The sequence below is a fragment of the Aotus nancymaae genome, unplaced genomic scaffold, assembly GCF_030222135.1.
Source record: "Aotus nancymaae isolate 86718 unplaced genomic scaffold, 86718_ANA_hifiasm-v0.15.2.pri h1tg000058l, whole genome shotgun sequence".
Classification (NCBI taxonomy): domain Eukaryota; kingdom Metazoa; phylum Chordata; class Mammalia; order Primates; family Aotidae; genus Aotus; species Aotus nancymaae.
Window position 1 is genome coordinate 10,408,785 of NW_026988472.1, and position 70,865 is coordinate 10,479,649.

The 70,865-nt window shown below is 44.6% G+C and overlaps 1 protein-coding gene and 1 non-coding gene across 3 annotated transcripts; one reads left to right on the forward strand and one right to left on the reverse strand.

The window, feature by feature from the left end:
- Positions 1–232: 232 nt before the first annotated feature.
- GLOD5 (glyoxalase domain containing 5) lies at positions 233–31,672 on the reverse strand. Of its 2 annotated transcripts, none has more exons than XM_012471660.2 (4): positions 31,500–31,672; positions 8,923–9,060; positions 3,418–3,573; positions 233–571 (listed from the first exon to the last, which is right to left on the reverse strand). In XM_012471660.2, exons 1-4 carry the CDS (start codon positions 31,509–31,511, stop codon positions 446–448), a joined length of 432 nt encoding a protein of 143 aa, XP_012327083.1. In that variant the 5' UTR covers positions 31,512–31,672; the 3' UTR covers positions 233–445. The 2 variants fall into 2 exon arrangements, with proteins under 2 accessions (XP_012327083.1, XP_012327082.2); XM_012471659.3 differs by lacking the exon at positions 31,500–31,672 and adding an exon at positions 13,670–13,798.
- Positions 31,673–52,509: 20,837 nt separating this feature from the next.
- LOC135269979 (U6 spliceosomal RNA) lies at positions 52,510–52,618 on the forward strand. The gene has a single exon (XR_010338209.1). It is a non-coding gene; the product is annotated as a U6 spliceosomal RNA (small nuclear RNA).
- The last annotated feature ends 18,247 nt before the right edge of the window (positions 52,619–70,865 follow it).

The following is a 70,865-nucleotide window of genomic DNA, read 5'->3' on the forward strand; positions in this document are numbered from 1 at the left end:
AAGCAGCAGGCAGCAGCCAGAAGAGTGAGATGAGTTAGGAAAGGACGAAGATGATGGCGTCACTGACAAGGAGAAATCTGTCAGGGGCCTTGAATCCCAAGGGGACGACCCCTAGATCTTGCGCTCGGAGTTGTCATTCTCTGGTCATAGACCTCTGACCCAACAGCTCAGAGATCTCACACCCTAGATAAAGACACATGCGTGGCGCTGATACAATAACAAAGACCCTGTATTCGTTGAGAGATTATGCATTTATTAGGCCAGCTTGGATGACATACAGATATGGAGGTCTGGTCCCAAACCTGTCTTGGGTCCCCCCTCATCAGAATGTGTGAAGTGCCTAAGTCGTCAGTCCTCGGAGGCCTCTGGGTCTGGGTAGGAGTTTGCAGGAAGGAAAGGAGAAGGCGATATCGAGGGGGACAGAATGGAGGAGGTCCAGCCTCCATCACGAGGAGATGTAGTTGGACACCTCAATCAGATTTCTGTCAGGGTCTCGGAAGTAGATGGACATAATAGGCCCTTTTGCCCCTGTTCTGGGAACCGGCCCCTCCTCAATAGGGACATCACAAGTCTGAAGTGGGAAGAAAAGACAAAAGTCATTCATCAAAATCTGTGTATGAGACCAAAATTTAATTCCTTTTTTTTTTTTTTTTTTGAGACAGAGTCTCTCTCTGTCGCCTAGGCTGGAGTGCAGTGGTGAGATCTCAGCTCACTGCAACCTCTGCCGCCTCCCTGGCTCAAGCAATTCTCCCACCTCAGCCTCCTGAGTAGCTTGGGATTACAGGCCACGGTGCCCAGATATTTTTTGCATTTTTTGTAGAGACGAGGTCTTGCTATGCTGCCCAGCCTGGTCTTGAACTCTTGACCTCAAGTGATCCGCCCACCTCGGCCTCCCAAAGTGCTGGAATTACAGGTGTGAGCCACTGCACCTGGCCTATAAAATTTAATTCCTTATAGTGACCTAGAAGACCCTGGAACACCCCTGTATCTTTCTTTCTTTTTATTTATTTATTTATTTTTGAGACTGAGTCTCACTCTGTCACCCAGGCTGGAGTGTAGTGATGCAATCTCAGCTCACTGCAAACTCGGCCTCCTAGATTCAAGTGATTCTCCTGCCTCAGGCTCTTGAGTAGCTGGGACTACAGGCGTGCGCCACCACGCCTGGGTAATTTTTTTTGTATTTTTAGTAGAGACGAGGTTTCACCATGTTGGCCAGGCTGGTCTTGAACTCCTGACCTCACTTGATCCACCTGCCTCGGCCTCCCAAAGTGCTGGGATTATGGGTGTGAGCCACCATGCCCGGCCTATTTTATTTTTATTTTTTTGAGACGGAGTCTCGCTCTATCACCGGGCTGGAGTGCAGTGGCACGATCTCAGGTCACTGCAACCTCTGCTTCCCGGATTCAGGCGATTCTCCTGCCTCATCCTCCCAAGTAGCTGGGATTACAGGTACACACCACCATGCCCAGCTGATTTTTAAATTTTTAGTAGAGACAGGGTTTCACCATGTTGGCCAGGATGGTCTCGATCTCTTGACCTCATGATCTGCCTGCCTTGGCCTCCCAAAGTGCTGGGGTTACAGGCGTGAACCACTGCGCCCCGGCCCCACCCCTGTATCTTTCTGACCTCAATCTCCTACCATCCTTCCCTCCCTCACTCTGTTCTAGACACTTATCAGCTAGATGGCCTTGGGCACAGTACCTAACTACCTTGTACCTCGGCCTCCTCATTTGTAAAATGAGAAGGATAGTAGTACCTAGTATTATCTAGTAAGTGGCAGAACTAGAATTCAAACCCAGGCAGTCTGGGTCAAAGACCATAACTCTTAACCCCTATGCTTCACCCATTTTACTTCCAAATCAGTCTTTTTCACTGAGACTTCCCAAAGAAGGAGTCTAGGTTATTTGCACAGAATATATACAATACCTTGATTCGTGTTCTGCAAAAGGGAAACTAATGCCCCTCTTATTTATTTATTTATTGTAGAGATAAAGTCTTACTCTGTCACCCAGACTGGAATGCAGTGTCACGACCACAGTTCACTGAAGCCTCAACCTCCTGGGCTCAAGCAATCCTCCCACCTCTTAGCCTCCGAAGTAGCTGAGCCTACAGGCACACACTGCCATGCCCAGCTAATTTTTTTGTATTTTATGTAGACACAGGGTCTCGCCATGTTACCCAGGCAGGTCTCAAATTTCTGGGTTCAAGTAATCCTCCCTCCTTGGCCTCCTAAAGCACTGGGATTACAGGCGTGAGCCACTGCACACCCAGCCTTATTTTAATTTTTAGAGACAGGGCCTTGCTGTATCACCCAGGCTGGAGTGCAGTGGCATGATCATAGCTCACTGCAGCCTCAACCTACTGAGCTCAAGTGATCCTCCCACTTCACCCTCTTGAGTAGCTAGGATTACAGGCATGCACGCCTGGCTAATTTTCTATTTTTTGTAGAGATGGGGGTCTCACTATGTTACCCAGGCTGGTCTGGAACTCCTGGCCCAAATGATCCTCCCACCTCACCCTCCCAAAGTGCTAGAATTACAGGCATGAGCCACAATGCCCAGCCAATGCCCCTTCTAGATGACATCATTTTAAGTATTACAGAGACACTGGATTCAATAACAGCAAATCAGAAATTATTCCCTCTTCAATCTTCTCTCAATCCTTCTGATTATACAAAGAAAGTGGATGCTAACAAGTCCTTAGTATCTTTTTAACCACCTGCCATATCTCCCTTTGTAATGTCAGGGTCAGGGAGTACAGGGAACAGAAGTGGCTAGAATCTAATGACATTGTTATGCTTTTATAGCTGTTGGATTTTACAGTTACTTTTCCTTTATGCCAAGATATAATGAGTTTTTCATGTACTTGGATGAACATTTTCTTTTTATATAAATGTATTTAGGGCTAGGCACAGTGGCTCATGCCTGTAATGCCAGCACTTTAGGAGGCCAAGGCAGGCAGATCACTTGAGGTCAGGAGTTTGAGTCCAGCTTGGCCAACATGGCGAAACTCCGACTCTACTAAAACTACAAAAATTAGCCAGGCGTGGTGGTGCATGTCTGTAGTCTCAGCTACTTGGGAGGCTGAGGCAGGAGAATCGCTTGAAACCAGGAGGTGGAGGTTGCAGTGAGCTGAGATTCCTGCATTGCACTCCAGCCTGGGCAACAGAGCAAGACCCTATCTCAAAAAAAAAAAAAAGGTATTTAAGTGTAGTTTTTTTTTTTTTAAACAAGGGGAATGCATAATTTCCTTTTCAAATACAATTATTTACATGAAAAATCATGTCAGTCAAAATAGTACATAACTGTGTGCAGGCATTTATCTGGATGTGGTGAAACGTGTTACCTCTCTGGGTCATGCTTCTGTTTTCACTGTGTTTGCAGCAGCTTTTGCAAAAAGAAGGGAAGTCCCACTCACCTTGAGGTGCTGGATCATTTCACCCAAAGGCACCTCTGTGATCAGACATATGTCCAGGGAGCCAGGAACTGGGTGAGCAGCTTTGGGTTCAAATTCCTTTCCCACCTCGTGGAGGTTAAATTTCTGGTCTCCAAAACACAGTGCTTTCCGGTCTTCCTACTTGGTGGGGAGGGGCGGAGAAAACAGCCCAGAATTAAACCTCCTAGATGAGTGTGAGATGAAGCCTTTCCACCTATCCCAACAAGGTTTAAAAAAAATAAAAACTAGAATGGAGCTACTACACAACAGCCCTTAGCCCCACCCAAGTCTCATTCCCTAGAGGCAAGTGTATGAGTTTATTTCTCTTTGAAATTATTTTCATATCTCCAAATATTGTTTTTACCAACAAAGGCAAAGATAGCAATTTGCCGACCCAGTATACATTTCCCTTTTATTTCTTATAAACATAACAGAAATTTCAGTGGGGTCAACTGCATGCCCAACTTTAAAAACCCACATTTCGGCCGGGCTCACTGGCTCACGCCTGTAATCCCAGCACTTTGGGAGGCCAAGGCAGGCAGATCACCTGAGGTCAGGAGTTCAAGATCAGTCTGACAAACATGGAGAAACACTGTCTCTACTAACAACATAAAATTAGCCAGGCGTGGTGGCACATGCCTGTAATCCCAGCTACTCGGGAGGCAGAGGCAGGAGAATTGCTTGAACTAGGGAGGCAGAGGTTTCGGTGAGCTGAGATCTCACCATTACACTCCAACCTGTGCAACAAGAATGAAACTCTGTCTCAAACAAAACAAAACAAAAACCCTACGTTTTCCAGAACCTCCAGAGGCCACGTTAGCTGGACTGGGCAATGAGATGAGGTCAGAGGTGTGGGTGGGGCTTCCGGGAACCTCCCTGCCCACTGCACTGGTCCATTTTGCCCATTCACTTCCTCTTTCTTCCCAGCCACTGCCCGTGACCTGACTAGCTACCTCTGGACTGGTTGTTCAATGAGAGGAAAAGAAAACTCTGTCTTGTTTAACCCACAGTTAGTTGAGTTTTCTCCTATGTGCCTCCAAGTAAAGTCCCTAACCCTTCACTTTTCTCCCTTTCCTCTTTCTCTTTTCTTCTCTTCCTTTCCTTTTCTTTCTTCTTTCTCCATGTTGGTCAGGCTGGTCTCAAACTCCCGATCTCTGGTGATCCACCCACCTCAGCCTCCCAAAGTGCTGGGATTACAGGCATGAGCCACCGTGCCTGGCCCCTCTTTCTTTTCTTTTAGACAGAGTCTTGCCTCTGTTGCCCAGGCTGGAGTGCAGTGGGGCAATTTCAGCTCACTGCAACCTCCGCCTCCCAGGTTCAGGCAATTCTCATGCCTCAGCCTCCAGAGTAGCTGGTACTACAGGGGCATGCCACCATGCCCAGCTAATTTTTATGTTTTTAGTAGAGATGGAGTTTTGCCATGTTGGCCAGGCTGGTCTTGAACTCTTGACCTCAGGTGATCTGCCCGCCTCAGCTACCCAAAGTGCTGGGATTACGGGTGTGAGCCACTGTGCCCAGCCTCTTTTTTTTTAGACAGAGTCTCTTCAGACATAGACTCATGAAAAAGATGAAAAAAAAAAAAAAAGAGAGAGAGAGACAGTCTCGCTGTGTTGCCCAGGCTTCAGTGAAGTGATCACAGCTCACTGCAGCCTCAACCTCCCAGGTTCAAGTGATCCTGCAACCTCAGCCTCTGAGTAGCTGGGACCACAGGCACACCCCACCATGCCTGGCTAATTTTTTATTTTATTTTTTGTAGAGACCGGGTCTCCCCATGTTGCCCAGCCTGGTCTCAAACTCCTGGCTCAAGCAATCCCCGGCTCAGCCTCCCAAAGTGCTGTGATTACAGGTGTGAACCAGTGTGCCTCACTGCACCACTATTTCTTGATTTAGCAACTTGAGATATTTCCTATCATCTCCCTGCTATGATAAATGAGAATTTAGCTCATTCACATTACTACCTCTTCCAACACAATTTGATTATCATTTTTAGTTTTTCTTTTAGCTCCTTTACAATTTTTAAATAACCCACTTGCATGCTTATTTTGTTTATTTATTTAATTTTTTTAAGAGACAGAGTCTCATTCTATTGCCCATGCTGGAATGCAGTGGTGCAATCACGGCTCACTACAGCCTTGACCTCCTGGCCTCAGGCAATGCTCCTGCCTCAGCCTCCTGAGTAGCTGGGATTACAGGTGCGCACCACCATGTCTGGCTAATTATAAAACTTTTTTTTTTTTTTTGTAGTGATGATAGTCTCAGTATGTTGCCCAGGCTGGACTCCAGCTCCTCAGCTCAAGTGATCCTCCTGCTTCATCCTCTCAAAGTGTTGGGATTGCAGGTGTGAGCCACTGCGCCTGGCTGCAAGTTTATTTTCGTAGATAAACTACAGATTAACTCACAGCCCTGTCATGTTCTTCATGGCTCCTCCCTCTTCTGGACCTCTCAACATGTGCCATTTCTTTTATACTTTTTATATCACTACCACATCCATTCAATCAGAAAATGATTTTATTTCACTTTTTTTTTTTTTTTGAGATGGAGTCTCCCTTTGTCACCCAGGCTGGAGTGCAGTGGCAGGATCTTGGCTCACTGCGACTTCTGCCCTCGGGGTTCAAGTGATTAGCCTGCCTCAGCCTACCGAGTAGCTGGGACTACGGGTGCACGCCACCACTCCCGGCTAATTTTTGTATTTTTAGTAGACACAGGGCTTCAGCTTGTTGTCCAGGCTGGTCTCGAATTCCTGACCTCAAGTGATCCACCCATCTCAGCCTCCCAAAGTGCTGGGATTACAGGTGTGAGCCACCGTGCCCAGCCGACTTTATTTCACTTTTGGACTCAAAGATAGTTTGGCTCAGTGTGCAATTGTAGGTTGCAGCTTATTTTCCCATAGCCTTTTAAATATGTTGCTTCATTGTCTTCCCTGAATGTGGTGTTGCTGTTAGGAAGTCTGATGTTCATCTGCGTTTTATTCTTTGGTTGGTGATACATCCATCTTCTACTACTGCAGCTTTAGGATTTTTCTTAATCCTAATGTTCTGAAATTTCACTCCAATGTGTCCAAGTACAGAGGTTGAGGCATCATACACCTTGTTATCACCATTGGCCTATACAAGGACTATGTCTTGTTTTACTTATACATTTATTCTGTATCTCTTCATTTTCCATTCCCATCTCCATCTTAGGCAACCACTATAATGTGTTTGAGTGTATCTTTTAGTTTTCATAAATTGCTGTAAAATGTGTGTTATTGCTTTATGTGTGTGTATTATAAAGGGTCGCATGCCGTAGACCTGATTTCCTTCATTTTTCACTCAGCACGATCTTTTCAAGACATGTCCATGTTGCTGTGCACACATCCAATCTGATGTTGCATAATACTACATTTACACATAAGGTTCCATGTTAGATTTAACATTTTTACCCAAATAGAAAAAATTGGCTGGGCATGGTGGCGTGTGCCTACAGTCCCAGCTACTCCAGAGGCTGAGGCAAGAGAAGCACCTGAGTCCAGGAGGTTGAGGTTGCGGTGAGCTGTGAACGCACCACTGTACTCCAGCCTGGGCAACAGAGCAAGACCCTGTCTAAAAAAAAAAATTTCTTCTCCTGTTTGCGATTTTCTATTTAAGTTATATGGTATACGGGGGTTGTGTTTGTGTGTACTTAATTGTTTTAGAGCGGTCTTAAGTCCACAGCAAAATTGAGCAGAAGATATAGGGATATATACACCCTACCCCCACATATGCACAGCCCCCTTCACTTCTTTCACGTGGTAATATGCATTTAAATTTCCTCCATGTCTTTTCATGGATTGATAGCCCATTAATTTAATTTAATTTATTTATTTGAGACAGAGTCGCACTCTGTCACCCAGGCTAGAGTGCAATGGCGCGATCTCGGCTCACTGCAACCTCCATCTCCTGGGTTCAAGTGATTCTTCTGCCTCAGCTTCCTGTGTATCTGAGATTACAGGCACCCACCACCATGCCCGACTAATTTTTGTATTTTTAGTAGAGACAGGGTTTCACCATGTTGGCCAGGCTGGTCTCACTCCTAACCTCAGGTGATCCACCCACCTCGGCCTCCCAAAGTGCTGGGATTACAGGCATGAGCCACTGAGCCTGACTGATAGTCCATTTATTCTTATCACTGAATAATATTTCACTGTCTGGGTGTGCCACAGTTCATATATCCATTCACTTACTGAAGTACATCTTAGGCATATATTTTTTGCTTTCTCTGCATTTATCTTTTTTGAAGTTGTTCCAAATTCTCAAGCATACTTCAGTCTCTGGAAACCTCTTTTTTTCCTTGGATCTGTCTTTCCTGGGGTCTTTCTTACACCTGTTCCAAACTGGATTAATTGTTCTCTAGGTACCTTTCTGAGATCTTCCTCTTGGGATCCACTGTGGCTTGTGGCCTGACTTCCATGTCTTCCATATTCCCAGATTAGTCATTTTTTTTGTGTGTGTGATGGAGTCTCGCTCTGTCACCCAGACTGGATTGCAGTGGTGCGATCTCAGCTCACCGCAACCTCTGCCTCCCAAAGTGCTGGGATTACAGGCATGAGCCACCACAGCCAGCGAGTCACCCATTTTGATACAGCATACCCTCAAGTAATTTTCAAAGCAAGTGGGAAACTTTTCTAAGACTTCGTATGACTAAGAATGCTTTTATTCTACATTTACCTTTTTCTTTGTTTGATTTTTTTCTGATGGTTTCTCACTCTGTCACTCAAACTGGGGTGTGGTGGTACAATCTCTGCTCATTGCAACCTCTGCTTCCCAGGCTCAAGCAATTCTCATGCCTCAGCCTCCCAAGTAGCTGGGATTACAGGTGTGTACCACCATGCTCAGCTAATTTTTGTATTTTTAGTAGAGATGGGGTTTTGCCATATTGGTCAGGCTGGTCTCAAACTCCTGACCTGATGTGATCCACCCATCTCAGCCTCCCAAAGTGCTGGGATTAACAGGTGTGAGCCACCGCACCCGGCCCCTACATTTACCTTAGGTTAATAGTTTGGTTGGACATAGAATTCTAGGTGGAAAAATTTCCCCTCAGAATCTTGAAATTGTCCTTTTATCTTTTGGTATCTGGTCTCTTGGAAAATCTGATAGTTTGTTTTTTTCCTTTGTAGATAATCTACTTTTTAATCTCTATGAAAGCTCTCAGGATCTACTTTTTTAGTTCGATGTTCTGTAATTTCATGAGGATCCGTGTAAGTGTCTACATGCTGGATACTTAGTTAACCTTTTCCATATAGAGACTGCAGAGTTCTCTTGCAGTATTTCTATGATAATTTCCTCCTCTCCTTTTTCTCCATTCTCTCTCTGGAAGTCCAAATATTCAGAGTTTGGAAACTCCTCTATTGATCTCTTTGTATTTTCTCTCAGATTTCCCGTGGTTTTCCTTTGGGAGTTAAGTTATATGTTAAAGTGTTATAAACAAAGTTTAGCCCACCTGAATTTTGACATTTAGGGAAGTGGTTACCTTAAAAGTCGTGACCTCCATGCCCAGGATCTTGGAATAAAACATGGTAGTGTCTTTGATGCTCTTTACTGTCATCACGATGTGGTCAAGTCTACAGATAAGACTTGGGGGAGGAGTCTGACTGCTGTCCCTCCACGACTAAAAAATGAAAAAAAAGTCAGAAGAGACCACATTGCCACTTGTCACGCTCATGTTTCCTTCTCCTCACCTCCCCCCACCTCCCCAATGACTTTACTTCCTCCTCACCCTCTTTCAAGGGAAAGGCCTGAGAGAATACTTACTGGCAGAGTCTTATTGCCCATGTGTGGATTCACGGGAGTCCATGTGTCTACCATGACCACTTTCCACTGTTTTCTTGTTCCCTTTCTTTTTTTCATTTTTTTCAGACAGAGTCTCACTCTGTTGCCCAGGCTGGAGTGCAGTGGCACAATCTTAGCTGACTGCAATCTCCACCTCCTGGCTTCAAGTGATTCTCCTGCTTCAGCCTCCCGAATAGCTGGGACCACAGGTGTTTGCCACAACACCTGGCTAATTTTTGTAGTTTTAGTAGAGACGGGGTTTCACCATGTTGGCCAGGCTGGTCTCAAACTCCTGACCTCAAGTGATCTGCCCGCCTTGGCCTCCCAGAGTGCTGGGATTACAGGCGTGAGTCACAGCACCCAGCCTTCTTGTTCCCTTTCTCCTTCCAGAAGTGAAAATTAGGGGAGTGGAGACAAAGACAATGCCCTCCCTTGTTTTCCCTAAGTAGAATTCATTTTCTTTCCAAGAAGTGAGAAGACACACAAGAGCCCAACCCTGTGAATACAAGCCCTCCATTGGCCAATTTTACCCAGCCCCCTCCTTTCCCATTCTGCAGCTTCGGTCACAGAGAACAGGACGAGAAGGGGGTGTCTCAGAAGAAATGAAGGTTTCTGGGCATGTGTATTTATAGATTCGCCTTGACACCCAGAGGGAAGACTACTCCCTCACCTTCCACTTTCCCACCCTCAGCACACTTCCCATCAGATCTTTCTCTTGACTTGAACTATTTAGTAAATTGTATATGAACAGTATCTCTGCTGTAGGATTATAAAGCACCTGTGGTCTGGCACTATAAGCAATGGAGTATAATGCTTAAAAGTAGAGATTATGATTTTTTACTAATTTTTTTTTTGAGACAGAGTCTTGCTCTGTCACCCAGGCTGGAGTGCAGTGACAGGATCTCGGCTCACTGCAACCTCCACGTCCTCCCCACCCCACACACCAGTTCAAGGGATTCTCCTGCTTCAACCTCCCAAGTAACTGGGATTACAGGCATCTGCCACCACACCCAGCTAATTTTTGTAAAAAAAGATAAGTCAAAATTAGTAAAAGTATAGATTCTGGTGGTGGCACCTGTAATCTCAGCACTATGGGAGGCTGAGGTGGGCAGATCCCTTGAACCCAGGAGTTTGAGACCAGCCTGGGCAACACAGTGAGACCCTGTATCTACAAAAAAATACAAAAATTAGCTAGGCAGGGTGGAGCTCACGTGTAGTTTCTGTTACTTGGGGGGCCGAGGTGGGAGGATCGCTTGAGCCCGGGAGGTGGAGGTTGCAATCAGCTACGATCATGCAACCGCACTCCAGCCTGGGTGACAGAGCAAGACTGTCTCAAAAAAAAAAAAAAAAATTCTGGAATCAGACTGACATTTAAATAATTTCTCTAGTTTCTCTGTGCCTTGGTTTCTCCTTCTATAAAATGAGCGGGATTTTATACATATTTTATAGGATTATTGTGAGAGTTTTAAAAAACTACTATATATATATATATATATTTTTTTTTTTTTTTGAGAAGAAGTCTTGTTCTGTCGCCAGGCTAGAGTGCATTGGTGTAATCTTGGCTCACTGCAACCTCCGCCTCCTGGGTTCAAGCAATTCTTCCGCCTCAACCTCCTGAGTAGCTGGGACCACAGGCGCATGACACCAAGCCCAGCTAGTTTTTGTAGTTTTAGTAGAGACGGGGTTTCACTGTGTTGGCCAGGATGGTCTCGATCTCTTGATCTCATGATGTGCCTGCCTCAGCCTCCCAAAGTGCTGGGATTACAGGTGTGAGCCACTGCGCCTGGCAAAAAACTACTATATTTTTAAGCGTGTAGAACAATGCCTGACATTGACACATATCAAGTGCAATAAAAGGATTGATGATGATGTTGATGATGATGATGATGTGGTCATCTTGTTAAAATCTAGACTCCAGTTACAATGACCCCCAGTCTCTACAGTCTCATTCATTGCTCTTGAACTCCAAGCTACACTGTCCTTTTGCCTGTTCCTCATAAGGGCCATCCTTGTACTGTTCGTTTCAGGGCCTTTGCAGATGGTAATGCCTGTCTCCCTGACCAGAATGTAAGCTTCATAAGAGCAGGGACCTATCCGTTTTGTTCCCCACTGTTTCCCAAACAACTAGTTCAATCATATTTGTTCAATAAATATCTGCTGCAACAACTAGGGACAGTGCTTAGCACAAAGTCTGACTAATTTCTATACCGTTCAATTCGATTCAATTCGATTCCATTCTATTCTATTCTACCTACCCTTTGCTATTATTTTCTATTCCACTGCATTTAGTTCCATTGAAACCAGCCCATTTTAAACAATTGATTTCACTGAGCCCCAGTTAAAAGAAAAAATATCCTGTACCATTCTATTTTCCTGAGTGGAGGCGACATTAGCAAAGTTGCTGAGTTCTGCTCTCCCTGTGGATACAGAAGATCCACAGGGACATAGGGACTACAGAAAGAGAAAATGACCAACATTTTGGCTCCATTGAAAATAAAGCTGTTTCCCTAGCAAGCAGACTCGGATGGAGACTAAAAAAAAAAAAAAGAAATAAATAAAAAAGAAAATAAAGTCATATGTTGAAAAAAATCTTACTAACTTTCTTTCTTATATCCTTTTTGAGACAGAAGCTTGCTTTGTTGCCCAGCCTGGAATGCAGTGACACGATCACAGCTCACTGCAGTCTCACCCTCCTGGACTCAAGCAATCCTCCCACTTCAGCCTCTGTTGTAGCTGGGATTACAGGTGTGTGCCACCATGCCCAACTATTTTGTTTTCTTTTTTCATTTTTTGTAGAGGTGAGGTCTCACTGTTTCCCAGGCTGGTCTTGAACTCCTAAGCTCAAGCGATCCTCCTGCCTCAGCCTCCCAGAGTGTTGGGATTATAGGCATGAGCCACTGCACCTGGCCCTTATTAACCTTTTAACATCTGTAGAATCTGTCACAATACCCTGTTTACATTCCTGATATTGGCAATCTATATTTTTTCTCTTAATTACTCAAGAGAAAACAGATATTGCTAATATTTTATTAATCTGTTCAAAGAATCAACTTATGATTTGTTGCCTTTATTGTATGTTTACTTTCTATTTCACCAGTTTCTACTTTTATAATTTCCTTGCTTCTACTTTCTTAGGTTCAATTTGCCATTCTTTTCCCAGCTTCTTGATAGGGAAGCTCAGGTCATTGATTTTCAACTTTTCTACTTTTCTGATCTATGCATTTAGAGCTATAGATTTCCCCTAAGCACTGCTTTGGCCACATCCGCATCATTTTGATAGTTGATTGGAAATAAGCTCCACCTATTCCTCCCATTATTCAGTTCCCTGCCAGCTGAGATTCACTCCCCAGATTCTGCTTTGCAGACTCGGAGCTTCATCCTTGCAAATTCAAGGATGAGCACGGATAGCTCTTTTAAGGAACAGGAAGGCCAGCATGGCTCAGAACCCAAGAGTGGGTAAGAGATGAGTGGGAGGGCAAGGCAGGGTCCGGATCCTGCAGGGTCTTGAAGGTGAAGTTACAAAGCCTGCTTTATAAAATGATGATCAAGACATAGTCATCACACAAAGGGCTAGTTGCGGTGGCTCATACCTGTAATCCTAAGACTTTGGGAAGCTGAGGTGGGTGGATTACCTGAGGTCAGGAGTTCGAGACCAGCCTGGCCTACATGGTGAAATCCTGTCTCTACTAAAAATACAAAAATTTGCTGGGCATGGTGGTGTGCACCTATAATCCCCACTACTCAAGAGGCTGAGGCTGGATAATAGCTTGAACCTGGGAGGCAGAGGCTGCAGTGAGCTCAGATCGCTCCACCGCACTCCACCCTGGGTGACAAAAGCAAAACTCAGTCTCAAAAAAAAAAAAAAAAAACCCACAGTAATCGTACAAGGTTTACTGTGTGCCAAGCCCTGTTTTACACACTCTACAAAAATATAATCAATTTTATTTCTCACCACAGCCTATAAAATCCCTATAGTCAGAGTGCCCGGAACACCATGTCCTTCCTCCTTTGGCCTCCTTCACAGGGAAGCGTTCTGTCTTCCTGCAGGGTCCTCTTCAAGGTCCCCTTCAGGCTGCCGGGGGCCTCTGAATTCCTCTCCTAAAGTTCAAGGTCAGCGCTGTGTTTCCTAGCCTTTCTCCACACAGCCTTAATCACGACAGCTTCGGGGACACCCTGCATGAGCCTCCTTTGTGTCTCTCCACCTGTCCCTGGCTGAACTGGGGTAGGAGCCACCCCTCTGCCCCGGTGCAGCCATGCACACCTGAACACAGGGCCCTCATGGCTTAGAGCGGGGCCTTTCCATGGGCCTCTGCTGCCCTCTGCTTGTCTCTGAAAGAGGAAGGGAGAGAGGACAGGAAACAGGAGCCCACAGAGAAGGGAAACAGGTTACTAGACCAGCTTTGGTGCCAACACCCTTGCCCCAGACCCCCAGGGGCCACCTTGTTCACCTGTTTCTCCGAAGTCCTGCCCCACATCTTGACTGGCAGCCTGGAAGACAGATGGCGCAGCATGGCACGGTAAGCGTCCTTGCCCAGGGGCCTCCCGACAACCCTCGGGCTCAGCACCTGGAGATCAAGGGGCAGGAACAGGAGGGCACAGGCCGAGGACTGTGGGAGGTGACAGAGGTAGGTGGAGCAAATGGAAGGACTTTGACATTAAACTCAGGGCCTCAAAATTAAAAGCTTAACGTGGATGTGTGTAAGGGATTACTTCTTGATAACACTGAAGGCCGGGTGTGGTGGCTCCTACCTGTAATCCCAGCACTTTTGGAGGCCAAGGTGGGTGGATCACCTGAGGTCAGGAGTTTGAGACCAGCCTGGCCAACATGGTGAAACCCTGTCTCTACTAAAAATACAAAAATTAGCCGGGCGTGGTGGCGGGTGCCTGTAATCCCAGATACTTGGGAGGCTGAGGCAGGAGAATCGCTTGAACCTGGGAGGCGGAGGTAGCAGTGAGCCAAGATCATGCCAGTGAACTCCAGCCTGGGAGACAGAGCGAGACTCCATCTCAATAATAATAATAATAACAGTAATAATAATAACACTGAAAAACTACCAAAGGAATCTTTACTCTAGGGTATGATGTCTCTGGTCTACTTAGGGGTGTGTCTCCAAAGTGTGAGATTTGTGAGCTGTTTGAAAGTGTGTTTCAGGGGTGTGAAGTTGTGGGCTCAGTTAGAGTATGACTGCTCTGACCTATTATTCGTCTGTTCCCAAGCCAAGATCCCTACATTCTTTTTTTTTTCTTCTTCTTTTTTACCTCCAGTAATGGCTATAAGCAAGATCCCTAAATTCTTAAGCGTTCTCAGCCCCTTGGTCAAGCACAGTGGCTCATGCCTGTAATCCCAGCACTTTGGGAAGCCAAGGTGGACGGATCACTTGAGGCCAGGAGTTCGAGACCAGCCTAGCCAACATGGTGAAGCTCCATCTCTACTAAAAATACAAAAATTAGCCGGGCATGGTGATGTGCAACTGTAGTCCCAGCTACTCCAGAGCTTGAGGCAGGAGAATAGTTTGAACTCGGGAGGCAAAGGTTGCAGTGAGCTGAGATCGCACCATTGCATTCCAGCCTGGGTGATAGAGCAAGACTCTGTTTAAAAAAAAAAAAAGCTCTGAGCCCCAGTGTGTGATGTTCCTGAATTATTTTGGGGGATATGTTTTGGAGGATGAGATTTGCAGTCTTCCTCCTCCACCCCACTCACCTTCCACTGCTGAGAGTCAGAGAACATTCATCAGCCTCGTTGCTATTCACCTTACCCTGAGCTGAGCTCCCCCATCTCTCTTACAGAGTTACCTGTCTGGTCCCTGGAGCATGTGAGTTTGAGATTTTTGTTTCTAGTTACCCCCAACGCAAACACTTTGTGCTGTGGATATTATTTTGTTTTTGTTTTTTTGAGACAGGGTCTCGCTTTGTCACCCATCCTGGAGCCCACCAGCACCATCACGGCTCAGTGCAGCCTCAAACTCCTAGGCTCAAGGGATCCTCTTGCCTCAGCCTCCTGGGTAGCTGGGACTACAGGTGTGCACCACCATGCTTGGCTAATTTTTGTATTTTTGGTAGGGATAAGGTCTTGCTACGTTGCCTACAATTGGCCTGCTTTGGCCTCCTGAAGTGCTGGGATTACAGGCGTGAGCCACCGCGCCCTGCCACATATTGTTTTTAAGCATATGATTTTCTTTTAAAAAGAGTTACACAAATAATATGCGAATACAGGTTTGTATAAAAGGTTTGAACAACAGGCCAAGCGTGGTAGCTCACCCCTGTAATCCCATCACTTTGGGAGGCTAAGGCAGGTGGATCAATTGATATCAGGAGTTCGAGACCAGCCTGGCCAACATGGTGAAACCCCATCTCTACCAAAATTACAAAAATTAGCTGGGCATGGTGGCAGGCGCCTGTAATCTCAGCTACTCGGGAGGCTAAGGCACAAGAATCACTTGAACCTGGGAGGCGGAGGTTGCAGTGACCTGAGATCATGCCTGGACAACAGAAGGAGACTCTGTCTTTCAAAAAAAAGATTTGAACAACACATCAGTACATGGACTCTACCAATCATCTCTATCCCCATCCCCTCAAAATGACCACTGGGGTCAGATTCTGGTGTTTCCTTCCAGATACAGTTCTCTGTGTTTACATAATGTGTGTGTGCACGCACTACACACATGCACTAAGTCACTGTAACTGACTCCCCCTTGCTTTTCCCTGCCTATAGCACATCCCCTGCAGGTATACACAAGTCCCATCCATTCTGTATCATGTCCAGTGGGCACTCTGTGCTGTAACATGAACCCCCATTATTCATTTCACTCTGCAACGGTCCTTGACTATCAGTGGACATTTACAAGCTTTTCCTGGTTGTTTGCTCCTACCAGCCTTGTTCACACAATTCTGTGCACATGTGCGAGTACTAGAGTTAGAAGTGGAATTGCTGGGTGTATTAGAGTTCTCAAGAGAAACAACAGAACCAGGAGAAACAGAACCAATATGTAATATATTATAAGGAATTGGCTCATGTGATTTTGGAAGCTGAGAAGTTCCACAATCTGCCATCTGCAAGCTGGAGACCCAGGAGAGCCAGTGGTGTAGTTCTGAGAACCAAAGGGCTGATGGTGTTGGCTGGGTGTGGTGGCTTATGCCTGTAATCCCAGCAATTTGTGAGGCCGAAGCAGGTGGATTACTTGAGGTCAGGAGTTCAAGACCAGCCCGGCTAACACAGCAAAACCCTGTCTCTACTAAAAATACAAAAATCATCCAGGTTTGGTGGTATACGCCTCTAGTCCTAGCTACTTGGGAGGCTGAGGCAGGAGAATTGGTTGAACCTAGTAGGCGGAGGTTGCAGTGAGCTGAGATTGTGCCACTGCGCTCTAGCCTGAGTGACAGAGTGAGACTCTGTCTCAAAAAAACAAAACAAAACAAAACAACAAAGGGCTGATGGTGTAAGTCCCAGCCAAGGGCAAAGGACTGATGTTCCAGAGCAGTCAGGCAGGGAGCAAATTCCACCTTCCTCCATCTTTTTGTTCTATTCCGACCTTCAGTGGATTAGGTGATGCCCATTCACATTGGGGAGGGCCATCTGCCTTACTCAGTCCAACAGTTCAAATGCTAACCTCATCTGAAACACCCTCACAGATCCACCCAGAAATAATATTCAACAGGGCATCCTGTGTCCCTATCAAGTTGACACAAAATTTATCATCACAAGTCCACCCCTTGTCAACTGTCCTTTTCCACTGCCTTTCGGAGATGTCTCAAAAAAGGCTGTAGTGCTGCAGCTTTCCACTTTCAGAGTGTGCCTACATAACATGCAGAACCATCTGTTAACCAGGCCTGAGTCTTCTCTTCCTCTGTCAACTAATTGTAGGGAATGCCCCATGAGGCCACAGGCACAGGCTGGGAGAGAGAAGGCAGGGTGGAAGGAGTGGGGACCACGGGCATTTAGGCCACTTCCTCATGTAACTTACTTGTGTCTTCAGGGCCTGCTCAGGCCCCACCACATATTTCCCATTTCCATTTGATGATGGAGCGCTGCTGTGCACACCGACTCTTGGTTAGTCAGGTAACACTCAGTTCGTGATGAGCAGGAATGTCACTTGGTGGCCCATGGTCAATTATTTACTTTCTACTAAGACCTAGTAGCAGACCAAGAGCTGTTTCTCTCCATACATTTTTTATTTTTCTGAGACAGGGTCTCACTTTGTCACCCAGGCTGGACTGCAGTGGCACAATTACAGCTCACTGCAGCCTCGACCTCCTGGGCTCAAGCAATCTTCCCACCTCAGTCTCCTGAGTACTTGGGACTACAGGCACGTGCCACTCCACCCAGCTATTAATAATTTTTGTATCTTTGTAGAGATGTATTTTTGCCATGTTTCTCAGGGTGGTCTCGAACTCCTGGGCTCAAGAGATCTGCTGGCCTCAACCTCCCAAAGTGCAGGGATTACAGGAGTGATCCATCATGCCCAGCCAAGAGCTGTTTCTCAAAAGGAGGGTAGTTATCTGCAGAGAATAGTAGGGCTTTGCTCCAAAATCCTAAAGGAGGGTCACCAAATTTCATTTAGGAGGCTAAGATGGGTGGATTGCCTGAGCCCAGGAGTTCAAGACCAGCCTGGGGAACATGGGGAAATAGCATCTCTACAAAAAATACAAAAGTTAGCCAGATGTGGTGGTGCACACCTGTAGCCCCAGCTACTAGGGAGGCTGAAATGGAAGGATCACTTGAGCCTGAAAGGTCCAGGCTGCAGTGAGCTGTGATTGTGCCACTGCACTCCAGCCTGGGTGATAGAGCAAGACCCTGTCTCAAAAAATAAAAAACAAAATCCTAAAGGACTAGGCTGTGATTCACCTATCAAGCCTGTCAAGAGCTCCAAACAGTATCCCTGTCTGCCACGGTCACTCCAAGCACCACTGAATCTGGTGGGTCATATGGCCCAAGTGGCAAAGCAGCTTGCACAGCAGCCTCGATCTGTTGCAGAGCCTTCTCCTGTTCTGGGCTCCACACAACACTTGCAGCTTTTCAGGTCACTTGGTAAACAGGCTTGTATAACATGCCCAAATGAGGAATGTGTTGCCTCCAAAATCCGAATAGACCTGCTAGGCACCGTGCCTCTTTTTTGGCTGAACCACAGGCCAGATGCAACTATTTATCCTTCACCTGAGAAGGAATATGTTGACAGACCCCACATTGGACTCCTAGAAATTTCACTGAAGTAGAGGTTTCCTGAATTTTTGTTGAATTTATTTCCCACCCTCTGACACAGAAATTTCTAGTCAATAAGTCAGAGTAGTTGCTACTTCTCGCTCACTACATCCACTCAGCATAATGTTATCAATGTCATGGGGCCAGTGTGATACCCGTGGAAGGGAAAGGCAATCAAAGTCCCTGTGACCTAACTTATGACATAGGGCTAGAGAGTTAATTGATATACCACTGAGGCAGGAGAGTGACGGAGAACAGCTGGCCTTGCCAGTTGAAACCAAAGTGCTTCTGGTACCCTTTTTGGACAGGGATAGAGAAAAAAGGCATTTGCCAGATCAAATAACTGCACGCCAGGTACCAAGGGATCTGTTAATTTGCTCAAGCAATGCAACCACCTCTGGTACAGCGGCTGCAGTTGGAATTACCACCTACTTAAGCTTACGTTAAGCTTAAGTCATCACCTGGCTAATCCACTGTCATTCTGCAAGATCCATCTGTCTTCTGCATAGGCCAAATAGGAGAATTGAATGGGGATGTAGTAGGAATCACCACCCCTGCTTCCTTGAAGTCCTTGCAATCCCTCCAGAAATGCAGCAGGTCCCCTTATTCTGTATCATGTCCAGCAGGTGCTCTGTGGAGCAACATGAACCTCCATCATTCACTTCACTCTGCAACAGTCATTTGCTATAAATGGACATTGACAAGGTTTTCCTGGTCTGCTCCCACCAGCCTTGTGCACACAGCTTTGTGCACATGTGTGAGTGTTAGAGTTAGAAGTGGAATTGTTCAGGCCAGGTGTGGTGGCTCATGCCTGTAATCCTAGAACTTTGGTAGGCCGAGGTGGGTGGATCACCTGAGGTCAACAGTTCAAGACCAGCCTGGTCAACATGGTGAAACCTCGTCTCTACTGAAAATACAAAAATTAGCCAGTAGTGGTGGTGGGTGCCTATAATCCCAGCTACTGAAGAGGCTGAGGCAGGAGAATTGCTTGAAACCAGGAGGGAGAGGTTGCAGTAATCTGAGATTGCACCATTGTACTCCAGCCTGGACAACAGAGCGAGACTCCGTTTCAAAAAAAAAAAAAAAAGAAGTGAGTGGAATTACTGGATCAGAAGTTTCATTCATTCAACAAACACCTAATGCATGTGTACTGTGTACCCAGCACTGTTCTAAGTGCTGTTCAGACAACAGAGAATAAGGCAGACAAATGTCCCTGCCCATATGGAGCTGGGGGGAGTGGGGAGAGTGTCCAATATTGATTTCTGTAGATGCTTCACAAGGTCCTAGGGTCCTAGAAGGTTTTACTCTCATCAGTAATGAATTGCCTGACCTACTCTAGGGTGGGGCCTGCAGCAGGGGGTTGGCTGCCTTGACCTTTGTTCTCTACAAGCTGCACAGGGTCTGATGCTGGGATGGTCCGATTAGGGTTGTGCATGTGCATATATGTGTATGCGAGTGGGCATGTGTGTGTGTACATGTGGTTGGGAAGGGGGAGATGGAAATTGAATGGGCCACAGGAGAGACTGAGGGGTAATACGAATAGAAGAGAACATTTAATGGTGTTGGGGGGAGCTCGGGACAAAATGATCCACTAAATTGAAGCATGAACAGCCCCTCACGGTCGCACCACAGAGGGTATGCAGGAGTGGCAGTGATGAGGAACTTAGTACTGTCTTGGAACCTGCCGTTGTGCAATTGTTGTGTGGATACTCCTGGGATCGCATGACTGTTGTGTAAACAAACTTGCAGTCATAAAGACAGGGATGTGGATAATGCTGGAGTCACAGAGTGCGAGCACTCCTGGGGTCACACAGATAGGAAGTGTGGATGCCACCTGAGGCAGCACACACTGCCATGTGGACAGCTGTGGGTTACTCAGATGGGGTTCTGGACATTCCAGGAGTCACACAAACTGCAGAGTGGACACTCCGGGAATCACACGCACTGGAGAATGCACACTTTCAGGGTCACACAGAGGGAGATGCAGGCACTCCTGGGATCAGATTGATTAGGGTGTTAACACTCTTGTCAAACAAACTGAGGGGTGGGCAATCTTGGGGTTCAATGATTGGAGTGTGGACATTCCCAGGGTCACATAGATTTGTACGTGGACACTTCCCACCTAGACTGGGGAGCGGATACTCCTGAGTCATTTGGACTGGCTTGTGGACATTCTTAGGGTCATATATACCAGGATGTGGGCATCCCAAAGGTCAGATAGTCTGGGGTGTGCATGTCCCTGGGTTCACACAGATTAGAATGTGGAGACTCTTGGGGCCTCTCTAACCAGAATGTGGCCACTCCTGAGCTCATACAACCTGAGGAGTGGACAACCGTGAGGTCACCTAGAGTGCTAGCTGGTCACAAAGGTGGGGGTTTTGACACCCCTGGAGTCACTCAGACTGAAATGTGGACAGACTTGAGGGTCACATAGACAGAGGTGTGAAACTCCAAGGGCCACCCATACTGGAGAGTGGACACTTCCGGGGTCACACAGAAGGGGTTTGGGACACTCCTAATTTTTTTTTAGATTACATCGACATTTTATTCAGTAAGGCAGATGCCCTCCAAAATGTGGGTGGGCCTTGTCTAATCAGTTGAAGGCCCCCACTATTCCATCCACAGTAACCACCCTCCCTTGCAAGCAGGGCCTCCCTCATGTGGCAGACAGAGAAGTCAGGGCACTGGGGGCTGGAAACCAATTTATAAAACTTAAAGGGCCAGGTCAGAAGTGATCACACCCTGCCAGGCAGGTCAGGAGAGGGAGGTGGTGGCCATAGGAAGTTCACCAGCAACCCAAGGAGCCCTTTCCCCAAATGCCCATGGAATCTGGGTGCTTGGCAGCCAAGAGGAGCTGTGGCCCTTCACACTGTACTCGGGATGCCTGGGACCTTCCGACCCTTCTCATACAGGAAGGAGAGGTTTCTCCCTGGGGACGCTCCTAAAGTTAAACACACTGGGCAGTGGGCACCCCTGAAATCACACATTGTGAACCGGACACTCCTAGTGTTACACAGACAGGAGTGTGGACACTCCAGGGGCTACAGTGACTAAGGGGGGGCACAGTCCTGTGGTCACATAGTCTGTGTTATGGACATTCCTGCAATCTCAGTTTAGGGAAGTGGACATTCCTGTGGTCAAAAAAATGATGAATTGGTGCCCCTGGGGTCACAGACTGAGGTGTGGATGCTGCCGTGTCACACAGGATAGTCATGGACACTCCTTGGTATGCAGATGTGGGAGTAGATACTGCTGAGGTCACAGCAGCTATAGCACGGGCGACCCTCAGGCTACACACACTGGAATGTGAATTATCCTGGGGTCACACAGATCAGCTGTGCACATCACTGGGGTCTTGTAAGTGGAGTAACACGCCCTGGGCAGTGTGCTGCCTGGGATCACATAGGAAGGGTAGCAGGTTGTCATGGGGTCCCACACATGGGGGTTCAGCACTCCTGCGAGTCACTCACATGGGGGTTTGAACACTCACACACACTGGGTTGGCTTTAGACCTTCCTGAGGTCATACAGACTGGCTCAACGCTGCTGGTGTCACACACACACTCCTGGAACACTCCTAGAGTCACACACCCTGTGGTAGGGACACCTCTGTCATCACAAGAATGTGAACACTTGTGTAATGCAGACTGATAAGTGGACACTCCTGGGGTCAGACAGACTGTGGGGTGGACAGCTGTGCTGTCACACAGAATGAAGAGAGGGTGCCACTGGGGTCACACACATTGGGGAAGGAATGATGCTGGAGGTGCACATTCAGGGATCACTGACGCAAGGGGGGAGAGTTTGAATATCACCTAAGCCACGCACATGACAGACGGGTTCCAGAATGTGGGCTTCACTTTTTATCACCATGGAAAACGCACAGCCTGCCTCTTTTCATGGACACTGAGGATGCTGGAGGAAGAGAAAAATCTGGAATCTATTCCTGGGAAGGTCTGCGGTGCCTGGGACCTTGGGCTTTTCACTGCTCTTCAGAACCGATTGTACTCAGGTTTTTTAAAAATTATTTTTCTTTTTTTTTCTTTTATTTTACTTCCTGTTGATTTTCAAGTTTTTTTTTTTAATCTGTAAAATGGGAATCACTGGCTTCCTGCCTCCCTCACCAGGACATTTTGAGGATGAAGTGAAGTTCTCAGGTTAAAACTGCTTTGTAAAGTAAAGCACCCTCTGGATGAGGAGGCCTGAGACTCTTCCTAAAATTCAAAGCAGTGAGCTGGCTGATCAAGGTGGCGTCAGGCCAGGAGCTGGAACAATGGACACCTAGTTTGTGATCATGATAACGAACCTAGATACGTGACCTGGAGTAAGTCCATTGCCTGCACTGAGTGTCAGCTTCCTGATCGGTAATATGGGGATGATAACCATCTGACAGGGTGTCACAGTGATGTCTGGCTGCCCTAAAGGTCACACACATTGAGCTGTTGCAAAATAGCTCTCCAGCCAGAAATTCCACTTCCCACCGTTTCTTGCCCCTGGGTGGAGCCATGCAACCAGTTCTGCAAAACAGAACTTGAGCTAAAATGATGTGTGCCCTTAAGAAGCAGTAGTGCTTTACCCATTGCCCTTTGTCTGTATTTTGGAGGTCTGGAGCCCAAGTGGAGTGTGGTGAGGCCACAGTGTCTAAGGAGGCTAGGGTCCTTAGCCCCTACATGGAAGTCTGCTCATCAACCAGGAACACCCACAGCAGTCTGTGATGAGAGCGAGAAATAAACTTTCATTAGTGTGTGAAGCCCTGGTGCCGGGTTGGTTTGTTACTGCAGGAAAAGGAATTCCTCAATACAGTGGATCAAATCCTGTGTGGAGAAGCTCTCTGCAGACTGGGAAGCTCAGGAACAGGGGAGCATTCTTCCAGGAGGACCTCCTGGCTTTCAGGAGATGGCTCCTTCCTCTACTGCAGGAAGAGCGCTGTCCAGGGTGAAGGGAACCAGCCAGAGCAGAGGTGGTAGCCAGGAGGACATGTGCACCTCCAAACTGGACGCTAGCTCCACTGTGGGAGGCTCCTGGACGTGGGACCCTGTTATTCAGAGATCCAGAGGTGAATGAGGGGCTGCTTGGTGGTCTGAAGCTTGGCTTGGCTTTGGTAACAGGCTTCAGGGTACATCTGGTAGAACTCAGCCACTCCTTTCCATAAATGGATCCAAGATAGCTTTGGTTTCACTAAATGTTTCCAGCAGATGATTTCTTGTCTCCTTAGAATGGAGGCACTTTCCGTTGGGTAACAAAGACCTACCATGCTTCTTCCCCATCCACTGCTGGCCCCAGCACATCTTCCAGGACAAAGCCCAGAGAACCGGTGGGGCAGCAGCCAGGGCTTCCCAAATCATCGCCACCTTCAGAGCTAGTTGGTGTTCCTGCAAACACAGGCCCAGCAATGTGCTGGGACAGCGCTTTTTTAGCAGATGCATTTCTTCTTTTTCTTTTTCTTTTTCTTTTTTTTAGACAGAGTCTTGCTCTGTTGCCAGGCTGGAGTGCAGTGGTGCGATCTCAGCTCACTGCAACTTCCACCTCCCCAGTTCAAGTGATTCTCCTGCCTCAACCTCCTGAGTAGCTGGGATTACAAGTGCGTGCCACCACACCCAGCTAACTTTTTTGTATTTTTAGTAGAGACGGGGTTTCACTATGTTGGCCAGGATGGTCCTGATCTCCTGACCTCATGATCCTCCCACCTCAGCCTCCCAAAGTGCTGGGATTACAGGCATGAGCCACCGCACCCAGCCCTAGCAGATGCATTTCTTTCTCCTCCTCCCCATTTAAAAAATTGTGGTGAAATACATATGACAAAATTTATCACTATAATCATTTTAAGTGCACTATTCAGTGGAATTAAATACACTCCTAATATTGTGTAACCAACACGACCATTCATCTCCAGAACTCTTTCTCTTGTAAAATGGAAACCCTGTACCAAAAACTCCCCATTCTTTCCTCCCACAAGCCCCTGGTAACCACCCTTCTACTTTCTGTTTCTATGATTTTTTTTCTTTTTGAGACATGGTCTCACTTTGTCACCTAGCATGGAGTGCAGTGGCACAATCACAGTTCACTGCATCCTCAAACTCCTGGGCCCAAGCAATCCTCCTACCCCAGCCTCCTGAGCAGCCAGGCCTACAAGTGTATGCCACCATGCCCAGCTAATTTTTAACTTTTTTTTGTAAAGACAAGGTCTTGCTATGTTGCATAGGCTGGTCTTGAACTCCTGGGCTCAAGTGATCCTCCTGCCTCAGCCTCCCAAAGTGCTGGGATTGCAGGCGTGAGCCACTACACCTGGCCCATCTCTATGACTTTGACTACACTATGTTTCTCATATTAGTGAAATCATCCAGTATTTGTCTTTTTGTGACTGGTTTATTTCATTTAGCATAGTGTCCTCGAGGTTCATCCATATTGTAGGATGTGTCAGAAGCCAGACTTTCCTTCGTTTTTGAGGCTGAATAGTATTCCATTGTATGGATAAACCACATTTTCTTAGACATTCGCCTGTCTGTGGCCACTTGGGTTGCTTCCATGGTTTAGCTATTGTGGATAATGCTGCTATGGGCATGGTTGTACAAATATCTCTTCAAGACCCTGCTTTCAATTCTTTTGGATACATATCCCGAAGGGGAATTGCTGGATCATACGGTCATTCTATTTTTTTTTTTTTTTTTGAGACAAGGTCTCACTCTGTCACCCAGGCTGGAGGGCAGTGTTACAATCTCAGCTCACTGCAACATCTGCCTCCCAGGTTCAAGTGATCCTCCTGCTTCAGCCTCCCAAGTAGCTGGGACTACAGGTGCATGTCATCATATATGGCTAATTTTTATATTTTTTGTAGAGACATGGTTTTACCATGTTGGCCAGGCTGGTCTCGAACTCCTGACCTCAAGTGATCCACCTGCCTCGGCCTCCCAAAGTGCTAGAATTACAGGCATGAGCCACCACGCCCAGCCCCCACTAAGTCTTGATTAGGGAAGGAGTAGAGACTGCCGCCCAGAAGGGGCAAGGATTTCTCTTCCCCCTGGGATTAATGTCATTTTTGGTTGTCCTTGAAGGGGTCACTCTGAGCGTGTATAAGGGACTCCTGGGACAGAGCCGGGGCCCATTTACCCATTTGTTCAGTAAGGGAGTTAGACCAGATGGTTTCTGCTGGACTTTATAGCACTAAACTGCTGAGGATGATTGGGTTTAAGGGAGACAGAAGAGAAAGGTGAAATCTGTATTCCTGGGAACATGGGAGGCCCTTGGAGGCAGGAGGTGGGGCAGGGGCAGGGGCAGGGGGAGTGGCATGGAGTCAGGGGCTGCCAGGGAAAGACAGAGAGCTCCCCATTCACAGGGGAGCTGGAGCTGCTTTCAGAGCTAATGACCTGCTTTCAGCTGAGGCCTTGACACTGCTTCCACTCAGAGCCCCTAACCCTGCCTTGGAGCCCCTAACCCTGCCTCGGAGCCCCTAACCATGCCTCAGAGCCCCTAACCCTGCCTCGGAGCCCCTAACCCTGCCTCAGAGCCACTAACCCTGTCTCGGAGCCCCTAACCATGCCTTGGAGTCCCTGGGGAAGAGTGGATCTTCTGGTGGCCTTTCAGCCTCCATCTGTCAACTGTTTCACTGCCACTTGCAAACGCAGCTCAGAGTCAACCCTGCTCTCTCAGTCTTGGGGTCTGTGGTGTTTCCACACCTTCCCTCCAAGAAAAACCCAAGCTTTTGAGGATGGCCACCTCCCTGTACATTCTCTCCCTTCCTCCTGTGTAGGTAGAACAATGCCTGCACTCTGGAACCTAAGGCCAGGTGCCGTGGCTCATGCCTGTAATCCTAGCATTTTGGGAGGCCAAGGTGGGCGGATCACTTGAGGTCAAGAGTTTGAGACCAGCCTGGCCAACATAGTGAAACCCTGTCTCTATTAAAAATACAAAAATTATCCAGGCGTGGTAGCATGCGCCTGTAGTCCCAGCTACATGGGAGGCTGAGGCAGGAGAATCACTTGAACCTGGGAGGTGGAGGTTTCAGTGAGCCAAGATCACGTCACTGCACTCCAGCCTGGGTGACAGAGAAAGACTGTCTCAAAAAGAAAGAAAGAAATTAAGGTTGCAGACAGAATTAAGGTTTCTAACCAGTTGATTTTAACATAGGGAAATTATCCTGGATTATCTAGTAGACCCAAGGTCTCCACAAAAGTCCTTAAAAGTAGGAGGCAGAAGTGATGTGATTTGAGAAGACACAACCACAATTGCTGGCTTTGAAGATGGAAGAAGAAGGTCATGAGTCAAGGAATGTGGATGATTCTCGAAGTTGGGAAAAGCAGGAAAACAGTTTCTCCTCTAGAGCCTCTAAAAGACAACACAGCCCTGCGGACACCTTCCCTTTTTAGCCCAGTGAGACCACGTCAGACTTCGGACCTCCAGAACTGTATGATAATCCCGATACTTTGGGAGACCAAGGCGGAAGCATTGCTTGAGCCCAGGAGTTTGAGAAGGGCCTGGGCAACATGGCAAAACCCCGTCTCTACAAAATATTAAAAAATTAGCCAGGCATGGTGGTGTGCACCTGTGGCCCCAGCTACTCAGGTGGCTGAAGTGGGAGGATAGCTTCAGCCCAGGAGGCGGAGGTTCCAGTAAGCTGAGATAGTGCCACTGCATTCCGGCATGGGTGACAAAGTGAGACCCTGTCTCTAGAAAGAAAAAAAAAAAGGAACTGTATGAGATGAAATTCATGTTGATTTGACCCACTAAGTGTGTGGTAACTTGTTACAGCAGCATTAAGAATTCAGAAACACAGCCAGGTGCGGTGGCTCACGCCTGTAATCCCAGCACTTTGGGAGGCCGAGATGGGTGGATCACAAGGTCAAGAGTTCGAGACCAGCCTGACCAACATGGTGAAACCCCTGTCTCTACTAAAAACACAAAAAAATCAGCCAGTCATGGTGGTATGCGCCTGTAATCCCAGCTATTCAGGAGACTGAGAGAGGAGCATTGCTTGAACCCGGGATGCAGAGGTTGCAGTGAGTCAAGATTGCGCTACTGCATTCCAGCCTGGGTGACAAAGCAAAACTCTGTCTCAAAAAAAAAAATCAGAAACTAACACAACATCCATTTGATTTTCTTCCATTAATTCAATTGCAGAAAAGTATAACACCTTTTACTTAAACTAACACTTATATTACACACCCATTTGTAAAAATTGCTTTTGTTTCTTTCTGTCTCTGTACCCAGTGTTCTTGCCTTCTTTTTTTTTGGAGATGGAGTCTCACTCTGTCACCCAGGCTGGAGTGCACTGGTGTGATCTCGGCTCCAGTGTTCTTGCCTTCTATCTGTGTATGTGGAGACAGCATGGTGTGAACATTGGTTATTTGTTGGTAGTGGGATTTGGAGTGTTTTTTATTTTTTTGAGTTTACATCTTTGTAGCTGGGTGCAGTGGCTCATGCCTGTAATCCCAGCTCTTTGGGAGGCCAAGGTGGGGCGGATCACCTGAGGTCAGTAGTTTGAGAACAGCCTGGCCAACATGGTGAAAACCCGTCTCTACTAAAAATACAAAAATTAGGCTGGGTGCGGTGGCTCACGCCTGTAATCCAAGCACTCTGGGAGGCTGAGGAGGGTGGATCACCTGAGTTCAGGAGTTTAAGACCAGCCTGGCCAACATGGTGAAACTCTGTCTCTACTAAAAATACAAAAAACTAGCCGGGCATGATGGCATGTACCTGTAATCCCAGCTACTCAGGAGGCTGAGGCAGGAGAATTGCTTGAACCTGGGATGCGGAGGTTGCAGTGAGCGGAGATCACACCACTGCACTTCAACTTGGGTGACAGAACAGGACTCTGTCTAAAAACAAAACCCACAAATATTAGCCAGGCATAATGGAGGGCACCTGTAATCCTATCTACCAGGGAGGCTGAGGCAGGAGAATTGCTTGTGGGAGTCGGAAGTTGCTGTGAGCCAAGATCGCGCCACTGCGCTCCAGCAGCCTAAGTGACAGAGTGAGAGTCCATCTCAACAACAACAACAACAAATAATAATTGTTATTTTTTTTACCAAAACAATAAAGTCATGATTACGTATTTTCATTACCAAAGCCTGTGTTGCTACCCATGGCCATCAATGAGTGAGCAACCTGCCCATACCTGATGAGCTCTTAAACCACCACAGCCCAGAGGCAGCCAGCTGCCTCCTACTCTTTCCCCATCTCAGGAAAATAGATAAAATTAATCTCTCGCTGGTATGGACTGAATTTTGTCCCCCTCCAATTCATATGTTAAAGCCCCTAGTACCTCAAAATGTGAGTGTATTTGGAGATACGGCCTTTAAAGAGGTGATTACATTAAAATGAGGCTGCCAGGGTGGGCTCCAGTTCAATCTGTCTTATGGCCCATGTAAGGAGAGGAGATCAGGACACAAACAAGCTTGCACCAGGAGGAAGGACCATGTGGAGACACGGGGAAGAGGTGGCCATCTGCAAACCAAGGAGATGGGCCTCAGAAGAAACTAACCCTGCTGACACCTTGATCTTGTTTTCCAGCCTCCAGACTGTGAGAAAATAAACTGCTGTTGTTTAAGCCACCCAGTCCATGGTGTTCTGTTGTGGAAATTTTAGCAAGCGAATAGGCTGGCATTATCACCTGTTTTTCTCCAAAGGAACAACTTTTGGCCAGGCGCAGTGGCTCATGCCAGTAATCCCAGTGGTTTGGTAGGCAGATGTGGGAGGATCACTTCAAGCCAGGAGTTTGAGACCAGCCTGATCAACGTGGTAAAACCCCGTCTTTACCAAAAATACAAAAATTAGGCTTGGCGCGATGGCTCACACCTGTAATCCAAGCACTTTGGGAAGCCGAGGAGGGTGGAATACCTGAGGTCAGGAGTTCGAGATCAGCCTGACCAACATGGAGGCACATGCTTGTAAAAAATAATAATAATAAATAAAAACATTAAAATGTGTTCTATTCTGAGAGAGCTGATTTAATTTGTCAAAGATACTTCATTTTCACTGTCTTGTAATCTCCCAACAAACTGGTAACCCTGTGACAAGTCAGAATGGCGCTTATGATTCCCCACTGGGCAGAAGGAAAACTGAGTCCCATGGGCGACACATGACTTGGTCAAAGCTACATAGCCAGAATTCAAATCTTCAGACTCCAGCTCTGAAGCCCTGAGATCAGGCAGCTGTGGAAAGTGAGCCAGGAATTCTGTCTTCTCATCTCTGACGTAGTACATCAAATTGCAGTCTTCTGGAAGAATCACATTGGTGTTTGGTCCAGATCTCTAAGATGGCCCCATCCTATCCTTCAGAGAGTCTTTTATAACTAATGAAAAGCACACAAGACATTTGCTTAAAAGTTGCTAATATTAATTTTATATATTTTGCCCTCCTCTCCTTCTCTTAGAGACAGGGTCTTGCTCTGTCACCCAGGCTGGAGTGCAGCAGTGCAATCACAGCTCACTATAGACTTGAACCCCTGGGCTCAAGTAACAAAAACCATAGAAGACTTTTTTTAACAGTTCCTAATTTTAATTTTACAGACACAAAACCGAATTGGACCCTTCCTGGCTCTTTCCATTAACTCAAGGTTAACAGATGTGTTATTTAAACATTCCTATTAATGGGAATATGGCTCAATTTTAATTTTTTAAAATTTATATATATATATATATATATATATATATATTTGAAACTGAGTCTCACTCTGTTTCCAAGGCTGGAGTGAAGTGGCACAATCTTGGCTCACTGCAACTTCTGCCTCTCAGGTTCAAGTGATTCTCCTGCCTCAGCCTCCTGAGTACGGGATTACAGGAGTGCACCACCATGCCCGGTTAATTTTTGTATTTTTAGTAGAGATGGGGTTTCACCACGTTGGTCAGGATGTTCTCAAACTCTTGACCTCGTGATTCACCCGCCTCTGCCTCCCAAAGTGCTGGGATTACAGGCGTGAGCCACTGTGCCCAACTAAATTTATAGTTTTTAAAAATTTTTGTGGGGACAGGGTTTTGCTATGTTGTACATGCTGGTCTCGAACTCCTGTGCTCAAGTGATCCTCTTGCCTCAGCCTCCTAAAGTGCTGGGATTACAGGCATGAGCCACCATGCCTGGCCTTGGTTTTTATTTTTTTTATTTTTATTTTTTTGAAACAGAGTCTCACTCTGTCACCAAGCTGGAGTGCAGTGGTGCAATCATGGCTCACTGTAACCTTTGCCTCCCAGGTTCAAGTGATTCTCCTGCCTTGGCCTCCTGAATAGTTGGGACTACAGGCACATGCCACCACACCCAGCTAATTTTTGTATTTTGAGTAGAGGTGGGGTTTCACCATGTTGGCCAGGCTGGTCTCAAACTCCTGGCCTCAGGAGATCCACCCCTCAGCCTCCCAAAGTGCTTGGATTGGAGACCAGCCTGGCCAACATAGTGAAACCCCATCTCTACAAAAAATACAAAAATTAGCCTGGCATGGTGGTACAGGCCTGTAGTCCCAGCTACTGGGGAGGCTGAAGCAGGAGAATCACTTGAACCCAGGAGGTGGAGGTTGCAGTGAGCTATCATACCACTGCGCTCAGCCTGGGCAAGTGAGACTCTGTCTCAAAAAAAAAAAAAGACAGAAAAAGAAAATATTCACCAATCACACCTGGGCTGTACAGCCAGGTGAGAGGTCAGGGGATATGCAGGGACCTGGGGCGTCAGGGTAGGTATAAGTGGTTGGAAAAGTGTGAGTAACCCCCCAAATGGGCACCGAGGAAGGAGAGCTGTGCAAACCCCAGGCACAATTAGTGCCTGAAGAATATCTTATAGTGTTATTACTCAGCTATTTCCTTTATATAATCTTTCTATATAATCATATAATAATTTACTGCTTAATATATCTAGCTTATATAAACATACTTAGTACTTATATCTGGCATACTTAGTCCCATATAATCTTTCTATATAATCATATAGGTATTGTCAGAGCTGTACTGACACATTTAGTGCTGATTTATGTAATCCTTCCATATAACCATACAGTAGTTTGTAGTAGGAGGAATGCCTAGAGCAGTCACAGAACAGAAGCAGTACATGGGAAAACAGCCAGACCAGGACAAGAACCAAAGACCCAGGCGGTGGCGTCCCTACCTGAAAGGCCATACGCTGTACAGCAGGCTTGGAGCAAGAGCCTCTCCTCCCGATAAAGGAGTTGTAATACCTTGCATCCAGTTCCTGTGGAAAGTAGGCCTCAGGCCTGAGATCCCGCAAATAACCGAGGGAGAAGAACCCCTCTGGTTTGACCAGTCACGGTGGCTGTACACCCTGTCAGTCTTTTCTCGCTTCTGTGCTAGCTCAGATCATCCTCCCATAAATATCTTAAGAGAAGAGCACAAGTCTGTCAGCTCCCACTGCATTGGTTTACATTATCTTTCTATTAGAAACCCTTTGAAGTCTCCAGCTCCCAGATAAGAAGTGTTGCGCATGACACCTGTTGCACACAGCCCACCACCTTGCCTTGGTGACCTAATGAGGGTGGACCCCTTTACTGTACACGACCCTCTACTACTGCGCACGGCACAGCCCCCTACTGTGCACGGCCTACCTCTCTGCCCAGGTGACATAATGACATAATGGGGTGGCCCCCTTGCTTGTGACTCACGTGATTATGTATGCCCTATCACTAAACCTACAGATGATGACCTCACTCACGACCCTTCCCCCTGCTTGTACCTAACAAATACAGACGCTTCTGGGCATTCCAGGCCTCGCCTATCTCCGCTCATAGGTGGTGTGGCCCCCCGCACGAGTCCAGCTGCTCTTCACCAGTTTTTCAGTGTCCTGCCTCTTTACTTCTTGGATCCTGCACTTCAGCACAGCATAAGGCATACCCCACGACAATGTGGGGCAGGCCATATGGAGAGGGGTTCAGGACTTGACTGTGAGCCACTGCTCATGTAGGGCATGAAGAATGTGGGCGCTTACTTGGGAGGCTGAGGTGGGAGGATTTCTTGAGCCTGGGAAGTCAAGGATGCAGTGAGCTGAGATGGCACCACTGCATTCTAGCCTGGGCAACAGCAACACTGTTTCAAAAATACAACAAAAAAAGTGGGAGCTAGTGTCAACTCCCAAGCTGGCATGTGAATAACACCCGCATCTCTCCCTGATCTTTCTAGGTTTGCAGAGAGCCCAGTTGGCAGGGGAAGGTAAAGAAAGAGGTGGAGATGGAATTAGGGGGTGGCTGCTCCAGCAAATGGTGGTGCGATCTCGGCTCATTGCAGCCTCCGCCTCGCGGGTTCACGTGATTCTCCTGCCTCTCAGACTCCCGAGTAGCTGGGATTACAGGCATGTGCCACCACGCCAGACTAATTTTTGTATTTTTTTTTTTTTTTTAAGTAGAGACGAGGTTTTGCTGTGTTGGCCAGTCTAGTCTGGGACACCTACCTTCAAGCGATCCTCCCACCTCAGCCTCCCAAAGTGCTGGGATTACAGGCATGAGACACCGCACCTGGCCCCATTTGAAATTATTTAGGAAAGTTTAAAGACACGTGTCCCTGGCCAGGCATGGTGGCTCATACCTGTAATCCCAGCACTTTGAGAGGCCCAGGCGGGCGGATCACAAGGTCAGGAGTTCGAGACCAGCCTGGCCAATATGGTAAAACTCTGTCTCTACTAAAAATACAAAAATTAGCCGGGCATGGTAGGCAGGCGCCTGTCGTTCCAGCTTTGCGGGAGGCTGAGGCAGGAAAATTGCTGGAACCCGGGTGGCAGAGGTTGCAGTGAGCCGAGATCACGCCACTGCACTCCAGCCTAGGCGACAGAGTAAGACTCCGTCTCAAAAAAAAAAAAAAAAAAAGGGCCAGGAGTGGCTGACGCCTGTAAGTAATCCCAGCACTTTGGGAGGCCGAGGCGGGCAGATCACAAGGTCAGGAAATTGAGATCATCCTGGCCAACATGGTGAAACCCCGTCTCTACTAAAAATACGAAAAAATTAGCTGGGCGTGGTGGTGCCGGCCTGTAGTCCCAGCTACTTGGGAGACTGAGGCAGGAGAATAGGTTGAACTCAGGAGGCGGAGATTGCAGTGAGCCGAGATCGCGCCACTCCAATACAGCCTGGATGACAGTGTGAGACTCTGTCTCAAAAAAAAAAAAAAAAAAAAAAAAAAAGATATGCATCCCTGGGGACCCAGAAATACAAGCAAATCAGGAAATATACTCAATTATCACTAGGCGATAAACGCCCAGTCCTGAAACTCAGCCAATTAACAATGGCCTCCATGAAAATCAGCCAAAGTCAGCCAATCAGAGACAACCCCACCCTTCTAGACAACAGCCAATCAGAAACAACCCCAGTCTTCAAGACAACAGCCAATCATCGAGCACTCCTTCCTGTTGCTGTCATTTTAAAGTCGCGCCTCGATGGCAGCCTTATTCCAGTGAGTGGAGGAAGATTCTAGAAGACGTCATGGCTTTCCTCTCAACACTCCTGCTTCTCAGTGTGCGCCCATCACTGAAGACCTGGCTTCCCAAAACTTTCCCAAAGGTCTGGCAGTGTTCTAGAGTATTGCGTCTGACAAGTAAGTATGAGTTCTTAGGATTTGTTTATGCATAATGATGTGTAACAGAGCACTGTGAGATGATCAAATTCAGTCTTTTCAGTTCTTGTGGTTGCTAGAATCTGTTTTTTATTTATGTATATTTAACTCTCAAACTGATAAAATGTAGGTATAAATTTTGTGATACATTTTCTGAACGGTGGACATTTATTAACAAGAAAAAAGTCCTTTTGAAGCTCTTTGAGTACTATCCAGTGGTTCATTCTATATCAAAAATAGTAGAAAGTCAGATACAAACCAGTACAGTCTAGCTAAGTATAAAGGACATATGATTTCCTCAACTTGCACCAAAGAAACTGATAAAATAATAAATTTTTGGCCAGGCTCACATCTGTAATCCCAGCACTCTGGGAGGCCGAGGCAGGTGGATCATTTGAGCCCAGGAGTTCCAGACCAACCTGGTTACCATAGTGAAACGCCATCTTTCCAAAAAATACAAAAAATTAGCCGAGTGTGGTGGTGCTCACCTGTATTCCCAGCTACTTGGGAGGCTGAGGTGGGAGAATCGCTTGAGTCCAGGCGGTCGATGCTGCAGTGAGCAGTGATCACGCTGTTGCACTCCAGCCTGGGTGACAGAGCAAGATCCTGTCTCTAAATAAATGAGTAAGAATTTTTTTAAAAAAAGGGAAAAGATCTGTTAATTAGGCGATTTCTAGTAAAATCCCTTTCAGTTGAGATTTCAGAAAGAATAGAAAATTTTTGCAGAGACTCATTGAATTTGGATCTTATGAGACAAATGTGCTGCTTTTGGTGCTAGAGAGTTTGAATTTTATTGTTGTTTTCCAAAAACTGGCATTTGGTTCCATTTATCTTTCTTTCTTTTCTCTTTTTTTTTCCTTGTCTTTTCTTTTTCTTTCTTTCTTTCTTTTTTTTTTTTTTTTTTTTGAGACAGGGTTTCACTCTGTTGCCCAGGCTGGAGTGCAGTGGCACGATCTTGGTGCATTGCAACTTCTGCCTCCTGGTTCAAGCAATTCTCATGCCTCAGCCTCTGGAGTAGCTGGGACTAAGGTGTGTGCCACCACGCCTAGCTAATGTTTGTATTTTCAGTCGAGGAGGTTTCACCATGTTGGCCAGGCTGGTCTCAATCTCCTGAGCTCAAGTGATCCGCCTGCCTTGGTGTCCCAAAGTGCTGGGATTACATGGGTGAGCCACCTCACCCAGCCTCTGTTGATTTTCTCTATTGTTTTTGCTTTCAATTTCATTGATTTCTGCTCTTATTTTTAAATTTTTTATTGATTTTGAGATAGGGTCTGACTCTGCCACCCAGCCTGGTGTGCAGTGGCACGATCTCGGTTCACTACAACCTCCGTCTCCCAGACTCAAGTGATACCTCTGCCTCAGCCTCCCCAGTAGCTAGGCTACAGGCACACACCACCACACCTGGCTAATTGGCTAATTTTTTCTTTCCTTTCTTGAGATGAAATCTTGCTCTGTCTCCCAGGCTGGAGTGCAGTGGCCCAATCTCTGCTCACTGCAACCTCCGCCTCCCAGGTTAAAGCAATTCTCTCGCCTCAGCCTCCTGAGTAGCTGGGATTACAGGTATGTGCCACCACACTCAGCTAATTTTTTTTTTTTTTTTAGATGGAGTCTCACTGTTGTCACCCAGGCTGGAGTGCAATGGCATGATCTCAGCTCACTGCAACCTCGGCTTCCCGGGTTCCAGCAATTATCCTGCCTCACCCTCCCGAGTAGCTGAGATTACAGGCATCAAGTTTTTGTATTTTTAGTAGAGATGGGGTTTCACCATGTTCACCAGGCTGGTCTTGAATGCCTGACCTCAAGTGATTCACCCACATTGGCATCCCAAAGTGCTGGGATTACAGGCGTGTGCCACAGTGCCTAGTGCCCGGCCTGGCCGCTCTTGTCTTTATTATTTCATTCCTTCAGGTGTAATTTTTAGACTTTCCTAAATTGGAAATTCAGATAATTGATTTAAGACATTTCTTTTCTCATGTAAGCATTTTAATGCCATCAGTTTTCTTCTGATCACTACTCTAGCTGTATCCCATAAATTTGGATTTGTTGTATTTTCATTTTTATTCAATTCATAATAGTTCTTTAATTTCCCTTGTGATTTCCTCTTTGGCTCATGGGCTATTTAAAAGTGTTTTGTGGGTGGGCACGGTGGCTCACGTCTGTAATAGCAGCACTTTGGGAGGCCGAGGCGGGTAGATCACCTGAGGTCAAGAGTTTTAGACCAGCCTGGCCAACATGGTGAAACCTCATCTCTACTAAAAATACAAAAAGTAGCCGGGCGTGGTGGCGGGTGCCTGTAATCCCAGCTACTAGGGAGTCTGAGGCAGGAGAATCTCTTGAACCCAGGAGGAGGAGGTTTCGGTTGCAGTGAACCGAGATCATGCCACTGCATTCCAGCCTAGGCAACAGAGCAAAAACTCCATCTCAAAAAAAGAAAAAAAAAAGTGTTTTGTTTAATTTACAAGCATTTTAGGATTTTCCAGATATATTTCTGTTATTAATTTATAGTTTAATTCCATTATGGTAAGAGAATATATTTTCTGTGATTTCTGAGCTGTTTGGATGTAAGATTTTAGAACACTTTTCAGGTCTAGTTCTCAGGTTATGAGGCCATTCTTTGAGCATTTTCTCCCACTTGCTTTGCCTCCATTAACAGCATGTCCTTTAGGTGGTCTCTCCAGGAAGTACAGGTGTGTCACCTTCATTTTGTTTGTGTCCAGGCCTCTGAACTGTTTTGTGGTCTACGATGAGTTATGTGGTCTCATGGCAGGCACAGTGGCTCATGCCTGTAATTCCAGCACTTTGGAAGACCAAGGCCAGTGGATCGCTTGAGCCTAGGGTTCGAGACCAGCCTGGGCAACATGGTGAAATCCCGTCTCTAGAAAAAAATTACAAAACTTAGGCGTAGTAGCCTGTTCCAGTAGTCCCAGCTACTGGGGAGGCTAAGATGGGAGGATTGCTTGAGCTGGGGAGGTGGAGGTTGCAGTGAGCTGAGATCATGCCACTGCACCCCAGCCTGGGTTACAGAGTGAGACCCTGCAAAAATTGTATGTGATCTCTGTCCAGATTCTAATCTATATCCCAAGTGGTGAGGTCTCTGAGCTGTTTTGGAGTCTGTATCCAGGGTGTGAGGTATGTGAGCTGTTTGGGATTTGTTTTCCCAGTGTGCAGTGTCCCTGAGGTGTTTCAGCCTTTGTGTCCCAGGGTATGAAGTCTCTGAAATGTTTGCAGGATTTTGTGATGAGGATGAGATCTATGAAATGACTGGGAATCTACTAAAATATGTTCCATTATTGAGTTCTCTAATATTGTTTTGCGGTCTGTGTTCAGTGTGAATTCCCTGAACTGTTTTGGACTCTGTGTCCCACGGTGTGAGGTCTCTGAACTCTGTTGTGCTCTGTGTGCAATGATGTGAAGTCCCTGAGCTAGCTGGATATTTCCAGTGATGAGGTCTCATTCTGTTTCACAGCCAACTGGTACTCCATGGAATAATCACCTTTATGCATTTGCTCTTAGTTGTTTGCTCCTCCCATCCTTGTGCACACAGGACTGTGCACGTATGTGTGATTATTTCCTTAAAACACATACTTAAAAGTGAAACTGCCAGGCCAAATGAGTCATCTATTCAACGGATCCCCTTTTGAGCACCTACTGTGTGCAGAGCAGTTTCAGGTGGAGACACCCGGGGTCTAGAAATACACATATGCCTCCCTACCCTTGGGTTGCTGACATTCCAGTAAGGAGGAGTGTCTGCTTTTTATTTTGATAAATACTGCCACATAAAGGCACACTTCCATCAGTGGCCTCAGGGGAATGAATGCCTCAGGGGAATGAATGAATACCCATTAATGGGCAGTGGCTTTGCAGCAAGGGTTTGGACGCCTGAGCCTTGGCTCTAAACAGGATCATCAGGGTATAGGGCAGGGACGGTGCTCTGGGTTACGTGGGTGGCGGGGAGACAGGACTGGAACGTGGGCAGGAGAAAGGCATGAAAGAGAGAGTCCATTTAGTTGTGTTGTTGTGAACCGAAGATTGATTCACTAGACACTGACATGTAAGAGTCCTTATCACACACACAAGGAGAACGTGAGCTGTGGGAATAAAGGGTTAACGACTAGACTGTGCAGCTCCAGGACCATACCACTACGGTGATGGGAGGTACCACAGGGGAGGGGTCGTGTATTTCGGAAGGCACCATTGTACTAGTGAAGACAAGAAAGGTCTCCTCATTCCGCGAGTGGATCGGCCTCCACCCTAGACCGAAGAGAGAATGGCTCTGCCTTGACCGACCCCGGCGCCGGGCGGACCCGATCTTCGGCCTAAGGAGTCCACCTGTCTGGAAGCCGCCACCACCAAGCTTTTATTAATATATCCGTTCCCACCGGGTTGGCTATACAGATGCTAAGCAACTCCGGGGGTTGGGTGAGGAGGAAGCCGAGGAGGGGTGATTGCTTCCTGGATGAGTTGCATAGGGCGGGACAAAATCCTGTCCTGAGCTCTGATTGGTCACCGCGAGACTGTCTGCCTAAGCTCTTCCAGGGTACCAAGGTTTTCCGGAATCACTAAGAGGCTACAAGCCGGGTCCCGGCTCCCCGCTCCCATTGGCTGCTATTTCGGCGCAGGCGCTGTGGTTCCTGGGTTGGCATTCAGGGTTGCCGAGGCAGGGCTTTGGCTACTGGAGACCGTAGGTTCGAATCCCTTCTGGGAACTTCAACTTGTGCACCTGTAAAAGAAGCTGGCATTAATGGCTTGTACTCAAGGGCTGGCACAGAGTGTGTCGGGTAATCTTTTCTATTTTCTTTTACCTATTCTTTCTTTTTTAAAACAATGCTTATTGCATCCCATTATATTGATTTCAGGACCCACTCACCGTTCACAGCAGCACTGAGAAAAACTCTTCTCCAGGGTCCCTGGCATTTGTCTTTCAGGCTGCCTGCAGGTCTGAGTCCAGCAGATAAGATTCAAGGTGATCTCATGATTCTCCTCCAGGCCAGCCCCCATCCCCCAGAAGAGGGTGACTTGGAGGCTTCCTGCTCCCTCTGGACTAGGCTTGATTAGGAGTGTGATGGGGTGGGCCATAAGTGACTAAAGAGAGATGCATGGTTTCATGCTCTGGGATCCTGAGGGGCTTGTGGCAATTGCAAGGAGATTTTTGAAGGGGGACAACACTTAAAAGAGTACACTTTTAAATGATGAGATTTTAAACATGAGACAGGGGAGGTGTTTGGCTGGCTAGGTAGGTAGGTAGTAGGAAGAAAGTGGTTCTAAAGTCAAGTCAGCTCATCATAAGGTAGTTATTATACTCTGCAGTTCGGAGGACTGTGTGCAGGATGTGAAGTCTGATTTGTTTTGGAATCTCAGTTCAGAGTATGACTTACAAAAAGACTGTGAAGTCTCTGCTGTTTGAAAATCTATATCTGAGAGGTTTAGGTGTTTGAGATGTTTGTGAGTCTCTGTCCCAGGGTGGGTGGGTAGGTTTCTTTCTTTCTTTCTTTTCTTTCTTTCTTTCTTTCTTTCTTTCTTTCTTTCTTTCTTCTTTCTTCCTTTCTTTCTTTCTTTTCTGTTTTTTTGTTTACATTGGTCCAGAGTGTCCCAAGGTTTCTAAGCTGTTTATGGATCTTTGTCCCTAGATGTGCAGGGTTTTTTTTTTCTTTTTTTTGTTGTGTCTTTATATTTATTTATTTATTTATTTGACAGGATATTGCTCTGTCACCCAGGCTGGAGTGCATTGGTGCGATCTCGGCTCACTGCAGCCTTGACTTGCCAAACTCAGGTGATTCTCCCACCTCAGCCTCCTGAGTAGCTGTGACTGCAGGCGCATGCCACCACACCTGGCTAATTTTTTTTTTATTTTTTGTGGAGACAGGACTTTCCATGTTGCCAAGTCTTTTTTGTGTGTTTTCAGAGGCAGGGTCTCTCTCTGTCGCCCAGGCTGGAGTGCAGTGGTATGATCATGGCTCACTTCAACCTTGACCTCTGGCCCAAACAATCCTCCCACCTTAGCCTCCTGAGTAGCTGGGACCACAGGTGCACATCATTACACCTGGCTAACTTTTTTTTTTTTATTATTTGGTAGGCCTGGTATGGTGGTTCACACCTGTAATCCTAGAACTTTGGGAGGCTGAAGTGGGTGGATCACTTGAGCCCAGGAGTTTGAGACCAGCTTGGCCAACATGGCGAAACCCCATCTCTACAAAACAACACAAAAATTAGCCAGGTATGGTGGCACATACCTGTAGTCCCAGCTATTCAGGAGGTCAATGCTGCAGTGAACTGTGATCACACCACAGCACTCCAGCCTGGGCAACAGAGCGAGACTCTGTCAATTTTTTTTGTTGTTGTAGGGACAGGGTCTCCCTCTGTTGCCTAAGCGAGTCTCAAACTCCTGGGCTCAAATGATCCTCCTGACTCAGCCTCTCAAAGTCTTGGGATTACAGGCATGAGCCACTGCACTCAGCCTTTTTTTTTTCTTAAAATCGAATTTCATTTTTCTTTTATTGGCATTTCCGTGACTGCTAGAGGGGCTTAACATTGTTTTCTGTGCTTGTTGGCAAGATGTATCTAAGTTTTGTTTTGAGACAAGGTCTCACTGTGTTGCCCAGGCTGAGTACAGTGGCAGGCACATGGCTCACTGCAGCCTCGACCTCCTGGGTTCAAACAGTCCTCCTGCCTGAGCCTCCTGATCCTGAGTAGCTGAGACCACAGGCATGTGCCACCACACTCCACTAATTTTTTTTTTTTTTTTTAATAAAGACCATGTCTTGCCATGTTGCCCAGGCTGGTCATGAATTCCTGGGCTCAAGGGATCCTCCTGCCTTAGCCTCCCAAAGTGCTGGGATTACAGGCATGAACCACTGCACCTGGCCTTATTTAAGTTTTCTAAATTCCCTTTTATGTCCTCTGATCATTTTTTTTTGGCTAAAATTTTTACTTTATTTTTTGGACACAGGGTCTTGTTTTGTCACCCAGGCTGGAGTGCACTGGCATGATCATGGCTCACTGCAGCATTGACCTCCTGGGCTCAAGCAATCCTCCCACCTCAGCCTCCCAAGTAGGTGGGAATACAGGTGTGTACCACCACCCTTGGCTAATTTTTGTATTTTTGTAGAGAAGGGATTTCACCATATTGCCCAGGCTGGTCTCCAACTTCTGAGCTCAAGTGATCTACCCACCTCGGCCTCTGAAAGTGCTGGAATTATAGATGTGAGCCACTGCATCCAGCCTTTAACATTTAAAAATTTTTTGGAATATGAAAATGGGCTGAAAAAGAAAAAAAAAATTTAAAACATTTTAAAATCATTTTAAACTTACAAAAATAGTACAGAGCGTTCTTGTACACTCTTCACCCAGCTTCCCCTAATGTTAATTTGTATAATCTTTGTACAATTTTTAAAACCAGGCAGTGAATGATGTTGTTATTTATGAGCTGTTGTTCGCCTGTTTGGTGTCTGTGTCCAGGGTGTGAAATATCTGAGCTCTTTGGACGCAGAGCTTTCTTGGGTTTTGTCTCATGATGTGATGTCTCTGAACACTTGGTATAAGTTTTTAGTTGCTAGGTCTTTCATCTTGTTGGTCATCTTTGTCCCAGAGTATGATGTCTTTGACGTGTTAGTGGCCTCTTTAGGCTTGTCTCTGAGCTGTAAGGGCTTCCATGTTCAAGGTGTGAGGTTTCTGAGCACTTTGAAGGACTATGTTCAAAGCTGTGTGTACTGTCAGCTGGTTTTTATTGTCTTCTATCAGAGATTATCAGGTCAGTAAATACTTTTAGGTTCTGTATCCAGGGCAGGGTTTCTCAACCTCAGGACTATTGACATTTTGGACCAGAAAATTCTTTGTTATGGAGGGCTATTCTGTGCATTGTAGGATCTATTGTATTAGTTTACTAGGGCTACTGTCATGACAAAGTACCACAATCCAGGTAGCTTAAATAGCAGAAATGTATTGTCTCAGTTCTGGAGGCTTGAAGTGTGAGATCAAAGTATAGGCAGGGTTGGTTCCCTCTCAGGGCTGTGAGGGGAATGTGTGCCCCGCATCTTTCCTTGCTTCTCATGGCCTGCCCAATCTTTGCTGTTCCCTGGCTTCTGCCGCTTTACCCCATCACTACCTTCATCTCTATCTTGCATTCTCCCTGTGTGTCTTTGTCCAAATTTCCCATTTTTATAAAGACACCAGTGGCACAGGATTAGGGGCCCAGTTTACTCCAGCATGACCTGATTCTAACTTAACTAATTCTATCTGTGACAACCCTATTTCCAAATAAGGTCACATTCTGAGGTACTGGGGTTTAGGACTTCAACATATGAATTTTGAGGGGACAAAATTTCACCCATAAGAGACGTTTAGCATGAGAGAAAACGGGAGGGAAGAAGGGAGCAGCCCCTGACACCCAGAAGCAGGCCTGGCCCCCATAGTTAGGCCATGTTGTTCTCCTAACAGACATGAACAATCTCACAGAATACCAGCCTCAGGTAAGGTTAATCTGAGACCATGATAAAATCACAAGAGCTTGGCCGGGTGAGGTAGCTCATGGCTATAATCCTAGCAATTTGGGAGGTTGAGGTGGGCAGATTGCTTGAGCTCAGGAGTTCGAGACCAGCCTGGACAACATGGTGAAACCCCATCTCTACAAAAAATACAAAAATTAGCCAGGCATGGTGGCGGGTGCCTGTAATCCCAGCTATTTGGGGGGCTGAGGCCAGAGGATTGCTTGAACCCAGAAATTAGATGCTGCAGTGAGCCGAGATCATACTACTGCATTACAGCCTGGGGATAAAGTGAGATCCTGTCTCAAAAAAATAAGAAAATGAAATAGCCAGAGCGTAGCCACTTTATAATGTTGTTTAAGCACAAACAAAAATAAGGTCACTGTGTTGCTCATAAAATACCAAACATTCTCCTCTCTTGGTTAAAATGAGTGACTGCTACTTCCTTACCAGTGACAGCATTAGCCTGACTCTAGTCTGCCCTCCCTATAGATAAGATTTATTGAAATACCCAATTGTAAAATTGCCTTTGTTTTCTAGGATCATCCAATCTAGAGTGAGCCCCCATTTCCTTAGACCCTCCCTGTAAATCACTCCATCAAACCCCACTACCCCACAGTTCCCCATGGAGTGTGTTCTCCCTCACTGCAATGAGTAAATTGTTCCAACTTGTTCAACTACAGGTATGTTCCTGGGTGGGGTGAGGGTCTTTGGCTAAAGGACACTGGCAAGCAGTGTCTCTGGCTTTAAACCACAGATGCCAGTAGCACCCCCCTCACACACACACACACACACACACACACACACACACACATTTGTGACAGCCAGAATGTCCTTAGATATTGCCAAATGTACTTTAGGGGGCAGAATTGGCTCTGGTTGAGAACCATTGGTCTGGGGTATGAAGCGTTTGAACAATTTGGAGGTCTTTGTCTGAGATTTATGTTCACTGAGAGGTATTTGGGTCTATGTCTCAGAGTGTGAGGTCTGTGGTCTGTCTTATGGTTTCTGTCCCAAGGTTTAAAAGCTCTGAGGTCTTTGGGGTTGCTATATCAGGAATGAGTGACCTTATCACATACCAAATCCAGACATGAGTCATGTGTGACATCCCCCTTTCCCTCTGCTTGGACCATATGCCAGTTCAGAAAGGTAGTGAGTGTTGGGCATGGTGGCTCACGCCTATAATCCCAGCATTTGGGAGGCCAAGGTGGGTGGATCACTTAAGGTCAGGAGTTCGAGACCAGCCTGGCCGACATGGCGAAACTCCATCTCTACTAAACATACAAAAATTAGCCAGGTGTGGTGGCATATGTCTGTAATCCCAACTACGCTGGACGCTGAGGTTGCAGTGAGCCAAGATCACACCACTATACTCCAGCCTGGGCGACAGAGCAAGACTCTATCTCCAATTAAAAAAAAAAAAAGGCGGTGAGAAGTAGGAGCCCCATGATTGGTTGTGAACTCCTCCACTCCACTCCACATTAGGAGCGGGATTCACAGCAATCTCAGCCTCTTTGTCTAGATCAGCAATGTCCAACCTTTTCGCTTCCCTGGGCCACATTGTAAGAAGAATTGTCTTGGGCCACACAAAAAATACAGTAACACTAATGATAGCTGATGAGCTAAAAAAAAAAAAATCACCAAAACATCTGATAATTTTTTTTGTTTGTTTGTTTGTTTTTGTTTTTTGAGACAGAGTCTTACTCTGTTGCCAGGCGCCAGGCTGGAGTGCAGTGGTGCAATCTTGGCTCACTGCAATCTCTGCCTCCTGGGTTTAAGCAATTCTCCTGCCTCAGCCTCCCGAGTAGCTGGGACTACAGGTGTGCGCCACCATGCCCAGCTAATTTTTGTATTTTTTAGTAGAGACAGGGTTTCACCATGTTGGTCGGGATGGTCTCGATCTCTTGACCTCGTGATCTGCCCGCCTCGGCCTCCCAAAGTGCTGGGATTACAGGCATGAGCCACCGCACCTGGCCAACATCTGATAATGTTTTAAGAAAGTTTACGAATTTGTGTTAGGCTGCATTCAAAGCTGTCCTGGGCCTCATGTGGCTCGTGGGCTGTGGGTTGGGCAAGCTTGGCCTATACCATGAAGTATAAGTGACCAGCTTCCTTCAGAACCTATCTTGCCCTCTGTTCTGGAGGGCACAGTCTCCTTTGACACTGTTTGTGAAGATCGTGTTGTAGGGAGATGTTTGTTCTGTGTCTCCTGACACCAGCCACTGAGTGGGGACCCCCATCTCTCAGGATAGACGTTGCTCAGATGGATGTTGGAGTCCATCTCCCCTCAGGCTTTGATCACACTGATGATAACAGGTGGACTTTGGAGCCTGATAGACCCTCTTTCTTTCTTTCTCTTTCCTTTTTTTCCTTCCTTTCCTTCCTTTCCTTCCTTCCTTCCCTCCCTTCCCTCCCTTCCCTCCCTTCCCTCCCTCACCCCTTCCTTCCTTCCTTCCTTCTTTTCTTTTCTTTTTTTTGATGGAGTCTTGCTCTGTCACCCAGGTTGGAGTGCAGTGGCAGGATCATGGCTCACAGCAACCTCCACATCCCAGGTTCAAGCAATTCTCCTGCCTCAGCCTCCTGAGTAGCTGGGATTACAGGCACTCGCCACCATACCCAGCTAAGTTTTGTATTTTTAGTAGAGATAGGGTTTCACCGTGTTGGTTAGGCTGGTCTCAAACTCCTGACTTCGTGATCCGCCCACCTCAGCTTTCCAAAGTGCTGGGATTACAGGCATGAACCACCGCACCTGGCCTTGATAGACCCTCTTTCAAAGCCTGGAACCCCCAAGTCCTGGTTTGATGGTAGAAGAGTCCAGCGTTTTGGTTCATCTCTCTAAACTTTGATCTGCTGAGGTTTTTACAAGACTGTTAAGAATCAGTAGGACGATGCACAGTCCACACACACTTTCCTGATTTCGGTCCCTTCCCCCTAATCCCACATCCCTTCTGAAAGCAGAATTCAGGCCTCGTGGGAAGGGAAGCAAGCAATCCATGTAAATGCCAGGGGCCAGTGTGGGCCTGGGACTGTCTCAGTTGGAACTTAGGAGTCATGTGCACATGTTGTTTAATGTAAATGTATGTTGGGTTTCAGAAAGAGTAAGCACTTCCCAGAATTGTGTCTTCTCTAGTAAATCCACAATTTTACTTCAGTTGTTCTCTTGAGAACATGCATAATAGATAGTGTACCATGAGGCAGGGATGCACAGTGAGGAAAAACTGTGTTCTTCTTCTGAAAACTGTAAATCTGGTTATAAGACAGGTTTATACATTTATGTGAGAGGCAGGGTATGAGCTCCAGAGAAAGACTTTAGGGGGGAGGATGCAGGGCCTCAGTGGCTCAAAGTAGTTTCAAGAGAAATAAAAAATACTTTGGACTAAATGAAAATCAAAATAAAACTTGCCAAATTTGTGGGATGCAGCAAAGCAGTACTTACCTAGAGGAAAATTTAAAAGGCACTATGACTTTTCTTGGATCACTGAGTCTAGTAGAAGCCAGCCATCGTGCGAGGATGCTCAAACAGCCAAAAGCTGGTAAATTTTGGGATTATTTGTTATGTGGCAAAAAGAGGTGTTTCTGAGCTCTTTAATGGTCTGTCTGGAGTTTGAGACTTTTGAGCTTTTTCTTGGTCTGTATCCATGCCATGATGTCTGGGTCTTTGGGGCATTCTGTGTCTCACATTTTTAAGTGTCTGACCTTTTGGAGTTCTCTCTCTAGGTTTTTAGATCTCTGAATTATTTGGGGATCTATGTCCCAAAGCATGGGGATTCTGGGCTGTTTTTTTCTGTTCATATCCAGAATGTGATCAAGTCCAGAATTTGAATTATCTGAACTCTCTGGCAGTCTCTTCTGGGTATGAGGTCACTGGGGTGTTTGGCAGTCTGTGCCTCAGGTTTCACATCCATGAACTCTTTGGAGGACTGTGTATTGTTTGTTTATTCTTTGAGGTATATGAATTTCTAAGTCTCAGGAAGAGACATCACCAAGGTGACTGGAGTCTGCATCCAGAACACTAGGTGTCAGCTGTTTGGGCCTCTGAGTCCCTGGATATGAAGTCTCTAATGTCTTTGAGAGCCTGTGTCCCAATTTTGATATTTCTGAGTTTGAGGACAGAGGGAATCAGTTCTCTGCACTGTTTATGAGTATATATCTCAGGATGTAAGGCTCCTGAGCTGGTTGTGAGTATCCCTGACATGTATGACACAGTATATGAGATCTCGGTTTATATGTGTATATACCAGGTTGTAAGGTATCTGAACTCTTTGATCATGTGTGTCCAAGGTCGTGGAGTCTCTAATCTGTTTGAGTCTAGATTTCCCAGAATAAGAGATTTCTGATTTTTTTTGTGGGTATATATTCTAAGATATGAGTTCTGTGATCCATTTGGAAGTATATTTGAGGTTTCTGCTCTGTTTGTGGGTATATGTCCAATGGTGTAAAGTTTCTGATCTGCTTGTGAGTATTCATCCCAGGTTATGAGACCTCTGATGTGCTTGTCATTGTATGTCCCAGGATGTGAGGTCTCTCTTCATGAGTGCATGTCAAGGGTGTGAGGTCTCTGATCTGTTTTTGGTTTTATGTCCCTGAATGTTAGATCTCTGATCTCTTTGTGGGTGTATGTGCCAAGGTGTGAGTCTCAGCTTTTTGTGGCTATCTTTTCCTGGATGTTATATTTCCTGAGCTTTTCTGGTTGTATTTTTTTTAGGGATGTCAGTACTCTAATCTGTTTATTTGGTGTGTGTTGAAGAATATGAGGACTATTCTGTCTGAGGGTGTATGTCCTAGGGCATGAGGTCGCTGCTGTAGCTGTGGGTATACATCTCTGGGTGTGAGGTCTCTAAAATGTTTGTGGGTATATTTCCCAGGATATGAGTTTCCTGAGCTCTTAGTGGGTGCATGTCCCAGAATGTAAGGTCTCAGATTTGTTCATCCCTGTATATGTGAAGTGTCAAGAGTATGAGGCCTCTGATATTTTTTTGGCTGTATGTTCCAGGGTATGAGGTCTCTGATCTGTTTGGGGTGGATTGCTCAGAGTGAGTTCTCGAGTATGTTTGTAGTTATATGAGCTAGGATTTAGGTCTCTGATCTTTTTGGGTGTGTAAGTCCTATGGTGTGAAATCTCTGAGCCCTTTGATGGTATATATGCAGAGGTGTGAGGTGTCTAATTTGTTTGGTGTTGTATTTCCCAGCATGTGAGGTCTCTGATCCATTTGTTGCTATATACTAGTATGTGATTTTCATTGGTGTATGTCAAAGTCAGTTTGTTGATATATTTCTCAGGATATGAGATCTCTGATCTGTTTCTGGATGTATGTTCCCAAGTAAGAAGTCTCTGATCCATGTGCCCACATATGTCTCTTTATGTAAGGTCTCTGATCTGTTTATGGATATACTGAGTTTGAGCTCTTTCGTCTGGTTTCAGGACACGCAAGCCCCAAAATTGAGTCTTAGCCCACCCAGGAGGGTTCTTGGCTTTGCCTAGGAAGGAATTCAAGGATAAGCTGGTGGTGTTAAACAGCAGCTTTTATTGAAGCAGCAGTGTATAGCAGCAGCAGAGGTACTGCTCCTTGTGGATCAGGGCTACCCATAGGCAGTGTGCCCAGAGTAGCAGCTCAGAGGCAGTTCTGCAGTCATATTTATACCCACTTTTAGTTACATGCAAATTAAGGGGCAGTTTATGCAGAAATTTTAGATGTCTGGGCTATTTCTGCAAGTATGTCCCAGGATGTAAGGTTGACCTCTCTGATATATTTGTAGATGTATTTATTAGAATAGATCTCTGACATGTTTGTGGATGTATGTCTCAGTGTGTGAGGTCACTGATCTGATCTGTGTTTGTGCATATATGTCCCAGGATTTTAGGTCTGTGATGTGTTTGTCATTGTAATTATCAGTATGTAAGGCATCTTTCATGGGTATATACTAAGAATAGAAGTTCTCTGATATGGTTGTGATTGTATGAACCTAAGTGTGAGGTCTCTTATCTGTTTGTGGGTGTGTCCCACAGTGTGAGGTTCCCGAGCTGGTTGGGGGCTTATTTACCAGGATATAAGGCTTATGACCTTTTTCTTGTTGTGTGCCTCAGGATGTGAGGTCTGTGGCTATCATTGTGTATCCTGGTGTGTGTAATCTTTTTCATGAGTGCATGTAAAAAATGTAAGGTCTCTGATCTATTTGTGATTTTATGTCCCTGCATATTAAGTCTCTGATCAGTTTGTGGATTTAATTCCTAGAGTTTGGCGTCATTAATGTGTTTGCAAGTGTATGTCCCATGATGTGATGTCTCTGACGTTTTTGAAGATGTGTGAGATATTTCATGTATTCCTCAGTGTATTTCCAAACATGAGGTCTCTCAACTATGTGACGGTGTATGTTCTATGATGTGAGGCTCCTTTTTTTTTTTTTTCAGGTTTATTCCCAAGGATATGAGCTCTCTTGTCTCTTTTGGGTGGTATGTCACAATTCGAGAGGACTGATTCATTTCTGAGTTGATTTCCCAGTATGTGAAGTCTCTGATCTGTTTGTGGTATATATTGCAGGATTTAATTTTTTTTTTTTTTTTTTTTTTGAGACTGAGTCTTGCTCTATCACCAGGCTGGAGTGCAGTGGCAAGATCCCAGCTCATTGCAACTTCCGTTTTCTGCTTTCAAGTAATTCTCCTGCCTCAGCCTCCTGAGTAGCTGGGACTACAGGCATGCACCACCACGCCTGGCTAATTTTTTTGTATTTTTAGTACAGACGGGGTTTCACCATGTTGGCCAGGATGGTCTCCATCTCTTGACCTTGTGATCCACCCGCCTCAGTCTCCCAAAGTGGTGGGATTACAGGTGTGAGCCACTGCGCCCAGCCCTTTCTTTTGTTTGTTTTTTCGCTCTGTCGCCCAGGCTGGAGTGCAGTGGTGCAATCTCTACTCAATGCAGCCTCTGCCTCGTGGGTTCAAGCGATTCTCCTGCCTCAACCTCCTGAGGAGCTGGGATTACAAGCATGCACCACCACGCCCGGCCAATTGTTGTATTGTTAGTAGAGATGGGCTTTCACCATGTTGGCCAGGCTGGTCTCAAGCTCCTGATCTCAAGAGATCTTCCTGCCTTGACCTCCCAAAATGCTGGGATTACAGGTGTGAGCCACTGAACCCAGCCTTAGTTTGTATTTATAGATATACATACCAGGCTTTGAGGACTCTCACGTTTCTATACATGTTCTGGGTATACTTAATATAATCAGTTTAGTTGTGATTGTCCAGGGTGTGGGGTTTCAAAGAGCCCATCATGAGTATATGTCTTTTGGTCTGAATCCTCTGATCTCTTTGTGGGTACATGTGGGTACCTGTTCCTGGATATGAGCTCTATGATCTTTTTGTGGGTATATGTCACAGGATATTAGATCTATGATCTATTTCTGGCTTTTTTTTCCATAGCATGTCTGGTTTCTGATGTGCTTATAAGTGTATGTTGCAGCATTTAGGATCTCTGATCATATATAGTCTCTGACGTGTTTTGGAGTATATCCCATAATGTGAGCTCCCTGAGCTGTTTGTTGGTGTATATCTCAGAGTGTGAGGTCTCTGATAACTTTTTTTTTTTTGAGACAGAGTCTCGTGCTGTCGCCCAGGCTGGAATGCAGTGGTTCAATCTCGGCTCACTGCAACCTCTACCTCCCGGGTTCTAGCAGTTCTCCTGCCTCAGCCTCCCAAGTAGCTGGGACTACAGGTGCATGCCACATACCTGGCTAATTTTGTATTTTTAGTAGAGGCGGGGTTTCACCATGTTGGCCAGGCTCCTGACCTCAAATGATCCACCCACCTCGGCCTCCTAAAGTGCTGGGATTACAGGCATGAGCCACCATGCTTGGCCATCTCTGATATCTTTATGGGCATATGTTGCAGGGTTTGACGCCTGTGGTCTCTGTGTGGTTACATGTCTAAGTTATGAGGTCTCTAATCTGTTTGCTGATGTATATCCCAGCATGAGAACTCTCTGATCTTTTTTTTTGTTGTAGGTATATGCTTAATGGTGTGAAGATTCTGATGTGTTTTCTGGTAAATGAACTGGGTTGAGATAAGTCAGACATCCTTAAGGGAGTTTTTTCAGGACGTGAGTTCCCTAATGTTTCTGAATACATATCCTAGGATGTGATATCTCAGAGCTATTTGTGGATGTATATTCCAGGTGTGAGTTTTCTCAGCCATTTATGGATGTATATCCCAGGTTGTTAGATATCATTAGGCTTTTGGCATCATTTACAAGCATATGAGATTTCTGATTTGTATGCTTATATACATAACAGGTTGCAAGGCTTATTATTATTTTTGTTATTTATTTTATTTTATTTTTAGATGGAGTCTCACTCTGTTGCCAGGCTGGAGTGCAGTAGCATGATCTTGGCTCGCTGCAACCTCCAACTCCCTGGTTCAAAGCAGTTCTCCTGCCTCAGCCTCCCAAGTAGCTGGGATTACTGGCATGCATCACCACGCCCAGCTAATTTCTTGTATTTTTAGTAGAGACGGGGTTTCACCATGTTGGCCAGGATGTTCTCAATCTCCTGATCTTGTGATCCGCCTGCCTTGGCCTCCTGAAGTGCTGGGATTGAAGGCGTGAGCCACCGTGCCTGGCCTTTGTTTGTTAAACTGTGTACTTTCAGGGTATGAGGTTTCTGAGCTCTTTGTTGATATATGTCTCAGGGTCAAGGCCTTTGATATGTTTGCAAGTATATGTCCCAGGATCATGGCTCTCTCATCTCTTTGTGGGTGTGTATCCCAAGATGTCAAGTATCTTTAATTTTTCTGGGTGTATTTGCCAGGATGTGAGATCTCTAACATATTGTGGGTTCTTGTTGCAGGATTTTAGACCTGATCCATTTTGGTTATATTTCTCAGATGAAATCTCTGATCTATTTGTGTGTATATATTACAGTATGTGAGTTTTAAAAAAATATCTCGGCTGGGCACAGTGGCTCACACCTATAATCCCAGCACTTTAGAAGGCTGAGATGGAAGGATCACTTGAGCCCAGGAGTTTGAGATCAGCCTGGTAAACATAGTGAGACCCTGTCTATACAAAAAATAAAAAATTAGCCAGGCTTGGTGGTGCACCCATAGTCCTAGCTACTTGGGAGGCTGAGGTGAGAGAATCTACTTGAGCCCAGGAGTTTCAGGCTGCAGTGTGTTTTTATTGCACCACTGCACTCCAGCCTGGATAACAGAGTGAGACTCTGTCTCAAAAAAAAAAAAAAAAAAAAAAAGATCTCTTTTGCTTGCATATCAAGGGCATGAGATCTGTTCTGTTTGTGGGTATATGTACCAATTTGTGAGATCTCAGACCCGTTTGTGGGTGTATGTCCCAGAACACGTGTGTGTCTGCTCTCTTTAGATGTATGTCTCAAGGTAGGAGATCTCTGATCACTTTCTAATGTGTAACTCAGGATGAGGTATGTGAGCTGTTTGCAGTGTGTGTCCCAGCATTTCAGGTCTCTGAGCTTTCTGGATGTGTGTGAAGTCTCCCATTGTTTGTGCATGTATGTTTCTGCTCTGTGGACTTGAGGCCTCTGATTGTCCTAATCTTTGGAAACTGTCATGCTAAAAGGTACTTTGCAAACAACATGGATGGAACTGAAGGCCATTATCCTAAGTGAAATGACTCCAACAGAAAGTCAAAAACTGCATGTTCTCACTTTTAAGTGGGAACTAAACAATGGGTACACATGGATATACAGAGTGGAATAATAGACACTGGAGACTCCAAAACATGTGAGGGTGGAAGAGGGGTGAGGGATGAAATACCACCTATTGTATACAGTGTACATTATTCATGTGGTAGGTACACTAAATGCCCAGACTTCACCACTACAGAAGATATCCATGTATTAAAAACGCACTTGTACCCCTAAATCTATAAAAATTTGTATTTAAATTAATATATAAAAATTTAAGTGCTTGCTTCAACAGCACATATAGTAAAATTAGAATGCTACATAGAAGATTAGCATGGCCAGGCATGGTGGCTCACGCCTGTAATCCCAGCACTTTGGGAGGCTGAGGTGGGTGGATCACCTGAGGTCAGGAGTTCAAGACCAGCCTGACCAATATAGTGAAACCCCATCTTAAAAAATAAATAAATAAAAGAAAAAAAAAGAAGATTAGCATCGCCCCTATGCAAGGATGACATGCAAATTCATGAAGCGTTCCAGAAAAATTTTTAAAAATTTAAAAAATTATTTTAAAGATGTTTGTTAAAAAACATTTTTAAGGCCAGGCGCAGTGGCTCATGCCTGTAATCCCAGCACTTTGGGAGGCTGAGGTGGGCGGATCTCTTGAGGTCAGGAGTTGGCCAGCCTGGCCAACATGGCAAAAGCCTGTCTCTATAAAAAATACAAAAATTAGATGGGCATGGTGGTGCACACCTGTAATCCCAGCCACTTGGGAGGCTGAAGCAGGAGGAAGAATCACTTGAACCCAGTAAGTGGAGGTAGCAGTGAGCAGAGATGGTACCACTGCACTCCAGCCTGGGTGACAGAGAGAGACTCCGTCTCAAAAAAAAAAAAAAAAAAATTAAAGGATACCTTGCAGATGTGATTAAGTTAAGCATCTTGAGATGGGGAGATTTTCTTGGATTTTCACTGAATATAATGACACAAACTGAGTCAGAGACAACAATATGATGACACAAGTGTTTGTGGGTGTGGGTCCCAGCTCATTAAGGCCTTGTGTTGTTCATGGGAGCATATCCCAGGAGGTGAAATCTTTAATTGTTTGTGCACACCTGTCTGTGGTTGGCTGAATAAAACATCCCTCAAAGATGTCCAGCAAAAGAGATATGATCAGGGAGCCCTAAATGACGGAAGGGAATGTGATGGTGGAAGCAGAGTCAGAGAAGGAGATGTGATGACAGAGGCAGACATCAGAGAGCAGTTTGAAGATGAACTGCTGTCAGCTGTGAAGATGGAGAAAGGGGGAAAGGATGAAGGACTGCAGGCAGCCCTAGAACCCAGAAAAGGCAGGGAAACGTGCTCTTCCCTAGAGTCTCCAGAAAGAAGACAGCTCTGTTGACACCTGACTTTAGTACCCTAAGGCCCACTCCTGGGTTTCTGACCCTCCACAAATGTAATATAATAAATAAATTTGTGTTTTTCACAGCACTGGGATTGTGGTGATTTGTTACAACAATAAGAAATGAATACTGTGTCCCAGGTCATGATGTCTCTGTCCGGTTGTTGGTCAACATCCCAAGATGTGAACCCCCTATCTGTTTGTGAGTGCGTGTTTTATGTGGCAGGTCTTTGATTTGTGTGTGGGTGTATGAACCAGTGAGGAGGTCTCTGACCTGTTTGAGAGTGTCTGTCTGTCAATTTGTGGTCTTTGAGGTTTCTGTGGGTGTATGTCTCAGGATATGAGGTCTCTGATCTGTTTGTGGGCACATGTCCTAGGATGTGAGGGCTCTTGGCTGATTTGGGGTGTGTGTTCCAGTATGTGAGGTCTCTGAGGTATTTGTGGGTTGTGTTTGGGTTTATGAGATCTCTGATTCATTTGAAAACCTATATGCAGGTTGAGCCTCACAAATATGAAAATCCAAAGTCTGAAATGCTTCAAAATCCAGAACTTGCCCAGGCGTGGTGGCTCACGCCTGTAACCCCAGCACTTTGGGAGGCCGAGGCAGGAAAATGGCTTGAGCCCAGGAGTTCGAGACCAGCCTGGCCAACACTGAAATCTCATCTCTACTAAAAATACAAAAATTAGCTGGGTGTGGTGGCACACACTTGTAATCCCAGCTACTCAGGAGGCTGAGGCAGGAGAATCACTTGAACCTGGGAGGTGGAGGTTGCAGTGAGTTGTGATCCCACCACTGCACTCCAGCCTGGGCAACAATGAGACTCTGACAAAAAAAAAAAAAAAAACATGAAATTTTTTGAGCACTAACATGATGCTCAAACGAAATGCTTGTTGGAGCATTTTAGATTTCAGGTATGGGATGCTCAACTGGAATGCACATATTGCAAAAATGGAAAAAAATCCCAAATCCAAAACACTTCTGGTCCCGAGCATTATGGATAAGAGATATTCAACCTGTACCAGGATGAGATGCCTCTGATCTGTTTAGATGTGTATCTCCAAGTGTGAGGTGTGAAATATCAGAGACCTCAAGCCATACATGATATATTCACAATAAATATCATAATCATATTTTTCTTTTTTGTGAATTATAATATATATTAAATCAAATATAAAAATATGTATTTTTACATAATATAAAATTTATATTTTTATATATATACAAAGTATATATAATTTATATTTTTATGTATTTTTATTATATATTAATCTATTATATTCTAATTCTATTATAAACTATATATTTAATATAATTATATTTATATTATACTAACATTATTATAACATATAATTATAATTACATATTGTATATGCTATGTAATATATAATAAAATGTTATATATCTCTATAATATAATAAAACATGTATTTTATATATTATATCATATATCATAATAGAGAATATTTAATATAATATATGCATTGCATATAATTCACAATTATAAATACTGTGAACATATATGCACTATATAACAACTAATATATAGTATTATATATGATGTATAATATATAAGATATATATCATATATACTATTAATATAATATAATGCTATATAATAATATATTTTTTATATAATATAATATATAAACTATAATATAGTATTTTATACATAATATATTATACAATATACACAATATCATATTGTACAATATATGAAAATGTATATAATACAATATTGTGAATATAATAACTATAATACAATATTGTGAATATAATAACTACTATTAATATAATATAATGTTATATAATAATATATATTTTATATAATATAATGTATAAACTATAATATAGTATTTTATACATAATATATTATACAATATATACAATATCATATTGTACAATATATGAAAATGTATATAATACAATATTGTGAATATAATAACTATAATTTGCAATTATAAATATTGTGAACATAGATACACTATATAATATATAATATAGTATTATATATAATATAATTATATATTATGTTACATAAGATATACGAGATAATATTTTATATATCTTATAGATCTTATATTACATAATATACCTTATATATTACATTATATTACATATAAAATGCATATTGTATATTATATATATGTTATATATAGTGCATATAGTTCAAACTATAATTGTGAATTATAATTACTGTATGTTATATATTAATATATTAACATATAAGCATATGTTATGATAAGTATATGTTATATGTACATAATAGTATATAATGTATTAAAAGATATATTAACATATTAACATATAATTGTATATCCACATATATAAATGTATTATAATACATAATTGTATGTTAATATATATGTTAATGTATTATATCTAATATATACTTATCATAACATATGCTTATATGTTATATAATATAATTTATATTATTAATATTATATTTAATACAATATTATATATTATAATATGTAGTAATTTATATTAGAATAATTTATGTTATAATATATAATAATTTATATTAGAATATATATATTCACAATATATATTGTGAATATATTATGCATGGCTTGAGGTCTCTGATATTTTTGTGGGTTTACATCCCAAGGATATGAACTCTGAATTCTCTGTGGGTGTATTCCGAAAATATCAGGTGTATACTCAGTCTCTGGCTGTTTTTTCCAGAATGTGATATCTCTTCTTTGTGTGCATATATTACAGGTTGAGATCTCTCTTCTATTTGTGGATGTCTTGGGGTGTGAGGTCTCTGAGATCCATTTGTGAATAATGTATTGCAAGAATTGCCATCTCTCATCTGCTTGTGAATGTGTTTCTCAGATGAGGCCTGAATTCTGGTTTTGCCTTTATATTGTGGCATTTAAGTTTCTAATCTCCTCATGTGTGTTTGTCAAGGTTGTGAGGTATCTTCTGTTTGTGATTATTTGTCCTGTGTGTGAAATCTCCACCCTCTTTGTGGGTGTATGACAAAGAACATGTGCTTTGCTTCTTTTCTGGGTGCATGTCCAAGGGTGGGAGGTCTCTGATTCCTTTGGAATCATATAACATAGGATGTGGAGTCTTTGAGTTGCTTATGTGTGGATACCTCAGCAAGTGATGTTTTTCATTGCTTGTGGATGTATATCCTAGGTTGGTGGAGTGAAGGTCCACGAAGGATGTCCACATCCTTATATTCCTGGAACATGTGAATGTGACCTTACATGTTAAAAGGTCCTTGCAAATGTGATTAAGTAATCATCTTGAGATGGGGGAGGTGGTTCTGGATTTCCCAGGTGAGCCCAGTGTAATCACAAGGGTCCTTAGAGGAGAGAGGCAGGACAGTCTGAGTTAGAGAAGCAGATGTGATGCCAGAAGCAGACATCAGAGCGATAGGGAGAGATTTGAAGATGAAATGCTCCTGGCTTAATGAACAAATTTCCACCATAAGAGCAAAATAATAATAATAATAAATAAATTTTAAAAAAAGAAAGATAAAGAAGAAATGCTCCTGGCTTTGAAGGTGGAGGAAGGGGCCACAAGCCAAGGAATGCAAGCAGCTCTAGAAACTGGAAAAGGCAAGAGCACGGATTCTCCCCCAGAGCCTCCAGGAGTAATGCAGCTATGCTGACACTGTGATTTTAGCCCTTTGAAATCCATTTTTTTTTTCTGCCCTTCAGAAAAGTAAGATGCTAAATTTGTGTTGTTTTATGACACTATGATTGTGATTTGTTACAGCACCAATCTCTGTTTCTTGGTACACATCCCAGGATGTGAACTCCATGATCTGTTTGTGAATGTATGTTCAATAGTGAAGGCTCTGATATGTGTGCAGGTGTATGAATCACATTGAGAGGTCTCTGAATGTTAAGGGTATATGTCCCAGAATCTGTGGTCTCTGAGCTGTTTGTGTGTGCATATCCTAGGATGTGACATCTCTGAGCTGATTTTTGGGAGTACATTCCAGTAGGTGAAGTCTTTGAGATATTTATGGTTTACGTTCCAGGTTGTTAGGTCTGTCATCTGTTTGGGGGGTATTTCCTGTGACATGAGGTTTCTGATTTGTTTGGTTACATACATACCAGGATGTTAGGTTGTTAGGTGTCTGGTCTGCTTAGCTTTATATGTCTAGGGTGGGAGGTTTCTGAGCTCTTTGTGGGTGTATGTCTCAGGGTTGAGGCCTCTGATCTGCTCGCTGGTAAATAAACGTCTCATCATATGAGCTCTCTGATCTGCTCATGGTTCTGTGTTACAAGATGTCAGGTCTATTTCTGGTATTTTCCTAACCTGTGAGGTCTCTGACTTTATTGAAGTTGTACATTGCAGGATTTGAGATCTCTGTTTGTGGATATATGTCTCAGGAGTACATGGTCTCTGCATTGCTTGTGGGGTATATGCCAGGATGTGAACTTTCTGATCATTTTGTTATATATGACTGAGGATCTGAGGTTTCTGATCTGTTTGTGGATTGTTTTGCAGAGTTTGATGTCTGTGGTATCTTTATGGATTAATGTGCAGGTTGTAAGGCCTCTACTCTGTGGGTGCATATCCCAGGATTTCAGCTCCCTGACCTGTTTGATACTATATGGCACATAATCTGAGGGCTCTGCACTATTTGTGGTATTTGAGGTCTCTCATCTGTTTGTGGTTACATGTCCATGTTGTGAGGTCTGTTATCTATTTGTCAGTATATGTCCCAAGATGTGAACTCCCTGATATACATGTAGAGGTGGATCTGATGTGAATTCTGTGATCTATTTGCAGGAGAATGAATCAAGGTGGAAGGTCTTTAACCTCTTTGAGGTTGTATGTCCCAGAATATGAATTCTCTGGTCTATATCTGGATTCATGCCCTAGGATGAGTGATCTCTGATCTAGTTGGGTATGTGTGTCCAGGGAAGAAAGTTTGTGAACCCTTTTTGGTTTCAGGTCCTGTGGCCTGAAGCTTCTGATGTTTGTGGATGCACGTCCAGGTTGCGATGTCTCTGATCTGTTGGGGTATGTCTCAGGATGTGAATTCTCTTATCTGTTTGTGGCTGGTGTCTGATGGTGTGAAATGTCTGCTGTGTTCACTGGTGAATGAACCACTGTGTGGAGTCTTTGACCTTTGTTGAGGGATTTATTCTAGGATCTGAGTTTTCTGATCTATTCGTAAAAGCATGCCCTAGGAGGTGTTTGATCTTTGAGCTCTTTATGGATGTACATCCCAGGATGTGAGTGCTCTGAGCTGTTGGGGCATACATGTTCTAATGTTCTAGGTTATCAGATCTCTGATGTTTTTTCTTTAGGTATATTTCCAAGCATATGCGATTTATTTGCTGACATATATTCATATAAATATATATAAATATATGTATATAAAATAATATAGCTGTCCCTCAATATCTGTAGGTGGGGGAATTGTTTCCAGGACCCCTGTGGATACAAAAATCCATGGACGCTCAAGTCCCTTATATAAAATGGTATGGTATTTGCATGTAACCTATGTAAATTCTTCTGTATACTTTAGATAATCTCTAGATTACTTACAATACCCAATACAGTGCTATGTAAGTAGTTGTTATACTACATTGTTTTTATTTGTATTATTTTTTATGCTTTTTTGATCCACAGTTGGTTCAATCTGAGGGTCTATAATAGATAAATATATTGTATGTGTGTGTATGTGTATGTGTGTATAATATATATATCTGATTTGTTGAGGTGTATATGTGTTCAGGCAGTGAAGTAATTGAGCTATTTGTGGATTATTTCCCTTGGTTTGAAAACCTCTGACCTATTTGGGAGTATGTCTCAGAATATAAGCTCTCTGATCTCTTTATGGGTGTATGTTGTAAGATATCAGGTCTAAGATCTATTTCTGGCTCTTTTTCCTAGCATGTGAGGTCTCTGGCTTGATTATGGGTGTGTATTGCAGGATTGAAACCTCTGATTTGTTTACGGGTTTTATGTGAGGTCTCTGATCTGTTTGTGGCTATGTCTCAAGATGTCAGGTCTGTATACTTATTCTGAGTATATATCCTGCTGGTAAAGTCTCTAGGCTGTTTGAAATTTCATGTTGCAGGATTCAAGGTCTTTGATGTCTTTCTGGTTGTGTTTCTTACATGAGGTCTGTGATCTGTTTGCTAGTGTATGTAACAGTATGTGAGTGTCTCTTTTGCATGTGTTTGTCAAGGATGTGAGGTCTAATTCAACATGTCCCAGATTGTAAGGTACCTAACCTGTTAGTGGGTTTATGTCTAAGAATGTTTCTTTCTGCAATGTGTGTGTGTGTATGTCCCTGGTTTGGAGATTTGATCTGTTGGGAGTATATTTTGCAGCATGTGGGGCCCCTGATATCTTTTGGGTGTATATCCTATCATGTCGGGTCCATGTTCTCTTTGAGTGTGTATATCCCAGATGGTGAGTTCTCATATGTGTTTGTGAATTTAATTCCAAGTGATTGAAGACTCAGTATTTTTTGGTATATGTCCCAGAATGTGTCTCTGCTCTTTTTGGATGTCTGTTAGAGAGTGGGAGGCGTCTGATCTATTTGGAAGTGTATGACTCAGGATGTGAAGTCTGTGAATTGTTTGTTTGTGTATGTACGTCTCTGGTGGCTAGATAATGACACCCCAAAGATGTCCACTTCCTAATCCCTGAAACCTACGATTATGCTAATTTACATGGAAAGGGGGACTTTGCAGAGGTGACTTTGTGGAAGTTAAGCATCTTGAGATGGAGGAATTATCCTAGATTAACTAGGCGGGCCCAGTGTAATCACAAGTGTCCTTATATGAGGGAGGCATGAAGGCAAGAGTCAGAGAGAGCTATGTAATGATGGAAGTAGAGAAAAGATGATGGACAGCATATACAGAGATCAAAAAGAGCTAAAGATAGATGGATACAAGGAGAGACACAGATGGGAAGGAGGGAGAAGTGGAGGAGGGAGAGAGAGAGAGAGAGAGAGAGAGAGACTCAAAGGTGAAACAGATCCTTGGCTTTGAGCCTTTGAGGAAGGGACCATGAGCTCAGGAATGTAGACCACCTACAGGAATTGGATTCTCACCAAGGAAATCCAGAAAGAAGTCAGCTCTGCTAACACCTTGACTTTTACTCTGTAAGACTCCTTGTCAGAAATGTAAGATCATAGTTTTTTTTTTTTTTTGAAACAGAGTCTCACCCTGGCACCCAGGTTAGAGCGCAGTGGTGCCATCTCAGCTCACTGCAACCTCTGCCTTCTGGGTTTAAGCAGTTCTCCTGTCTCAGCCCCCCAAGTTGCTGGGACTACAGGTATACGCCACCACTCTCGGCTAATTTTTGTATTCTTAGTAGAGACAGGGTTTTGCCACGTTGACCGGGCTGGTTTGAATTCCTGAGCTCAAGGGATCCATCTACCTCAGCCTCCCAAAGGGCTGGGATTACAGGAGTGAAATAATAAATTTCCATTGTTTTATGACAAAAAGCATTTACTGGTTTGTTTCAGCAGCAATAGAAACCAGTTCAGTGTCTCAGCTTGTGCTGTCTCTATCTGGTTGTCAGGATGTGAACTCCATGATCTATTTGTGAGGGTGTGCATCTGATAGTGGAGGTTGCTGATTTCTGTGCAGGTCTCTGATCTGATGATCTATTTGGTGGTGTGTGTCCCAGAATTTGTGCTCTCAGCTTTTGTGGGAGAGCATATGTTCTAGGATGAGACATCTCCTCCAATCTGATTTTTTTTTTTTTTAAAGAAAAAAAAGGAAGAAAGAAAGAGAAAAAAAAAGAATGAAGACGAGGAAGAAAAAGGAAGAGAAAGAGGGAGAGAGAACGGGAGTATTGCTTTATTGCCCAGGCTAGAATGCAGTCTAAAAATGGGAATTGAAAACCTCTTTTATGCCAATAATTGTGCTTAACAATGGAGACAGGAAGAAATAAGGGAAGAAAATAACAAACAAGCAGCCAACCAATATTTCATTTAAACCTATGAAATGCTATGCAATTATTGAGGAGTGATTTACTTCCAATTATGTAGTCACTTTTGGAATAGATGTAGATTACTTATAATCTAATCCATGTAATAGGTGTGATATGGTACTAAGAATGTGTGTTTTGTGTATTTGAAGTGGAGAGTTCTATACATGTTTATTAAGTTTACTTGTTCCGGGTCTGAGTTCAAGTCCTGGATGTCCTTGTTAATTTTCTATCTCGTTGATCAGTCTAATATTGCATTATTAGTTATTAATATTGTCTCTTTTGATCTTTGTTGCTTTAAAGTCTGTTTTATCAGAGGTGAGAATTGCAACTCCTGCTTTTTATTTATTTATTTATTTTTGCTCTCCGTTTGGTTGGTAAATCTTCCTCCATCCCTTTGTTTTGAGTCTTTGTGTCTCGTTGCATGTGAGATGGGTCTGGATACAGCATACCGATGGGCTTTAGCTTTTTATCCAGTTAATAATATATATGAGTTTAATACTGCCATTTGATGCTAGCTGGCTGTTTTGCCCATTAGTTGATATAAGTTCTTCATTATGTTAATGCTGTTTACTTTTTGATATATTTTTGGAAAGGCTGATACTGGTTGTTCCTTTATATGTGTAGTGCTTCTTTCAGAAGCTCTTGTAAAGCAGGCCTGGTGATGGTGAAATCTCTAAGTATTTGCTTGTTCACAAAAGATTTTATTTTTCCTTCACTTGTGAAGCTTAGTTTGGCTGGATATGAAATTCTGGGTTGAAAGTTCTTTTCTTTAAGGATGTTGAGTATTGGCCCCCACTCTTTTCTGGCTTGTAGGGTTTCTGCTGAGAGATCTGCTGTAAGTCTGATAGGCTTCCCTTTGTGGGTAACCTGACCTTTGTCTCTGGCTGCTCTTAGTATTTTCTCCTTCATTTCAACCCTAATGAATCTGACAATTATGTGCCTTGGGGTTGGTCTTTTCTTGAGGAATATCTTTGTGGTGTTCTCTGTATTACCTGGAGTTGAATATTGTCCTGCCTTACTAGGTTGGGAAAGTTTTCCTGAATAATATCCTGAAGAGTATTTTCCAACTTGGATTCATTCTCTTCGTCACATTCAGGTACGCCTATCAAACGTAGATTAGGTCTTTTCACATAGTCCCATATTTCTTGGAGACTTTGCTCATTCCTTTTTATCCTTTTTTCTCTAATCTTGACTTCTCGTTTTATTTCATTAAGTTGATCTTCGACCTCTGATATCCTTTCTTCTGCTTGATCAATTCGACTGTTAAAACTTGTGCATACTTTGCGAAGTTCTCGTGTTGTTTTTCAGCTCCATTAATTCACTTATATTCCTCTCTAAATTGTCTATTCTCGTTAGGATTTCGTGAAACCTTTTTTCAAAGTTCTTAGTTTCTTTGCATTGGGTTAGAACAAGTTCTTTTAATTCACAGAAGTTTCTTATCATCCACCTTCTGAAGCCTACTTCTGTTAATGGAATGCACTCGTTCTCCATCAGGCCTTGTTCCATTGCTGATGAGGAACTGTGATCCCCTGTAGAGGGAGAGGCATTCTGATTTTGGGTATTCTCAGCCTTTTTACGCTGGTTTCTTCCCATCATTGTAAATTTATCCACCTGTCGTCTTTGTGATTACCGACTTTCAAATTAGGTCTCTGAGTGGACGTCCAACTTGTTGATTCCCAGCACCGAAATCTGAGCAATCCACTGTGCCGGCCAAAACAGCTGTGTTAAGATTGATGGTGCTTTTCTGCCCAGGAATCTCCTGTCTAGCTCCCTTCTTGAGTCCGTCCTTCAATCAGCTGAATAGGCAACTCTGTCTTCCCAGAGCTCCAAACAACATCGGCCAAAAGGGGACCCAGTCCCGCTCACTCTGCACCAAGAACTGCCGCACTGAGGCGCCTGCAAAACTGCTGCGCTGGCCACAAGAGTCGCGCTGGTGACCCGTGGGGCTCCTCCGCTGGGAATCTCCTGGTCCATGAGCAACAAAAATTCGTCTGAAAGTGTGGCGTCCTCTTGTTCTCTGCACTTTCACTGAGAGCTACAATCCCGAGCTGCTAGTGATCAGCCATCTTGGATCTCTCTCCTCCAATCTGATTTTGTGTACGTGTGCCAGTGTGTGAGTTCTCTGATCTGTTGAGGTGTGTATGTGTAGGGTGTAAGGGATTCCAAGCTCTTTGTGAGTATTTTCCTTTTGCTTGAAATTCTTGCCCTGTTTCTGGGTTTATGTCCTGGGATGTGAGACTCCCTCATTTGTCTGTCTCTGTGTCATGGTATGAAGCCGCTGGTATGTCTGTTAGTGAATGAAACAGCAAGGTCTCTCACCTCTTTTTTTTTTTTCTTTGAGACGGAGTCTCACTCTGTCTCCCAGGCTGGAGTGCAATGGTGCAATCTTGGCTCACTGCAACTGCCGCCTCCCAGGTTCAAGCAATTCTCCTATCTCCACCTCCCAAGTAGCTGGGATTACAGGCGTGCACCGCCATGCCTGGCTAATTTTTGTATTTTTAGTAGAGACGGGGTTTTGGCATGGTGGCCAAGCTGATCTCGAACTCCTGACCTCAGGCGATCCTCCCACCTTGGCCTCCCAAAGTGCTGGGATTACAGGTATGAGTTACTGTGCCCCGCCTCTCACCTCTTTGAGAGGGTTCTCTCAGGAAGTGAGTTCTCTGATCTGATTCTGAATGCTTGGCCTAGGATATGAGGTCTTTGATCTGTTTGTCGGTATATATCCCTGGGATGAATTTTCTCAGCTGTTTTGCCAGTATTTGGGGGTACTTATGATAAGCATATAAGATTTCTGGTTTGTGTGCTGTTATTTATAGCAGAAGTCAGATTACTTATCTGTTGTTGTACATGTAGACACAATGTGAGGTTTTGGAGCACTCTGTGGGAGACCTCTGATCTCCTCATGGGACAGCAGGTCTCTGTACTTCTTCAGGAATATTCATGTTGCAGGATTAGAGGTCTCTGATGTGGTTTCTGGTTGTGTTTCTCAGATAGGTCTCTGATCCATTTGTGTATGTGTGTCATAGTATGTGAGTGTGTCATCTCTTTGGGGTGTTTGTAGAGGGTGTGCGTCCCATTCTCTTTGTGATTTTATGTCCAGTTTGTGAGGTTCCTGGCCTGTCTGTGGGTGTCTGTCAGTGAATGTCTTTTTTGTGTGTGTGTGCTCTTTGTGTCTGTGTCTCAGAGTCAGAGGTCTGGTCTCTTCGAGGGTGTTTGTCCCAGCATGTGGGGTCCCTGATCTCTTCACTAGTGTATATCCCAGCATGTTAGGTTCTTGTTCTCTTTGATAATGTGTCTGGCAGAGTGTGGTTCTCTTATGTCTTTGTGGGTTTAATCCCCAGGGTGTGAGGACTATGAGCATCATTTGGTGTATGCCCCAGAGTGTGTGACTCTCTGATCTTTTTGGATTGATGTCCAAGAGTGGGAGTTCTCCGATCCCTTTGGAGGTCTATGAGTCCAGCTGTGAGATCTGTGAGCAGTTCATGGGTGAAAGTCCCAGGATGTGAGGGTTCTCTTTGTGCATGTATGTTCTGTTTGTCAGATAATAGATCCCCAAATATGTCCTCATCTCATTCCTGGAACTTGTTAATATGTTGTCTTATCTGGAAAGGGGGCTTTGCAAATATATATTAGCTAAGCATCCTGAGATGGGGGCAGTTATCCTGGAAAATCCAGGTGGGCCCACTCTCATCATAAGAGTCTTTATATGAGGAAGGTAGGACTTCAGAATCTGAGAAGACTGTGTGTGTCACATCAGAGAGGGCCATGTGATGACAGAAGTAGAGTCACAGAAGGCAATGTGATGACAGAAGCAGAGGTCAGAGAGAGAGATTTAAAGCCGAAACTCTTGAATTATCTGATCTCTTGGGAGTTATGCTACAAGATGTCATGTCTACTATCTGTTTCTGGGTGTGTTTTTCAGCACATGAAGTGTGACTGGATTATGGTTGTATACTGCAGGATTTGAAGTCTCCAGTCTGGTTTTGTATGCTCCAGGATGTGAGATCACTGAGCCATTTGTCCATGCATGTTGCTGGAGTGGAGGTCTCTGACCTGTGTGGGTGCATGTCCAGGTTGTGAGGTCTCCAATCTTTTTGTCAGTGTATATCCCAAGATGTGAGCTCTCTGATCTGTTTGCAGCTATATTCCCAAGATGTCAGTTATTGATATGTTTCTGGGTATGCATGTGTCTCAGGGTCTGTTCTGTATTATCTTTATGGGTGTGACCTCCCCTAGATGTGAGGTTTCTGATTTGTTTGTCATTTTATGTTCCAGGATGCAAGATTTGTGAATGGTTTGTGGGTGTGTTTTGCAGGATTTTATTTCTGTGATCTATTTGAGATGTGTTGTAGGATGTGAGGTTTCTGATCTTTTTCTGGGCAAATTTCCTAGCATATGAGGTCTGTGAACATTTTGTCAGTGTCCCAGGCTATGTTATCTCTGATCTCTTCACATGTATTGCCAAGCGTTTAATGTCTCTGATTTGTTTCTTGTTTGTTCCAGGACGTGAAACCCCAAACTATCTGTGGATATGTGTCCCTGGGTGTGTGGTCTCTGATCTGTTTCTGGGTTTGTATATCCCAGTGTTTGATTGCCTTTACTCTATTTGTGGATTTATTTCCCAGGATTTTTTAGTATATTTCCTAGGATGTGCATTTTTCTGGTCTTTCTCAGTGTATATCCCATGGTGGACAGTATCTGATCCCTTTGTGGGTTTATGTCCCTTGCTTTATGATCTCTTATCATTTGCGGGTTTATATTTTAGGATGTGAAGTCTCTGTTGTGACAGTGGGTGTGTGTTCTAAGACGTAAATTCTCTGGCCTCTTTCTGGGTTTATGTTCCAGGATGAGAGGTCTTTCATCTAGCTCTATGTATATTTCCAGCCTGCAAGGTCTATTATCTATTTGTGGGTGCAAGTACAAGGGTATGAATTCTCTGATCTCTTTGAGCTTCTGTGTCCCAGGATGTCAAGTCTCTGATTTGGTTATGGGTGTATGTCAAGATGTGAGCTCTCTGATTTCCTTGTGGTTGTATGTCTCAGGATGTGAGGGTTCTGATCTGTTCTTGCATGTTTGTCAACAGTGTGTAATGTCTGATCTGTTTGTGGCTCTGTGTCCCAGGTCATGAGGTTCTGACCTGTCTTCATTTCTTCGTCTCAGCATGCGAGATCTCTGAGGTGTTTTGGGTTTATGTCCCAGGATTTGAGTCTTTGGTCTTTTTTGTGAGTGTGTGTCCCAATTAATATGTGAGGGTCCTGATGTAGTCTTTATTTCCCAAGGTGTGAGTGCTCTGATCTATTTATGGGTATATGTCCCAGCATGTGAAGTGTCTGGTATTTTTATGTGTCTATGTCCCAGGGACTAAGGTCTGTGATCTGTTTGTGGGTATAAGGCCCCAGATGTTAGTTCTCTGAAATATTTGTGGATATATATCTCAGCTTGTGTGGTTTTTGATCATTCTGTGAGCATGTCACAAGATATGAGGTCCCCATTCTTTTTGGGTGTGTTTCCTAGAATTTGAATTTTCTGAGCTCTCTCTCTCTCTCTCTCTGTGTGTGTGTGTGTGTGTGTGTGTGTGTGTGTGCATGTGTGTGTGTGTGCATGTCACAGGGTTGAGGTCCCTGTCTGTTTCTTGGTATATGTCCACGATTTGAGGTCTCTAATCTCTTTTGGGTATGTATGTCTCACAATTTGAGGCCTCTGAATTAGTTGATGTTCTGCATCCAGCATATTAATTCTCTGAATTATATTTTGAGGTCTATACCCTAAATCTCAGAAAGATTCTGAATCCTGAATTTGAGGGTTCTGCGCTTTTTCTGGTCTGCATTCCAGGGGGGTGAGTTCGCTGGGCTGTTTTGCAGACTGTGTTTACATTGTGAGGTCTCTGAGCTGTTTGGGCACTGGTGTCCTAGGATACATGGTCCCTGAGCTCTTTTGGTTTCAAAGTCCCTTGACCTGTTTGGGATATATTTTCAGGTGTGAAGTCTCTATTCTTTTTCGGAGGGCTCAGTCCCAGGGTTTGATATATCTGATCATTAGGGGTTTGTTCCAGGGTTAAGGTCTCTGAGATTTTAATGGGTGTGTGTGCACCAGTGAATGAGTTTTCTGAGCTGTTTGAAGGTCTATAGGTGTGAAATTTCTTAACTCTGTGGTGGTCCCTGTGCAGACTGTCATGTCTCTGAACCATTTAGCAGTCTCTCTTTTCAGGTTTGAGATGTCTGTACCCTTGTATGAGAACTCTGATGTATTTGAGTATCACCCCCAAACTGTTTTGAGCCAATGTCCCATCGAATGAGTTCTCTGTGATGCCGTGGGTTTTGTCCTAGGGTTGATTTTTCTGAGCAGTTTCAGAATCTGTTAGAGTTTGATGTCTTTCTACTGATGTCTTTTTACTGTTTGAAGCCTCTGGAGTGCTTCACTCTCTGTGTCCCAAAGTGTCAGATCTCTGATCTCTGTATTACTTGGTGTTGAGGTCCCTCAACTGTTACATTTCCAAGAGTGAGACAGTTCCTGTTTGGGGAGTCTCAGTCCCAGGGTATGAGGTCTGTGACTTATTAGGGGTCTGGTTCTAGGGTTTGGGGTCTCTGAGCAGTTTCAGGTTCAGTGATCAGTTTCTGACATCTCTCTAGTGTTTGGGGGTCTGTGCCCAGGTTGTATGTCACTGGGTTTGGGGGTCTGGATCCTAGGGTGTAAAGTTTGTCAACTCTGAGCATTTTTGCATTGTCTGTCTGCTGTGTAAAGTCTCTGGCATGTTTGTGGGTTTACTTTTCAGGTCGTGAGGTTAACTTTTTGAGGGTTTGGGTCCTATAATGTGAGGTGCTTGAGCTGTGTGGGCAATTCTTAGCCAGGATGTGATGTCTCTGAACCGTTTTCATGTCTGTCTCCCAGGTTAGAAGTTCTCTGAGTCATTTGGGAGCCTGTGTCCACAAGGCTGCTAAGCCGTTTTGGGTCTGTGTTCCAGTTATGAAGTCTCTCCACTGTTTGTGGCCAACTTTGTACAAACAAAGGTTTCAAAGCTGTTTGGTGATCTGCGTCCATGACTGTCAGCCATCTGAAATCTTTACGGATGAGGACAAAGGGCAAGTTCCACGAATGGTTTTGAGGTCTGAGTCCAGGGTGTGATGTTCCTGAAGCATTTAGAGGTCTGTGTTTAGAGTGGGAAGACTCCGAACTGTTTGGGGGTCTGAGCCTAGGATATGAGGTTTCTAAGCTGTTTGGGGTCTGTGTCCAGGGCATGTGATCTCAGTTCCTCAGGGTCTTTGACACAAACCCACTCCCTCTGGAGTGGGTTTGTGTCCACATTTTCAGGTCTGTGAGGCCTCTGAGCTGTTTGGGGCTCTGTCTCAGTGTATAAAGGCTGTGAGCTATTTCAGGGAATTCTATGTCCAGCATATGACATCTCTGAACAGGAATCTGTGTTGAGGTTATGAGCCTCTGAGTAGTTTTCGGGCCTGTGTTCCAGCATATGTGATTTTGGGGCTCTCTAACATTGTGTCTGAGGGTGTGAAGTCTCTGGACTGTTGGTCCATTTTTGTCCCAGTTTGTGAGTTCTCTGAGAAACTGGTGGGTCATTATCCCTGATTGTGAAGTCTCTGAGCTTCCCAGAGGTCTGTAATCAGATTTCCAGGTGTCTGAGCTCTTTGGGTGTGTGGGTTACTAAGCGTGAGGTTTCTGGTGTTTGATATTGTCTGTTATCAATAGAATAGGAATATATTGATTCCTAGGCTGTCCTGGCTCTGAACTGTTGAGGGGTCTGTGTCAGAAGGTGTGAAGTCATGTTTGAACTGTAAACAGATTTGTTTCCTAGGTATGAGTCCTGTGAGCAGGGTCTGTTTCCAGGGTGTGAGATCTTTAAGCTCTTGTGATCTGCGTCAAAGACTTGAGTCTCTGAGTTGTTTGTGGCACTATATTCATGTAAGGTCTCTGGGATGTTTACTGGTCTGTTTTCTAGGGTGTCTATGAGCAATTTGTGGTTTTCTATCCAAAGTATGACATTTCAGAACCATTTAAGGATCTGTTTTCAGAGTGCAAGGTATCTCGGGTGTTTGGGCAGTCTGTGTTCAGGGTGTGCCAGCTCAATTGTTTGAGGGTCTGTCCCAGGATATTAAGTCTCTGAGCAGTTTGGAAGTCAGTGATCAGGGTGTGGAGCCTCCAAATAGTTTCGGTAGTGACATCTCAAGTTGTAAGGTCTTTGAGATGGTTGTGCATCTCTATATCGAAGGAAAGTTCTCTGATGTGTTTGAGGTCTAAATCCCAGTATATGAGGCAGTATGTGAGGTCTAAGAGCTGTTTAGGAGTCTGTGGCCCATAGTTTCAGTGAAGCCTGTGTTAATTGTGGTGTGTCCAGTTATGAGAGCTCTGAGATATACATAGGTGTGTATCCTAGGGTATGAGGTTTCTGAGAAGTTTGGGGTCAATATTCAGGGTATAAGGTCTATGAGGCCTTATACCCTAGGTGCCTTGTGTATGTCCTAGGTGCCCTATGTATGAGGTCTCTGGGCTCTTTGGGATCCTGTCACTGCGTATGAGGTCTTTGACATATTTGGGTATCTGTGTTACAGCATGTGAGGTCTCTGAAAAAAAACAAAGAGCACTGGCTTCCATTCAGTTTAGGGATGATGAAAACGAGTAGGTATATTTGAAATGTGGTCTTCGTTCTCCACTTTATATCCTGGCACCGTATAGGTGCTCAATAAATATTTGCAGAAAAAGCTTCCCCAGCATACACAAACTTTTCATTTTGAATGCAGGAGGCAGGTTTTGGGTTCAAAGACTTTAAGAGCAGGGAAGGTCCAGCTAGAATTTTACCACATTTTAACATTTTTGTTGCATGTATTTCTCTGGTTATTTTTGTTTGCTTATGGCAAGTGATTATAGTTTTTCCATTTAGACAGCAGTGGATTTGGTTTTCTCACTCCCCACTCTGCTCTACTCCTCCTACCACTGCCCCCCCAACCACTGCCCACCCAGTGCTGTATAGCCCCTGAGGCGTGGGTACTTGGTCAGGCAGGAGGTGGCAGGGTCTCAGCCAGACACTACCAGTCACAGCTGGTCACCACCAATCATGACTAGTCTAAGCTAGGCAAAGCTGATCACGGCCAGTCAAGGCCAGTTACCAGAGATCATGGCTGGTCAAGGCCAGAAACCACTTGTCGTGGCTGACCAGGATGGGTCAAAGCCAGTCATAGCCAGTCCAAACTAGTCAATTACAGTCACAGCTGGTCCAGGTTAGTCACAGCAGGGCAAGACCAGTTGAGACTGGTCAAAACTGGTCAAAACCAGTCCAAGCCAGTCCAAACCACTCCAGGCTGATCACAGCCAGTTTAAGCAGTCAGAACTGGTCATTGCCAGTCCTGGTTGGTCAAGATGGGTCAAGGCCAGTCATGGCTAGCTACCACCAGTCACAGCCAATCATGACAAATCAAAGTTAGCCAACACAGGTCAAGATCAGTCAAGTCCAGTCAAA

Bases quoted from the DNA above. Each gene is read 5' to 3' on its own strand.
- GLOD5 (XM_012471659.3), bottom strand. From the start codon at position 13,732: ATGCTGCGCCATCTGTCTTCCAGGCTGCCAGTCAAGATGTGGGGCAGG. The intron at 9,061-13,669 runs GTGAACAAGGTG...TTCATTTTTTAG, and splicing joins GCAGGACTTCGGAGAAACAG to TCGTGGAGGGACAGCAGTCA. The intron at 572-3,417 runs GTGAGTGGGACT...TTCCCACTTCAG, and splicing joins AAATGATCCAGCACCTCAAG to ACTTGTGATGTCCCTATTGA.